This window comes from Temnothorax longispinosus, chromosome 4 (genome assembly GCF_030848805.1).
Source record: "Temnothorax longispinosus isolate EJ_2023e chromosome 4, Tlon_JGU_v1, whole genome shotgun sequence".
NCBI lineage: Eukaryota > Metazoa > Arthropoda > Insecta > Hymenoptera > Formicidae > Temnothorax > Temnothorax longispinosus.
Window position 1 is genome coordinate 10722299 of NC_092361.1, and position 72089 is coordinate 10794387.

At 41.5% G+C, this 72089-nt stretch overlaps 8 protein-coding genes and 1 pseudogene across 8 annotated transcripts in view; 4 read left to right on the forward strand and 5 right to left on the reverse strand.

Annotated features, from left to right (window-relative positions):
* Window positions 1-4565: 4565 nt before the first annotated feature.
* On the reverse strand, window positions 4566-6947 carry LOC139812094 (uncharacterized). The gene has a single exon (XM_071776721.1). It carries the CDS (start codon window positions 6945-6947, stop codon window positions 4566-4568), a length of 2382 nt encoding a protein of 793 aa, XP_071632822.1.
* A 146-nt stretch (window positions 6948-7093) lies between these two features.
* On the reverse strand, window positions 7094-8584 carry LOC139812095 (uncharacterized). The gene has a single exon (XM_071776722.1). It carries the CDS (start codon window positions 8582-8584, stop codon window positions 7094-7096), a length of 1491 nt encoding a protein of 496 aa, XP_071632823.1.
* Window positions 8585-9385, reverse strand: LOC139812096 (uncharacterized). The gene has a single exon (XM_071776723.1). The coding sequence runs from the start codon at window positions 9383-9385 to the stop codon at window positions 8585-8587; it is 801 nt and encodes a 266-aa protein (XP_071632824.1).
* Window positions 9386-14410: 5025 nt separating this feature from the next.
* Window positions 14411-16557, reverse strand: LOC139811523 (uncharacterized). The gene is made up of 3 exons (XM_071775789.1): window positions 16345-16557; window positions 15914-16247; window positions 14411-15564 (listed from the first exon to the last, which is right to left on the reverse strand). The coding sequence occupies exons 2-3, from the start codon at window positions 16234-16236 to the stop codon at window positions 14577-14579; spliced, it is 1311 nt and encodes a 436-aa protein (XP_071631890.1). The 5' UTR covers window positions 16237-16247; window positions 16345-16557; the 3' UTR covers window positions 14411-14576.
* A 1146-nt stretch (window positions 16558-17703) lies between these two features.
* LOC139812097 (uncharacterized) lies at window positions 17704-23952 on the forward strand (annotated as a pseudogene).
* Window positions 23953-25983: 2031 nt separating this feature from the next.
* On the forward strand, window positions 25984-28138 carry LOC139812098 (uncharacterized). The gene is made up of 4 exons (XM_071776724.1): window positions 25984-26210; window positions 26726-27082; window positions 27551-27783; window positions 27852-28138. Exons 1-4 carry the CDS (start codon window positions 25984-25986, stop codon window positions 28136-28138), a joined length of 1104 nt encoding a protein of 367 aa, XP_071632825.1.
* A 10491-nt stretch (window positions 28139-38629) lies between these two features.
* Window positions 38630-39637, forward strand: LOC139812101 (uncharacterized). Its single transcript, XM_071776725.1, has one exon. The coding sequence runs from the start codon at window positions 38630-38632 to the stop codon at window positions 39635-39637; it is 1008 nt and encodes a 335-aa protein (XP_071632826.1).
* A 5735-nt stretch (window positions 39638-45372) lies between these two features.
* LOC139812102 (uncharacterized) lies at window positions 45373-48192 on the forward strand. The gene has a single exon (XM_071776726.1). The coding sequence runs from the start codon at window positions 45373-45375 to the stop codon at window positions 48190-48192; it is 2820 nt and encodes a 939-aa protein (XP_071632827.1).
* Window positions 48193-68047: 19855 nt separating this feature from the next.
* LOC139812103 (uncharacterized) overlaps window positions 68048-72089 on the reverse strand; it is a 9799-nt gene continuing 5757 nt past the window's right edge. The window contains exons 5-6 of the mRNA XM_071776727.1: window positions 71774-72089; window positions 68048-68188 (exon numbers count right to left, since the gene is read on the reverse strand). The exon at window positions 71774-72089 is cut by the window's right edge and continues 19 nt beyond it. Of these exons, the coding sequence (XP_071632828.1) occupies window positions 68048-68188; window positions 71774-72089 (457 nt within the window). The remainder of the gene's footprint in view (window positions 68189-71773) is intronic.

The following is a 72089-nucleotide window of genomic DNA, read 5'->3' on the forward strand; positions in this document are numbered from 1 at the left end:
GTAGGGATGACAGGTGGTGCCGGAGCGTGGGATCACGACCAGATGTAACGACGATAGTCGCGACGAGGGAGAAACGGGCGCTCGGAGGACGCACGACGGAGTGGTCGGCCGACGGGCGGGCCACCGGGACCTGCTGCTGGAAAAGCGCCGGGAATGCCTCGCACAGCGTAACACGGCCCCGCCGCTGCATGAACACGGGTGCGCCACCGCGACTGCAGCGCGGGTGGACGACCCACACACTCACCCGACGGCGCCCCAAGGGCCGAGCGGCGCCGCCACGGCCTGATCAACCGGGCGGAAAACCGCGAGAAGCCCGCGCGCAACCAGCAGCCAAGTCAAACGGGCCGCGGGAAAATGGCGGAAATCGTCAGCAACGTCGCGAACAGGGCGACACACACAACCAATCGGCGGGGCGGAAGAACCGCGAGCTTGAGGGCGCAAGTGCGGGGGTCCGGCGTGGTCCCGCCGAACCGACCGCTCCTCACTGTCGATCTAGCCGCGGACGAGGAGCCACCCCTGGAGGAGCGCCCCGACGCCGCCGAGCAGCAGCGAGCAGCCGAATTGTAAGATCTCCACTCCGGTGCTGCCTACTAATTGAGGGCTCAATCTCGGTCGCGACCCGGCGCTAGTAAATGCGTATATCGAGTAGATTGCCGTGTGAATCGGCCTGATTACGAGTCGTATTTAGATACCGGCTCCCGCCGTTGTGGATGCCGGGAAGATTATCGCGGCTGTTTGTCGGGATCGCGGGCACGTGGCCGGCCGAGATCGTAGCCAGAAACAGTAAAAGCCCTACTCGAAAGCTTGCGAATGATCGGCAGTCAATTCGCGTATATTGTCGTGCGTGTCTTGTGAATCGTGAACGGAGGTGTGCCGCGGGCGGCACGCTCCGGTGCATATTGTGTTTAGTGTTGCGTATTACGGTATATTGTCGCGTGTCGCGTACGGAAGTCCCGTGTGCGTGTCGGGAGGGACCGCGCCGGGCTCCTGTTTTGCGTATTTGGGTATCTTGTCGCGTTATTGTCGCGTTTCGCGTACGTAAGTCCCGTGTGCGTGTCGGGAGGGACCGCGCCGGGCGCCTTGGGGTGCATTGGGGTGCATCGCGAGCCTCGCGGATATCTTGCGCCGTGTGTGCGGGCAAATATCGTCGCGTCTGCTCAAAAGGGAATCTCGCGAGCGCGCCATTGTCTGGCGTTGCATATATTGTGTCGTGCGTGTGCGAGTCGTGTATGTCGAGCGTGTGAGGATTGTTACGTCGAGTGTATGAGAATCGTTTGCGTCGGGCGTGTAAGAATCGCCGAGCGTTCGGGATCCGGAGATTAAGACGTGGGCGGATTGGCGTTATCGCGGGGTCGCGCTTAGAATCAAGGTTGCGGGGCCCGCTTGAGAGCTTCGCCCGCAAAGGGAGCCTCGCGAGCGTGAACATCACGCACTTCGCGCGTGCCGTAACGGCCGATCCGAGTGCCGCGGTGGTACCGGCCATTTGAGCGAGAGCCGGCCTGGGTTTCCCGATACGATTTGTTCGTTTACTGAATGGAATATATCTTATTAATATTGTTTATCGTCGGGCTTTATTTTTGTGTGTGTTGCTTGCGTCACGCTCCTTCTCCACCTTCATCCCTTTCACGCGGAGCTACGCCCTGAGCTTGTGGCGAGATTAAGGATGAGAACGTTATCGAGACGTGGTGCGCGTCTATAATCGCACCTGGCGCCCAATCGAATGGTATCGCCCAAGACCTCAGATACGGGAATTACGGTAAGAGAAGTGACTTCGTTACCCCCTTGGAGCTATCGTCCGGTGGTCCGCGGATTAATTTGCAGCCGCGCCCCTTCGGCCAGCGAGACCGAGGGAAATCGGGTTGCAGTGCATAGTTTTTCTGTGTTTTGTTTAATAAACGCGAGGCATACTCTATAGGCATACTCTATAGGCAGATTATCTTGTAATATTACTGCTCCAAGTCCTGTTTGAGAAGCATCTATACTAATAGTGATGTCTTTGTTTATATCAAAATATTGTAGAACAGGGGTTGACGTTAACACATTTTTTAAATTCGTGAAACCCTTCTGGGCATTCCCATCCCAATTCCAAACTGAGTTTCTCTTTAAAAGATTTCTCAAACTAGTAGACTTATGTGATAGGTTCGGAATATACCGAGCAAGGTATGTTAGCATGCCTAAAAATGTTTCCAACTCTTTTACATTAGACGGTTATTTCATAGAAACAATGGCAGCAACTTTCTCTGGGTCTGGTTGTATTCCTTTTTGTGAGAAAACATGTCCCATATACTTAACTTCTTCTAACCCAATTTTACATTTGTTAAAATTAAATTTTACTTCACGTTGTCGCGCTCTATCTAATACTATTTTTAATCTATTATCATGCTCAGCCTTATTCTCGCCAAAAACTATCATCTAAATATATTTCTACACCTTCTATATCTGCAAATATTTCTTGAAAACAGCGATGGAAGATTTCTGGAGCCGACGTAATTCCATATGGAAGACGTAAAAATTTGTATCTACCAAAAGGAGTGTTAAATGTAGTGAGTTTTGAACTCTCTCCTGACAATTTAATTTGCCAAAATGCTTTATCAGCATCTAATGTACTGAATATCTTTGCTCCATTTATTTTAAAACATAATTCTTTAAAAGTCGGTATATAATAATGTTCCCTCTGTATGGCTTGATTTAGATAATGTAGATCTAGACAGACACGTAGACTATTATCCTTTTTAGATACCATAACAAGTGCATTAACCCAGTCCGTAGGTTCATGAACTTTTTCTATTATTTGAGCAGTTTCCATCTTATTTAACTCATCTTTTAACTTATCTCTAAGTTTAAAGGGAACTCTTCTACAGGGCTCGATGTGACTAACACTATTTAGCTTGAGCTTTATATCATATTCGAAATTCGATATAAGACTTGATCCTCGTGTGGAGTTTTTTAATATATCGCTCTCTATGTGCGACTGCTTATTTTGTGTTATCGTATCAATCTTCTTTAACAAGTTTAATTTTATAAAAGTGGGCAGACCCAAAGCCGCTGCGCTGGTGCCATTTCCTCTACTATCTGAAATTCGATTATATTAGTTAGTCCTTTTGTAGTTTTACATGTAATATTGCATTTACCTATAACTTTAATTGGATTGCACCATAAGAAGTTATTTTCGCTTGTGACTTCAATATTTTGCTTTTAGGAAGCATTAATTTATTATATATATGTATTGGAAGTACATTGCATTGAGCTCCTGTATCTAATTTTACAATTAATGTTTTATCATTATCTATAAAAAGTTTCTCTGTCCAATCGGAATTAGTATTATTATATATAGACTCTATTATAAAATTTTCATCAGTGTCGCTTTGTTCTAAGCAATCTACTTTTTTAGTGTTATCACTACTACGACAGACTTTTGCAAAATGATTTAACTTCTTACAACTGGCGCATGTTTTACCAAACGCTGGGCACTGGTATGGAGGATGTCTATTCCCACATTTCCTGCGAGGCTTCTTGTTTCTCGGTGAATTGACGTTTTCTTTCTGCGTCTGCGGTGCGAACTTCGATGCTTGGCCAGTATGCGACTGTCTTCTATCAGGTTTTTTGTTGTGTCGCTGCTGCTTACTCGTACCTGGTTGTGCCTGCTTTTGGGTAGCGACTGCGTGTATTTTGGCTTCCGCCGCTAAAGTTTTTAACTGTTGTTGTGCTAATTCTGAGGCTTTACAAATTTTGACACATTTCTCCAAGTCAAGATCATCTTCTCTGAGTAATCTATTTTTTAGGTTAGAATCCAGTATGCCGCTAATAATTCTGTCTCTAATTAGACTATCTCTCAATGTACTAAAGCCACAGGGTGCACTGAGTTTTTTTAGATTCGTTAGGAAAATATCAAATGACTCACCTGGTTGTTGAGTCCTAGCGAAGAATATATGACGATCCACGCTTTCATTGGCTTTCGGTGTACAATATCGATCAAACGCTTGTGCTCGGGGGGGCGGTAGAGCCTTACCCGGATTTGCGAAAGAGCGAACTCGAAGGACCAGGGGAGGTGTGTAAAGACTCCCCAAAGCAAGATATTTAAGCGAAATGCGACTCACCGTTCGTTGTGCCGTCGTCAAGCAAGGCAAATAGGCAACAAGCAAGGCACACAGAGAAAGCCGGCGATCGCACTAGCAGGCAGCTAAATCAATCTATCGGGCTCCGAATTGTAAAGGCGAGAGTGCTCCGAGACGTCGAGAAGTTGAGACGGTTCGACGATGAGTGTCTCGTGCTCGCGGCGCTGGAAAAGTGTCGCGAGCGAGTACTTGTTTTTCAGGCGGGTGCCCTCGTGGGGTGAGCGAGGGCAGCACCGATTGGTGAGTCGCGCAAATATCGATTCCGCGTCGATCGCGATCCGCCGATGTTTCGCGCGAGTCACCGAAATACTTAAATACTAGGTATGCGAAAGACTACTATGTACAACGAATGCGAACGGGACTAAACTAACGATTATAATACATGCATCTATATACAGTTTGGTAAGCGCCAAACATACCGCCCACCAAAATACAACGAGTTGTATTTTCCTAGCGATCTGTATCGGTCGCCTGTGGAACCGGGCCCATCGGCAAGGGGCACAGCTTTACTAGGGGACGCGTGATCGAGCCGTCCGCCACCCGCACCGTGGCGACACGCGAGACGCCGTCGCTGCCCGGATGCAGCGCCTCCACTCGTCCCCGCCTCCAACGCAGAGGAGGCATGTTGGCGTCTTTGAGGAGGACCAACGAACCGATACCGAGCGGGTTGACGGAAGTCCGCCATTTGGGACGCTGTTGCAGCGTATGGAGATACTCCTGATCCCAGCGCTTCCAGAAATCCTGGTGCATTCGTTGGACGAGTTGCCATTCACTCAGACGATTCACCGGCAACGGGGTTACGTCGTGAGTGGGAACAAAGACGAGCGGTTCCATCGTGAGAAAGTGACCCGGAGATAGGACTTCGAGGTCCGAAGGATCGGTACTCATCGGGCAGAGGGGCCTGGAATTCAATACGGCCTCGATCTGCGCGAGGACCGTTGTGAATTCCTCTATTGAGAGGAGTTGATCACCCACGGTCTGTCGTAGGTGGGTTTTAAAAGACCTAACTCCCGACTCCCAGAGGCCCCCGAAGTGGGGCGCGGAGGGAGGATTAAAGGACCACTTGATCTTCTCTCGCTCCGCTGCGAGGTTCATGTGGCTCTCTAGCTCCCGCGCGGCTCCTACAAATTTCGTGCCGCAGTCGCTATAGAGAAGCGAGCAGCGTCCGCGTCGGGCCACGAAGCGTCGCAGCGCAGCGAGGAAGGAGTCCGTGGACAGCGAGAAGGCGACTTCCAGGTGCACCGCCTTAACCGTAAAGCAGACGAAGAGGCACGCGTACACCTTGAAGGAGAAGACTCCCCGAGCTCGAGGCGTAACTATGTTGAACGGTCCCGCGAAATCAACGCCGCTGAACGAAAATGGCTTGGCCTGTCGGACCCTATCGGCCGGTAGATCCGCCATGAGAGGCTGGGAAGCGTGTGGATTTGCGCGGAACCATCGATAACATCTCGAGAGTACGCGTTGGATAGCGCGGTGCACCCCGAGGATCCAATAATGCTGCGTGAGCAAGTATTGCAGCGTGCGCCGACCCGGGTGCAGATTAGTGCGGTGCACATGTTCGATAGCGAGATCCGTGAGCCTATGTTTATTGGGCAGTAGGGCAGGATGTTTGTTCTCGAAAGGCATTCCGGATTTAGCGAGCCTGCCGCCCACCCTGAGAATACCCGTAAGATCAAAGAAGGGAGCGAGCTTGAGAAGAGGCTTGGGGATCCTTCTCCCGCTTCGAAGCCGATCGATCTCATCGCGAAAAGTATCCGCTTGTACAATCTTTACAACTACTAGTAATGCGGAATGCAGTTTGAGCTGATCTATGGCCAAAGTCGTGAGAGCCGATTTGGCACGGAAGTGATTTACAAACCTAAGAATGTACGCTATAATTCGACAAATTTTCTCTATTGAAGAGAATCTCTCTAACAATGAGTGTACCGCGTTAGGCGGATCGAGCGCTACGAGCGATACGATTTTCTCCTCCTTGGTCGGAGGGGTTTCAGAACTGTGGGAAGGTTCAACTCGGGGCTCGAAGCGCACGAGCCACTCAGGGCTCGCCCACCACATCGAACTGGCCTCCAGATCGCGGGGATAAAGTCCTCGGGAGCAATGATCCGCCGGATTAGACTCCGTATCGACGTGGCCCCAAGCCGAGACCGGCACGTTGTCCTGGATGAGGGCAACGCGATTTCGAACAAATGTCTTCCACCGCTGTGGGGCTGAGCGGATCCAGGCCCGGACGACCTCGGAATCCGTCCAAGCATACTCGTCGTCGATGTCAATGTGTCCGCGGAGGATTCGCCGACCGTATGCGATCAACCCGGACAAGAGCAGAGCTGCGCAGAGCTCCAGGCGGGGAATGGTGAGAGGCCGAAGCGGGGCGACCTTAGACTTGGCGCACAGTAAACAGACCACGACGCCGTCGCGCGTAACGACTCGCAAATAAATCACGGCTCCGTACCCCAGCTCGCTGGCATCGCAGAATTCGTGGAGCTCACAACGAACTACATGGCCCGAGTTAATCGCGCGAGGAACGCAAAGGGAGGACAACGCGTCGATCTCCGTCTGGAAACGGTTCCAACTGCAACGAATGTCCATCGGCGGCTCGTCATCCCAGTCTAGCTTAAGCGTCCACAGACGTTGAATTAAACATTTCGCGGTAAAGGTGAGTGGGGCCAGAAAGCCCAAGGGGTTAAAGATGCGCGCCACTTCCGATAATATAGTGCGTTTGGTGCACTCACGATCCAAAGCGTTGACCTGAAACCCGAAACTGTCGGATTGCGAGTGCCACCGAAGGCCCAATATCTTCTGAGATTGATCCTCGCTTGACTCGAAATCTAACATTGATTGGCTACATAACTACGGGTCAAGGCCTTCTAGCGCGGCAGGATGGCTGCTCGCCCACTTTCTAAGCTCGAAGCCGGCGCTTCGGAGGAGCGATAGTAATTGGTCGCGGAGTGCGCGAGCCTGTTCCACCGTACTAACGCTAGTCACGACGTCATCCATTCATACAGCGCCTCGAGGAAGGCTGCGAACGCTAGAGGATATTTCTCGCGGTATTGATGAGCTAACTGGAGCAAACAATAGATCGCCAAGAACAGGGAGGTGGTGAAGCCAAACGTAACGGTCTTGAGGAGATAGTCGAGGATAGGGTCCGACTCCGAGAAGCGCCAGACGATACGTTGGTAGTCGCATTGTTCCGGGTTTATCCAAATCTGGCGAAACATCTGCTTCACGTCCGCGGTTAGAGCGATCGCTTCGGCGCGGAACCTAAGCAGGATGGCGAGCAGGTCTTGCTGCAGCTTCGGACCGCTGAGCAAGGTGTCGTTGATCGACAGACCGTTGGGGTAGCGCGAGGACGCGTTGAACACTACCCGCAGCTTAGTGGTAGTACTATCTAGTTTATATACACCGTGGTGCGGTAAATAATAAATGTGGCCATCCAACGGGAATGGATTACGCATTACCTCCATGTGTACGCTATCGAGATAGTCTTGCATAAAACTATTGTAACTAGCTCTAAAATCCGGATTAGATTTAAATCGACGTTCAAGTGCGCGGAGACGACTAACCGCTATAGAGCGCGAGCCGACGAATGTAGGAGGATCCGACGCAAACGGGTACGAAACCACGAAACGACCCAAGTGGTCACGATACGTGGTCTGGGCGAAGATCTCCTTGCAGCGCCGATCCTCGTCCGAACAAGAAGTGTCTTCCGGCACCTCCTCTAATTGCCAAAAACGACCCACTGATGTCTCGATCAATTCGAGCGTAGTCGCGAACGAAAGCAGGGGCGCTGCTTGTACTGACGGGGATACCACGCCCGTCAAGACCCATCCGAAGACTGAGTTGAAGGCGTCGGGTTCTTCCCTGCCCCCTTTACGACGGCCATCCCTTAGTATCGACATAAACGAGTCCGCCCCCAAGAGAATGTCAATACTGCCGGGCACATAATACTCGGGATCTGTGAGCGGCAATCCCTTCAAGTGTTTCCACGATTGGACTTCCACCTTGTCGTTAGGCAGCGGCGAGGTTATGCGCGGGAGGACCGTAGCCTCTATCGAGAAACGAGTGTCGTCGCGACCGCGCGCGCGGATCACGAGAGGGGTGATGCCCCTCGTCGTGGTCGCCCTAGCCTCGTTTATCGCCAACACGGTTGCACTGTGCTGGGTGCGACGAAAGCCGCTCCTCCAAAGGCAGCCCTTGGTAATGAAATTGGCCTGGCTCGCGCTGTCCAACAACATGCGTACCGGAAGCGCATTGCCACGCGCGTCTATCGCCTCGGTTCGCACGGTGGACAGTAGGATGATTCTATTGGCTAGGCTAGTCATTGTCACGATCGGCTCATCCTCCGATTGAGGAACGTTTCCGGTGTCCTGCTCGGCAGGAGTCGCGTTAATGGATTCGGTCTTAGGAGGAGGATTGGAGCTCTGCTGGTAATGCAGAAGCGTATGGTGCTTTGTTCCGCAAGACCGACACATTCATGCGGAAGGACAATTTTTCATGCCATGTCCTGAGCGCAGGCAATTGAGGCACAATTTTAAATCGCGAGATTTAGCTTGTCTCTCTCTCGGCGAAAGTTTCAAAAACTGCGAGCATTTCGTTACGTAGTGCTGTTCTTTACAAACGGGGCAGTTGGCCGTGTTAGTCACGAACGACGAGACCGGCGCGGACTTGGCTTTGGTGGACGGGCCCGCGACGGCTTCAAGAACCTGACAATGTTTTGCTAGAAATTTCGTGAGTTGAGTATATCGCGGTATCTCCTCAGCCCTGTGAGCAGACTCGAATTTTTCCCGAAGAGAACGAAAAAGTTTGTCTAACAAAAACTTCAGTAAGATAAAGTCCCAGGAATCGGTAGGGAACTTCATCAATGCGAGCGCGCGCGTGTTCTCGGTAAACGTATCTAATAAGTAGTGAAGAGCCTCGGCCGACTCTGCCTTCAATGGCTTTGCCTCGATTATCGAATTCAGGTGATGGTCCGCTAACTTTCTCTTATTCCGGTATCGATCTACCAGCAAGTCGTAAGCTATCGGATAATACTCCGCGGAAAACGGCAAGTTTTTTACCACGTTGAGTGGTTCCCCCTTGAGCGAGGCCAGCAGGTACTGGTACTTCTCTATCGCGGAGATCTGCTGGTCGTGTATCGACGCGTTGAACAACGCGATGAAGGAAGGCCACAACGTGAGGTCACCGGAGAACTGCGGTAGCGGGATCTTAGGCAACTTGACCACCAAGGCCTGGCCCGAGGGTCGGCGCGCCTCCGAGTGGCGCGCCCGTTTCATGGTGATAGCGACCTTTTACTGCGTAATGCATTTTGTCGAAACTGGCTCGGATCTCGTCTTCGGCATCGAAGTCCGCCGCTTCTTGGATGACCTTCAGGTGGGTGTTCTCAAAGTCGTCCGCGATTCTCGCTACGCTCGAGTAGCGAGCGAGGAAGGTCGCTCGGATTGCCGCGTCGGTCGCGGCCTGCAGGAAAAGGTCGTGTATCTCTCGCATCCGCCTAATGCATACTTCGCGACGAGCATGTGCGTTCTTAGACATGATGTAACAAAGGGGTCGTCCACCACAATCAGACGAAGCTAAGAGCAGCGGAAGGACAGCGAATAGGTAACCTGAGGCGATGGCAACTCGAAGCAACAATATCGAAACACGGCGGAAACAAACAAGAATGTCCGCTCGCCAAGGTGAGGGATAGCGGACAGCTCCGTTCGATCCTCGCGCAAAGTCACGAGGGAAAATTCTCGATAAAAACATTCCTCGATTTCAACGTGGAGAATAATACTAGTCGCCTGATTAGCTCGATAAACAAAGATGCTATCCGACTCGCGGTCGTCGGGACACGCGTCGCAGAAGCTCGAAAGGCAATACCCAATATTCTCGATCGACGACAATAATATTCTCGATCGATGGTACTTTCGCACGGATCCCGACTGTCGGGATAATATAAGTGTTGGGTCGGGCTGTACGCAACCTCGCAACGACGAAAACACGAGCGATGCCCGAGACTATACGGAAAAACAGTGTGCACGTGACCGGCCCGTGATCGAAGGCCACGGCCGTCGATTATGATGCGAAAGTATCGCTGGCCCGAAAATATTCGAATATTCGACCGAATATTTCGGTTAGCTAACCAATCAGCGTTCAGAATTTTGCCGTGACGAACGTTTTGAATGTTTTGAGTCGTACGTATATGAAAGGTTATACTTTAGGGGTCGCAAAGCTCAGGATCGCATTACTCGCAACGATTATTGCCACGGAGACAGGCGTGCACGCGAAAATTTCCCATCTTGGAGAACTGCTGCAGGTACTGATTGCATTTGTACGTTCGCATCGACGCGGTCACCAGGCGTTTCTCTCGTACCTTAACCTTCCACATTCGAAAACAACTTTTCGATCATCGGAGCCTTTGCTGATTGTGACGTTGTCACTCGAATCGGAGTACGGTCCCACAATTTCTCATTTTGCACGACTTTTCTGGTGTAGAGCCTACCCTCGCTATCCACACATTCCTCCGTGCGCAACGTATTCATCGTCTGCCGCTGCCGTGCATTCGCCACATTTTCCGAGCCTTCGGACAACACGGATACCGGACTTGTCGTCGCCAGATTATTCAACTGCTCCGCCATCTCTAGTAAAACCTCCTGGCCATCGTGGAACTGCTTGATATGCTCCAGGACGAAGTTGAAGCTCATTTCGCAAGTGGTGCAACTATATACAGCGTCAGACTTGAGAGATATAGATCATTTTAATTATACGACTAACTTGGGAAGAGAAGAAGAACAATTCGACGCATCGGATGAATATTATGACAACGTTAACGAAAATTGCAACATTAACGATAATTGCAAATATGGTGACGAACTGTTAATTGATCTTGTACGATCTCGTCCTTATCTGTACGACAAAACTCAAAGAGAATACAAGGACACGAGATTGAAAGAAAATGCATGGAGAGAGATGGCTAGCATTATGAATATGACAGGTAAGTTAATTATGATTTAAAATATTTGTTTATTAATGTTCTTTATTTTACAATTTATTGAATGTAAGTTGTTTACTAAACATATTTAACCATGCTTTATGCATGTATGAAACCACCTATCACTCTCTCCATGCATTTTCTTTCAGGTGGTTAAATAATAACATCTATTTATATTTTCAGTATCAGATTGTCAAACACGATGGACACGTCTCCGTCAACGTTTTAGCAAAGAACGAACGTTGCACGAACAAGAAACCAGGAGTGGTGCTGGAAAGCCTACACGGCCAAAGTGGTTTCTCTTTGAGAACCTTAACTTTTTAGAAAAGCATATGGTCCATAGAAAGTTAGTATACTTTTGTTACAATTATTATGGATATTTATGGTACTGTGTAAACATTTTTGTCAGAACTTTTCAACATTTTAGAAGTATTACGAATATGAGTTTTTCTCAGCCATCAATCTTGAAGATGCATCAAGCAAAAAGAATAAATCAAGACTTCAGGGTACAAGAAGCAATCTATATTCTTTCTAAAATAACATCATGTATTCTGCTTGAACAACATATTTTCAAAACTTATTTTATTTGTTACAGAAAATGACTTCACCAAAGGTGACCAACCAGAGATCGCGCTCTCAGAATAATTCCACGAACAACGTATCTGCATTGGAACGAGAAGTATAGTATACTGGAATAATAATAACATATGTAAAAAATAAAATGCTAAAACAAAATACATACTACATGTAATAAAAAATAATTAACTGCACTTGTAGTCATGGACGCCTTCGCCGTTGCAACAACAGGCGCAGCTATCGAGTCCAACGATTAAGCAAGTCGATAACTTGATACTCATTCTGATAGATATTCCTGACATGCCTGTACCAGTGAGTAATTTTATAATAATATTAACATTATCAACTATTTATAGGTTTTTTGAGTATGAATTACGAATTGAGATAATTGATTCCTTTACACGTGTAATAAAATGTAATTAACTGTACTTGTAACTTGTAACCATGGACGCCTTCGCCGTTGCAGCAACAGCCGCAGCTATCGAGTCCAACGATTAAGCAAGCCGATGATAATTTGATACTCGCTTCGACAGATATTTCTGACACGCAACCTGCACCAGTGAGTAATTTTAATATTAAAATGATCAACTATTTGTAGGTAGGTTTTTTGAGAACCACAAATTAAGATAATTGATTCCTTTACGGTTTTGTTGTAACGTTGTTTATTTTTTGGCCAATGTTTTGACAAACATATTGTAACAACTTATTTCTCCTAAGTAATCTTTGAGGAGAATGTAAAAGATTGGTCAAAATGTTGGGTAAGAAAGAAGTAATGTTAGAACAACCGTAATAGTTAATTTCATTATTTAGAACAATAGATTGAATATTAATAGTAAATTAGAAATATGTGTGTATATCGAGTGTCTTTATTGTTGTAATTGTAAGTAATTTAATTAAGGATTAAAAACAGATCACTTATGAAAATGTGAATTTATTTTTTAATTACCTGCAGGTATTACCTCCTCCGTCCGAGACACCTCCACCGTCACAGCAATCAATTGCTTCAACACAACGATCAAATGCTTCAGAGCGATCAACTGTTTTATCACCACAGCGATCAATTATTTCGTCATCAGAACCAGAGAGAAGCCTGAGAGAGGCCACGGGCGCGATTTCGCTGTAACTTTATTTTGAAGCGCCTCTATGTCCACAAAATGTGGACATTGAACTACGTGGCCAATGTCTATAAATATGTAGGTAATGTCCACGATTTTGTGGTGCTCTTCCGTGCTATGTCTACGACCTCGTGGTAACATATCCTCGAGGATCCTCGAGGATCAACGATTAAATAGAATAGATACGGCCAGTTTCACCGTCTTTCGATTCACGAGGCGAATAGACACGATTAGGAATAAGAATAGGAATAGGAATAGGAATAAGAATAGGAATTGTAAAAAATATTTTACATATATATTACATCTATATTACTTTTTATTTTTTAATTATAAAAAATGACATTAATGCCCCTACCCTTACTTCTACCTCTGCCTCTACCTCTGACCCCACCCCTACCTCTTCCCCTGGCTGTTCCTCTTCTTCTTCCTCTTCCTCTTCCAAGTGTAGCCGCAAGGGCCGCATGTATAATGTTTTGTAAATCTCGTGTCTGAAACAGAAAATTTAAAAAACATGTTAATACATGCAAAATAAAGAAGTAATAATAACTAATTAATTATAAAAATAATTATAACAATAATCATGATTATTGTTATAATTATTTTTATAATTAATTAATCATGATTATTGTTATAATTATTTTTATAATTAATTAGTTATTATTACTTCTTTATTTTGCATGTATTAACATGTTTTTTAAATTTTCTGTTTCAGACACGAGATTTACAAAACATTATACATGCGGCCCTTGCGGCTACACTTGGAAGAGGAAGAGGAAGAGGAACAGCCAGGCGAAGAGGTAGGGGTGGGGTCAGAGGTAGAGGCAGAGGTAGAGGTAGGGGTAGGGGCATTAATGTCATTTTTTATAATTAAAAAATAAAAAGTAATATAGATGTAATATATATGTAAAATATTTTTTACAATTCCTATTCTTATTTTTATTCCTATTCCTATTCTTATTCCTAATCGTGTCTATTCGCCTCGTGAATCGAAAGACGGTGAAACTGGCCGTATCTATTCTATTTAATCGTTGATCCTCGAGGATCCTCGAGGATATGTTACCACGAGGTCGTAGACATAGCACGGAAGAGCACCACAAAATCGTGGACATTACCTACATATTTATAGACATTGGCCACGTAGTTCAATGTCCACATTTTGTGGACATAGAGGCGCTTCAAAATAAAGTTACAGCGAAATCGCGCCCGTGGCCTCTCTCAGGCTTCTCTCTGTCAGAACAATCAGCTGCTTCATCACCACAGCGGTCAACTACTTTCTCCTTGCCCCGATCGACTGCTTTTTTTCAGCAATCGATGCCCTCAGATTCAGATTCTGAAATATTGAGTCCTCCGTCTACTTGTTTTATGGGAAACCAAAAACCAGTAAAAAGACAAAAGATCGACCTGGTAGAAAATGCATTCTCTCAAATTAATACTACTTTAAGTACGATGGCATTGCGGGTATATTCCAAAAAGAATCCGACACCGGACGAAGACGATTCTGATGTCCTTATTGGGAAGCTGGTCACCGCAGAATTAAAAAAGACTCTTGAACCAAAGAAAAGTATTTTGAAAAAAAAATTTATGGAAATTTTGTATTGTTGACAACTTGAACTTTAATAAATACTATAATAGATGTTTTATGGTAATTCTCAAGGTCATTTATTTATTAAAATATAAAAATTAATACATATTATTATTATTATTACTTCTATACCATTTCACAGTATAATGTTAAAGCAGAATAGCGCGTGCATAAAACATGTCAGTTTTAAAAAATTATATATACAAAAACGGCAGAATTTTTCAACTTGCATCACGATGTAGTCCTTGATGTATATATTCGTACTGCCACGGAACTTCGCCAGCAGCTGTCATAAAATATGACGAGAGAGTATCCCGCATCGAATAAGCCTCTCTCGTAGTTCTATGTGCTCTACATCTTCCGATGGATCTTAAATGATCATTTCCTGGTAATTCTCGCCATTCTCCTTTAATTATTTGCCCATCAATTTCTCTATCAGCGAATTGAGGGGGGCAATATCTTTGCTGCTGTGGTGCTGTCTCGTCGTTTTTTGTTTTTATAAAATTGTGCAAACACATTGCTGCTAGCACAAATTTGTCGACGACTTCTGGCCCAGCGCAAATTGGCCTCCGAAGTATCCTCCATCTGGCTGCAAGGATACCAAATGTATTTTCAATTGTTCTCCTAGCTCGTGAGAGTCGATAGTTAAAAATTCTTTTTTGGTCATTTAAAGCCCTGCCCGGATAAGGTCGCATGACGTTTATCGGCATTTGGAAGGCTTCGTCGCCAACAAAATAGCAAGGCGTTTCCTTATTGCTTCCTGGTAGACGAGCTGTTCCTTTTGGCAAGTTGAGTGTACCTCCATATAAAGCTTTTCCGAAGGCTGATCTTGACAGAATTCCTCCATCAGAATCGCTGCCATACGCGCCAATATCGAACAACGTAAATCGATATCTAGCATCACAAACAGCCATCAGCACGATGCTAAATGTCTTCTTATAATTGAAATAGACAGATCCAGAGTTCGGAGGTGCCTGAATGATAATGTGTTTACCATCAATCGCTCCGACACAATTTGGCAAATTCCACAAAGCTAAAAAATCTGCGCAGATCTTTTTCCATTGTTCTTCTGTTGGAGGTTTTATGCAGATTGGCATTAAAACATTTGCTATAACGGAGCATGTTTCTTTAACGATGATATGAGCTGTGGACTCTCCTACTCTATAGGCTAGAGCTACAGATAACATTTGATCTCCTGTTGCCAAATATCTGTAACAAAATTAATATTTTAATAATGCATTTATTTATTAATTTAAAAAATAATATTAAATTTTTTTACTTTACTCTAATTTTATGGGCTGTAGCTTTTTTTGCAAAATTTCCTTATCTAGTTATATGTACAAAGAAGGGGGATTATATTAATTATTAAAAATGCAATTAATAAATAAAAAGTAGTATACCATTTGAAGTAAATATGATTTAACAAAAGAAGTATTTATTTCAACAACCTTTTGGCAAAAGAAATTAAAAATAAACGTTACGACGTTTCGATCCTTGGAGTTTGAATCTTTCTCAAGAGATCTATAAACAATATGATTTACTTCAATAACAAATTTACCTCAATGTTATTGCGAGACGCTGTTCTGGACATATCGATGGTCTTATACTCCTTTTTTGCAAGTGTGGGCCCACTAGCTGGAGCAGTTCATAAAATGTAGGCACATCCATTCTCGTATACCGGAAAAAGAGATCCGGGTCTTCTTTCAGTTCTGAAAATAGAGTTGCAAAGTCGCCATACGCCGCTCGTCCTCTATTTATGGGACGTACCCACCATCGGCGGTTTTTCCAACGTTTGCTTTTTTCGGCCTTCCACGCGGTGTACAATGCTGCCACAGCTATTTGCATTGTACAGATAAATAACAATAACTCTTCATCTTCCATCGTAAGTTAACCTGAAACAGATATTCGTTAAAATATAACACATAGGACAATGTATATACATAAGTATATACATATGTATATAAATAAATACGTTTCAGAAGTACTTACCAAGTAATATTTAACTTAAAAAAGTATATACTCCAAAATCTGTTGCAGAATTGTACAGTCGATGTTGAATTTAACCGCTTTGACAATTACAGGTTATGTGCTACGTTCATATCTGAATCAGATGGTAGGAAGGCTACACGATTTCTGATTGGTTCTGCGCTTTTATTCCTATCGCACCATTGTGCATTGGATGGCGATAATTTCTATCGCTATTGCTATCGCTGTCGCTATCGCTATCGCTATTGCCTATTGTGCAAGGGGCTTTAGTATAAGACGTTGGCGATTTAGAGGCGGAGAAGGAGACAAAGATAATACTTTTTTCTTAGAGATAATTTTTTTAGTAAATTTCCATAAAGTATAAATTGCAATTTGAATTGCAGTTTCACGTATAAACATAAGTTTAGAAATAATCAGAATCATACAGATAAATACAAGAAATCATCAATTGTTAAAGACATAAATGTGAAATAATTCAAGCATAATCCATTTTGTGAATACTTTCCTCATCATAATATCTGAAATTTGGTTTGCATTCAATCTTTCCAAGATTTTCAGTAATTCAATAGTTTGAATGATATATGGACTTAATATTAAACGAAGAATGCAGAAATCTTTACAATTGTCTCTTAGTTTCTTTTCACAAAATAGATGATGTTATTCAAAACATAATAAATTAAAACATACCTATCTCAAATCATCAATAAAATAAACATATAAATGTGGTAAATGATTACATAGAATAATTAGCTTAATTCAAATATATATGTATGGCAATGATTGTTATAAAATACCAACTCATTGAGTTGATACTCAATTAAGAGAGAGTGAAGTCCTTTGATATATGAAAAATAGGATTTTTTTGTAAGAATTCAATTAGAAACCTTCTTTTAGAGAATCGTATAATTATTCCATGTAATTTCACTTAAACAAATATAATTCATAAATCATATTATAGAGCAGATGAGTATATATCAGTATTATACTCATGAAACGTGTAGTTCGAACGTAAGTTTAAAAGTAGTTTTCATTCGTTTTCATAAGCATTCGTCATAAGTAATTATTAGAAATCAAATGAGAATTCTTGAACATGAATATATATAGGCACGTAGAAAAGTGCGTAATCGATCGTACTTATGAAAGGATTTTAAGAAGAATTCTTTACTTAAATCTATGCTGCACGCAATACATATCTGGAAATCTAACGCAAGAATTGATATCATGAAATGTTGTTATATACAATGGAAATTATGACTTGTTAGTGACTAGTATGACGATGCGAAAGTTAATGAATTAATAAACTTTACTTTATATATATACTATGGTTGCAACCGTTTCGTTTATAGACGTCTTTGTCCCAAAATGGACGACACAAATCAAATACTGGATATCTCCATGGCCGTACATAGACCAGAGCGTAATAAGAGCTCGAGATTTCCTGCAACCAAAGATCCGATGTATAATCGAATGTCTGTTTATACAACCATCCGCAATCTTAGGTCAGACGAGTTTGACCGATGATCAATGGATTAACAGGGAAATCGTCGAGTTACCTTTATGTCGAGATTCTCCTTACGCTGGAATTCGTCTCTCCAATCGTATGAGATAGCCTTATCATCCAATATTCTTAAGTTGAGGACACAGGGCGGTTGCCCTGCCTCATATTCTCGGTTGAGGACACAGGGCGGTTGCCCTGCCTCGTGTACGTGAGATCGTTCTCTCCCGTAATGGCCGCCGTGATACGTCGAGTCCTTGCTTTCAGGGCGTGACATGAGATAATGGCCGTCGTTGCCTTCCTCCAATTTTCTCTCTCTCCTCGTCGTGGAGAAAGAATGATACAAAGCAGATCGCGAGTCTGGTATACAACAGATCGCGTCTCGAATGCTTCTTACGTTCGTACCGACAAATCGCTATTTTAGATAATTCGGACTGCAGAAAACACAATATGTGACTCAAAACGATATTGATGCAACGACTGAATATTCTCGAATACCCGGGTTGCTGGGCCGTACGCGCGCTCTCGAGCTTCCCCACCTTTTTCCTCATCACGTGATACATGCGTGACGCGGGAAGCGGTGCGCAGGGCTACCAGCTCGAGCGCTCTCACTATGAAACTAAAGCAGGCAAGACCTGCCCTGTCGTGGTGAGTTCATGGAACCTTTAGTAACTAACGTTATACGCTAGATGACTGTAGCGCTCTATCTTTCTTACGGAAATGCCGGTGCATTTCAAACATCGGTCGAAACCTGAAACATAAAAAAGATTAATTAAAGACATTAATAATAAAGTTCCTAATTACTTACCTGATTATATACTTACCTTGCATGACAGATGTCATATTTTTGATATTCATTTTATCTTGACATACATTTTATATAGTTAATCGTATAACTCTTCCAAACGAGTTTTTTAATACTTGCGTGATACATATATATAAATATATAATATTAAGAAGTTATATTAATAATAATAATATGCGTTGCTAGTGTTAGATACATATAAAGATAAGATTATTAGAATAAGCGTAGCGTACCTTTTGAACGTGCCAAAAAAGCATGAATTTTTTATTTTGTTTTTATTTTAAAGAATCCTGTCATTTTAAGTTGTCAAAAGACCGTTTATAGCAAGGACCGAAGTTATGCTAAAATTTCAATATTTTGAATTAGATTCATTAGCAGTGAGTCGAGGCGAGTCTAAATGTACCTTTATTTGGGTAACTTAACTGCCGGATGAGATTTTCACTCAATCAGCTGATTTCATGAAAGTATGATAATTTTTCAATTTTAACGGTGGATTAAGTTTACTTGTGATCTCCTGAAAAAATCTCTCTCTCTCTCTCTCTCTCTCTCTCGATTTTGAACCAATAATTAAGACTTTGACACTTTTAAGTGAACTTTTGTATTTAGGACAGAAATGAATAAAGAATAGTATGGATGGATTCGTAGTGACCCAGAGAACACGCCTATATGGTTGTTTCAAAAGAAATAGCCATATTTCAACTTTTCACCACTTTAAGTGAACTTTGTTGTTTACAGTCCGAATTTGATAAAATTAGTCTCAATCGTTTTTAGTCCTAAATAGACTGCCTATAGCGTCGAAACATTATTTTTCTCATTATAACGAGATTTCACCTGTTCAGGTGAACTTCGCCATTTATGGTGCGATTGCATTAAGAATAGGCTTAAATGTTTTGTTTTGCTCTAGAGAGACTGCCCATATAGTTTATTTAACGAAGTTTGCAATATTACAAGTTTTTACCACTTTGGGTGAACTTTGCCATTTGTGGTGCGATTGAATCGTAATTAGTCTGAAAATGTTTCTACCCAGACACCCAGAAGCGAGCCACATAGTTTAATTTTTATATTTTTCATTATTTAAGAATTTTGCGAAATTTTGCAAAAATTGAGAATAAGCCTCATTGTAATAAATAAGGATATGTACGTGTTGTAGGGACGTATGGAGTAAGAGTATATAGTCCTTTTCTCAATTTTCGCAATATTTCACGAATTGACCATTTTGGGTCAAAAGTTTAAATAATCAATTTTTTAAGATGCAAACGCGATATATTTATTTAAGGAAACGGTCTAAAGACACCTATAGCGAGAAAACGCGAATTTTCTTAAAGTTACGAAAGTTGATCATTTTGAACAAAATTGTTAATTTATTGAATAATTAATGATTATTACGATAGATTTGAGTTCAGTGGGATGTAAAGAGCTCAAATATATAGTTTATATTTAATTCGAGCCATTATTTCAAATTAATTTTGGGGAACTTTCGTATTTTGCATAAATATTAACTTTTAACGTTATAATTAGTTTATTTATCGTAAGAGAAATCCAACAAACCCTCATTTATTCAAATCGAAGCATTTTTACAAATTTTTATAAATTTTACGAAATTGTTAATTAATTATCAATAAATATGCGTATGCGTATATGATTGCATGGATGACATTGTATTAAAGTAAGAAAAATGTTCCTGAAGTCAGAATTGCATAATTATACGCGTACAAAGATTTCGTTGTCATAGGTCAGTAACGTCAATTTCTGAAATAAGCGTGTTAACTTAATTTTAATGACAGATTCGTTAATATTGAGCATAATAGAATGCGTTGGATGCATTTTGCGAGCGCCAAAAGCGTTTTATAAGATTTTACCTGAAATTCCTAAAAAAGGGGAAAAGCGATTATTTTGCGTTAGTAACATACTATTTACATTAAGTATACTTACCTATACTTACCCAATAAGTCCTAATAGTCCTGGAATGCGTGGATAACGTACCTGAAAATAAAAAAAGAAATTAAGTGAATGAATGATTACGCGACATTAGAGACACATGTAATAAGCAGGAATTAACCGCCAATTGTTGTACAGAGTGATATGTGTGAATGATATTCCAAAATGGACAGAAAAATGCATTTAGGATTATTATGCGTGGGATTCATCATATTATTAATTTCATTCATCTTATTCCATATTTGTGCCCAGCTGCAGAAATGAATAGCATGGAAAATGTAATCGCATGTCTAAAACGTAAAATCATTTTAATTAACGTCGGCAATAGCCTTTGATGTAATCTGATATTCTCGAAGTTGTTTACTTCTTGAGGAAGTTTTGTTGAACATGTTCAGACAATTCGCTTGCATGAGTGAGTGAGATAGCAATAGTGGTGCCACTGGCTGCTCATCGGCCACAACCGAAATGGTGGGAATAAACAGCTAGGAGAGTATATAAGGGAGCCCGAGTAACAGCTCGAGGTCTTTCCCGTCTATTCCGTTCTAACGTAGTGAGAGTAACGTAGTTAGCTTTCCCGTTTATTTGTGTAAATCGAGTATTCGAGAATTATCTTGCGTAAAAATTAGCTATCGTATACATCGTATATGGGAAAGATTAGTTCGCGACCGTGCGTACTTATAAGTATCTTTCGTATTGCGAACAATTGTTAAGCAGCAATTATATTGTTTGATATATCCGATTCGTAACGCGGGATCGTACTTGGCAACGCCCGATAGCGGTTGGAATGCAATTCATTTTTGCATTTGCGTACCTATGTACCAAAGTCTGAATATATTATTTTTCGTTATTGTTAAATCAATACAAATCTACAATTTATTCAATATTCCTATCCTATAATCCGGATATCTCATACGCGACGCGAACGCGAGTGCGGGACTTTGAAAAAGACATTGTCCGATAAACGCCAACGAGCTAAGCAGCGTGAAGATTATTACCTTTGGAAGGAAGGAAGGAAGCCATTCGTCAAGGCGACTAAAGAGCAAATACGTTCTGTGTCAACGTCTAAAACACAGTGGCGACCATAATAAATCTATTCAAGTAAGTCTCTACCTATCCAAGATCGTGAGTTCGGTCACAACCTAACCTGACCTTGCAACCGACGCCTAAAGGCCAGCCAGCATTGTCGCCCTTGGATCTCCTGTTGAAAGGAAAAGCTACAGCACAGATGTCAGCGAAGCGGGAGGCGACGACAACCAAGGAGATTGTAAAAACAAAGGCGGAAATAAAAAGTTCTGATCCTAGAATACATACCTCCACTCCCAGTCCCAATGACAGCTCGAATAAAGACGATCTCAGCTCAAATGCTGATACCACAATTCCTCTCGATGACGCGACCTGAGGATACAGCTCCAGCAGAGTCACAAACACCGTAAAGATTGGTCAAGACCTGAAAAGTAAAAAGATTAGTAATTAGAGGCAATATTAATAATTTAATAGAGTGATACGTAAAGTTCCTAATTATATAGTCTTACCTGATTATGATAACAAAAGTATTTGAGATACTTACTTTTTGATATGACACATTTTATATTCATATAGTTTATCAGTAATAGCTCTTCCAAACGAGCTCATATTAAATATAATAATGGCGTGATAATAAAGTTATATACATATATAATATATTATATACTCATTATAGTATTAAGAAGCTATTGATATTAGATATAAAATTGACAAGAGCGTGATAGCTCTACGAAATACCAAAGAACATTATTTTTTAAACAAAACAATTTCCGTCGCCAGCAAATAATTCAAATTAAGTCGTTTTATTTTCGACCCAACTGGCCAATTAACACAAAATTGCATTATTTTTTATTAATATATACAATTGATAATATATACAACATTATTTTTTATTAATATATATAATTGATAGTCATCCTTAGAGAGCTGTATAGCGAAACAGCTGTTTTATATTGTTTTATTTGATTTTTCGAAATAAAGATTTTCTTTGAATTTTAGTTTAGAATCACCTTCAGTGAGTCGATACGAGTTCAAATATACCTCACATAAAACAAAATAGCCATCAAATGAGATTTTGACCTAGTCAGCTGATTTTATGAAATAAGCGTAATTTTGATATTTTCATGATGGACTATGATTACTAGTGATATCCAGAACCCAAATATATGCTCATTATTGATTTCAAATCAATATAATGTAGATTTTAACACTTTGAAATAAACTTTTGTATTTTGGGTGGAATTGATAAAACGAGGTAATGGATGGATTCGTAGTGTTCCATAGAACAGGCCTACAAAGTTTATTCTGATTAAAATGCGATATTTTAACTTTTCACATTTTTGGGTCTACTTTTTTTTTACAGTCCGATTTTAATAAAATTAATCTTAAGGGGGGATTCTAATGTAACGGGTAAAAAAAATCGAAAATTTTTTTTGCATAAATTAAAAGTATAACATCTTAAAAATATGCTCCTACAGTTATAAAGTCGAATTCGCAAAAATAAAGAAGTTATAGCTCTGTTTAGTGAGACGCGCCAGAGTCCCAAACAGCAGGCAGTCGGCCGGTAGGTACAAGAGCCTAACGGATCGATATTTAGGGTCGGCTATTGTTATGTTTGGAATCTTTTGAAAGTATTTTTCTATTAAATATTAAAAAAGTAGCGAAACTTGGAAGAAAAGGAAAATTGACAGACGCACTTATAAAAAAATTAACAAAATACTATGGATTGACGATAAAAAGGCATTCAGATTCCGTAAGTGATATGAAAAAAGCCATAGGCTACTTATTATCATATGTGTTCGACTGAAGAAAATCCACAACATGTATATTGTCCACCGGGAGATGAAAGCTGGTGTAAGGGGCGAGTTGCAGAAGCGACTGAAAAACTTGACGAGTATGAGCATCGGCCTGCTTTTCATCAGAATGTTCAGCATCATCTGTTGCCAATTTATCAAGATCTGTCCAAAGACGATTTATTAGAAAGATGTTTAGGTGGATACACCCAAAATTGTAACGAAAGTTTTAACGCATGCGTTTGGCGTCTAGCTCCGAAACATCTCCACTGCGGTTCGAAGACTGTTGACATTGCTGCTTATATTTGGCTACCGCAATATTTAATGAAGGTTATTTTCCTATATTAAAAATTATGAAAATGATGGGCATTGTCATTGGACAACAGAGCAAGACATTTGCCGAATGTCATAATGAGAAACGACTATTTAGTGCACACCGTCGTAGCTTAGAAAGCACTAAAGAGGCTCGTACAGCCAGAAGAATGGAGAAAACAGTACTGCAAGACTTTTTCGAAGAAGAAGAAGGTTTAATGTATGGAGCCGGAATAGCAGAATAAACGTTCAAGTCGATTTTTCAGCGGTAAGTATCGTGAAACTTTATATAAAACTCTAAACGCGTTTTTCTCGAAACCTCGAAACATGTTTTTCAAGTTGGCGGGCGTGATAACTTGAGAACTAATAAACCGATCAACTTCGTTCAAGTTTTGTTCAATTCGTTATACATTTCTCTAGGTACTATACCTATCATTTTATTTTTATTGCATTTATTTATAACAATTTTTGACCAATATCTGATCTTATGTCAAAAAAAAATTTTTTTTTTAAAACGCTATAACTTTTTAAATTTATTATTATTTATTTGTTACAGAGGTATAGTACCAGCGGAAAATATCTAACTTTAAGAAAATATTTGGTTTTTTGCTTTCAGATAACCGGGAGGAAAGTTACAACGCCCGCCAATAGACGGGAAATCTCAGAGAGGGGTCCACATTATTTATTATAAAATTAAACAAAACAAATTGAAAAAAATTTATTTTGATACCTTAAGAATGCCTCTTTTTATCCCAAAAACATTATTTGGCTATCATTAATAGTTTTCTAGAAAAAAATTCTTAAAAATCGCTTATTTTTTGGCCTGTTACACTAGAATCCAACCTTAAACACTTTGTTTAGTCCTAAATAGACTGCCTGTAGCGTTGAAACATCAATTTTCTCGTTATAACGAGTTTTTACCTGTTCAGGTGAACTTTGCCATTTATGGTGCGATTGCTTTAAGAATGGGCTTAAATGTTTTGTTTTGCTCTAGAGACACTGCCCATATAGTTTATTTATTATATTTTGCGTTATTATAAGTTTTTACCACTTTGGGTGAACTTTGTTAATAAGCATTACTAAAGGTGTTGTAATCGACCCAACTGGCCAAATTTATTGATCGAAAAATGCTACGGTTCGACCGAGGATCCGGTCCTTTTCAAGCATGTATATAAGACTCACAAATATCGATTAGTCAGGCATAATGTCCTAACTATGCCGAATCTAAAAACTAAACGACAAATTACGCACTCCGCAATTAAGTGAAATTATATTCATATTATACAAAAAATAGAAACTTACATATTTATGCGTCGGAATCAAAGTAATAATATACTTGCAAAAAATTCTTACGTGACAATGATGACGTCCTTGTCACCAAGGCTGACAAATGCCAAGTAACTGTCATTTTAGATAAGAACGCGTATGTAAACCAAATGACGGAATTGCTTGGAAACCAAGACACTTATAAAAAATTGAAAAAAGATCTGATAAATAAAATTACATCTAAAATGCATGAATTGGTTAAATCTTGGCATGACAATGGCATCATCAGTGACTGTGCATACAAGAAACTCAATTGCACTAATGGAAATCTACCGAGAGCCTACGGACTGTTGAAAGTTCACAAGGCCGGCCTCCCTTTACGCATTATTGTCTCAGCGTTGGGTAGCCCACTCTATAATGTCGCTAGCCTCCAAAAGACCTTACGCTCGTCGATATCGAAACCTAAATCACATATAAAAGATAGTTGGTCTTTTGCGAAGTTTATTAACAACAAGAAAATTAAAGATGACGAAACACTTATTTCACTAGACGTCACGGCATTATTCACGAACATTCCTAACCTCACAATTTTCCCCTCGCAGTGCCGCCAATCATTCAAGGTCGATATGTTGACGTCATTTTTGGAGGCGCCGACACCGTTCAGCAGGTAATAGAAATTTCAATGCAGCTAACGGACTTGTGCATGGCGGGCGGCTTCCCATTAGCAAAGACTCATCAAGATGTGCTCGCTGCGGTTCAAGCAGAAAAAGATCAGGGCTCACAAATTACTTTTGACGATTGCGTAACCAAAATACTCGGACTAAGATGGCTTCCTGAAGAAGATTCATTCACATTCTCAACAAGGATCTCGTCGCACACCGACCATCTCACCAAACGCCTCGTTTTGTCTGAAGTGGCTCAGATATTCGATCCACTAGGCTTTGCATCACCAGTAGTGATCAAGGCGAAGATGCTCTTGCAGGAGCTTTAGCTTCATAAGCTCCAATGGGATGAACCACTGCCATCCTAGCTCTCATCATGGTGGCTCATCGTCAGAAAAGAACTCACCAGCTTGCGCAAGCTCTCAATACCTCGGTGGTACAACACATGGAGTACCTCGTCAGTGGACTTTCACGGCTTTTCTGATGCTTCTCAACTGGCAATGGTTGCAGTCGTATTTATCACCGTCCGCGGCTCTAATGGCGCCACGATTTCATTGGTGTGCTCCAAAACTAAGGTAGTACCACTCAAACGACTCACTATCCCGAGACTTGAACTCACCGCAGCACTGCTGCTCTCAAGACTCATGCAATACGTTCAAGCCACCTTGAAGTTGAACGTTACAGCAACTCATCTGTGGACGGACACTGTTGTGACACTCACGTGAATCAAATCTCATGCATCGCGCTGGAAGGATTTTGTGAGAAACCGAGTTGCTCAGATCCAGGCTTTTACTGCAGACGCACACTGGAGATACGTATCTGGCACTTCCAACCCAGCCGGCTGCGCATCACGAGGTCTAACTACTGCTCAACTTCAAAGCCACTCATCATGGTGGACGGGACCACCGTGGATACTCACACCTGAAGTATGGCCATCTCAACCCGCGCTTTCGGACGAGTTGAGCGGTCATGAGGCTCGTTCTGGCATTGCTCTATATGCAGCTGCATCTCAGCCGGACTATCATTGGGACCTCATATACAAGTACTCAACCCTTAATAAAATATTGAGAATAACAACTCTCTGTTTCAGGTTTATCTCTCTCTTGAGAAAATTCCGAGACAAGTTGTTGGACTCGCACTCAGCTTTGGAGAAAGCTAGACTTTTCTGGATCAAGGCTACTCAAGCGGCATACTTCAAACACGAGATCACGATGCTCACGACCAACTCGAGATTGCCAACTGCTCACGCATTCAGTCGATTGACTGCGTACATAGACGCTCACGGAATCATCCGAGTTGGCGGCCGCCTCAATCAATCATCATTGGATCAAGACAACAAACATCAAGCGATTTTACCTCACTACTCACGGTTCTCAATCTTAATCATCGCTCACGCCCATCTGCGCACCCTGCATGGAGGAACTCAGCTGACGTTGACTCATGTCAGGCAAAGATACTGGATCATTGGCGGACGGGCTCCAGTGAAGTTTTACATCTTACGGTGTGTCGTGTGTGCTCGGCAGAGGGAGATCCGTGCTCATCAACTGATGGACCAACTACCTCTCTCTCGGGTTACGCCGTCACGTCCGTTTGCTCATACCGGAGTCGACTATGCCGGACTGCTCACCATCAAGACATAGAAGGGACAAGGTGCGAAAACTTACAAGGGATGGATCTGTGTGTTTATCTGCTTCGCTACTTCCGCAATTCACCTCGAAGTGGTGAGTGACTACTCATCGGAAGGATTCATAGCAGCCTACCGAAGATTCTCATCGAGAAGGGGAATTGCTCAAACCTTGTATTCGGACTGCGGGACAACTTTCATTGGAGCAGACGCAGCGTTCAAGAAAATGTTCATCCAAGGCTCTCAGGAACATCAACGGATTGCTTAAATTTTACAACTTGATTGCACCAGATGGGAATTCAACCCACCAGGCGCTCCACACATGGGGGGCAAGTGGGAAGCGGTGGTAAAATCCGTAAAGTTTCATCTGAGACAAACTGTCGGCGAGACTCTGCTCACGACGGAAGAACTAACAACGTTGCTTACGCAAATCGAAGCCATTCTCAACTCAAGGCCTTTGGAACCGTTGAGCGACGACCCTGAAGACGTCTCAGCGATCACACCAGGTCATTTTCTCATTGGAGGTACACTCACTACCATACCCGAGCCATCTCTAATTGACCTGGCAACCTCGCGACTATCTCGGTGGCAGCTCATCCAGCAGCGTGTTCAACATTTTCGGGCACAATGGTCGGCTCTTATCTGCAACGCCAGCAGGCGATATCCAAGTGGCATCATCCTAACAACAGCATCAAGGTGGGTTCCATCGTGCTGCTTACCGACGAACGCTCTCCACCGTGCAAGTGGCCACTCGCCAGGGTAACGGCATTGCACCCCGGCAAGGATGGACTCACTAGAATGGTTACCCTTAAGACGGCCACCACAATACTCACTCGGCCAATTGCCAAGCTTGCCGTACTACCGATCTCATCAGAATAAGGGATCAAGAGTAAGGAATCATCAACAAGGTTGCTGATGGCGGGCGGAATGTTCGAGATTCCGTCATCACGGTGCGCCATCCCATCAGATGGCAGCATCGATCGGGTATCGGCATGCTGGATCCACGCGGCAATTGGAGCAAGCACGGGCGCGCTAATCGCCAACTTCTTCCTCGCGATCGACAGAGTAAAAAATGGCCGGTCTGTGACCAGACGTGTCTCGTGTGCTCTGTGCGATTCGAGTTAGTGACTCCGCATCGAAGTGCCTAACGCAGTGAATTAAGCTGCTGAGATACTCTCGTAAACTGTGAAAAAGACCGCTCATTCAGCTCTGGTGCATCGACACGACGACTCAAGCTCACACGTGCGCGAGTGCCGACCGCCACGTGTCTCACCGGCTCACGGGCTACGCATCACGAGCAGGGCGATTAATATAATTGCCTCTCAAGTATACGGACGATCAAACAGACTTCTCGTTAAAAGACAGCTCATCATTTCTCAGGTCAGATTGTAAAATTATTGCTCATTAAAGACGGCTCACAGACCACAGAATTATAATGTGCTCTGAGTTACATTATAATTCAACGAGTGATCAATTAACACCTTCCACGCGCGTCCTTCTCATCCCGCTGCCATCGCCGGGATTAATCAGCGATTTCGCGAACAGGAATTAAAAAAAAATGGAACTACATTTCTAACAAGACTGACCTCAATTTAGCACAGTTTTTACACGCAATTGACCTTATTTTATCGTCCACTAGTTTCAGTTTTAACGACGAAATTTATGAACAAATTTTGGGCAGTCCTATGGGATCTCCTTTATCGCCGGTTGTTGCTGATATCGTTATGGAGGACTTAGAGACGCATTGCCTAAGCCTTTTGAATTTTAATATCCCGATATTCATTAAATATGTCGATGACATTTTTTCGGTGGTCCCCAAAACAAGTGTGGGCTTGATCTTAAAAGTTTTCAACGGATATCATCCTAGACTTAGGTTTACGTATGAAATTGAAACGAATGCGTCACTCAATTTCCTAGATACGACTGTAATTAGGAACGGCAACATACTGATTACTAATTGGTATCGAAAACCGACGTTCTCGGGACGGTACATAAATTTTCATTCTAACCCTCCTTTAAAATACAAACTGAACACTATTACTAGCTTGGTTGATCGCGCCGTATTACTTTCTGATAAAAAATTTTACGATGGCAATATTAAAATAATTAAAGAAATTTTGAACAACAATAGCTTTCCTAAACCAATCGTTAATAAACACATTGCAACGTCTAAACTCTCTCAAAACACGTAACGACACACTTAACACCCCCACTGACAATAATACAACTTTTGATTTTAAGAACTGCATACCTTTACCCTACATCAAAACGTTGAGTGATAGCATTTGTCGTACGTTAAAGGAATTCCACATCTCTACCTTATTCACTGTTCCTACAAAACTTGATTACTTAATAAGACGAGGCAAAGATAGAATTAATGACCTAAAACAAACCGACATAGTTTACAAAATTAACTGCAGGGACTGTAGGGCCACGTATATTGGGCAGACTAAAAGACATCTGTGCACGCGTCTCAGGGAACACCAGAGCGATATCAGAAAGCACACTGGCAATCATTCTGTAGTGAGTAAGCACCAAATATCCTATGGGCATGATTTTGACTGGGGAAAGCTAGAAGTAATACACAAAAAAAGACAGACCAGAAAGAGGGAATTAGCGGAGATGTTTTTTATTAAAAAATTTGACGACACCATCAATTTGCAAAAGGACACGGAGAATCTTAACGTTCTCTACGAACATTTCATAAAAGAAATATAATTGTTTTCTCCTTCTCCGCTACTTCCCTCTCTACGCTCTTGCTTATTGTTTACGGCACCAGTCCGTTTATAATGTCAAGTTTATCAGTCTAAAGTTTACCACCGCACGGCTATGTCACGATATAAACATCTCACGAAGTATGCCGTTCAACAAATATATTATTACTTTGATTCCGACGCACAAATATGTAAGTTTCTATTTTTTGTATAATATGGATATAATTTCACTTAATTGCGGAGTGCGTAATTTGTCGTTTAGTTTTTAGATTCGGCGTAGTTAGGGCATTATGCCTGACTAATCGATATTTGTGAGTCTTGTATACACGCTTGAAAAGGACCGGATCCTCGGTCGAAACGTAGCGTTTTTCGATCAATAAATTTGGCCAGTTGGATCGATTACACCTTTAGTAATTTTTAATTATTTACTGGCGACTCAAACTCTCTTGTTCTGTTTGTTAATAAGCGTATGATTGAGCCGCGAATGATTTTAAACGTTTATTAATGTTCTATAGAAGAGATCTACATAGTTAAATTATTGAATTTTCATTTATTTCAAGATTTCACTTTTTCAACTTAGAGTCATTCAAAATTGAGAATAAGCCTAATGATGATGCAATGACCATGGATATGAGTTAGAATGATCTCAATTAACAAGAATCTGAGGTGCTTTTCTCAATTTTTACAATATAATTCAGGAATTGATCATTTTGGGTCAAAAGTTTATTTAATTAACTTTTTGCATATTTTATGACATAAGCGTGTTCAGTAAGCTTAAATAACAATGTTTCTGAAGTCGAAACTCAATATTTGTCAAAATTGTGGATTTTGAATATTTGTAGTCAATTTGTTAAATGATGAGAAAACGTGAATTATCGCGATGAATTATCACTCACAATCAGGGGAATAAACTAAGTTCTCCTATAACGATTTTATGTGAATAAATCATTTACTTAGGAAATTCAGTTTTGAACAATTTTGCGAAATAATGACATTTATTGATTTTAAACGGTAGAAATGGTTTATTTAACGTAAAAGGATTTCAACAAACCCACATTTAATGAATTATCATCATTTTTAAAGATTTTCATTTTTGCGAAATCAGCGAATATCGATAAATATGCGTGTTTAATTGCATAGAGGTAATTGAAATAAAGTTAGAAAACTATTTCTGAAGCCAAAAGTACGTATTTACACGCATACGAAGATCTCGTTGCCGTAGGTCAGTTACTTCAAAATTGAAGATATCTATATTATGATTGTTTTAACGATAGATTCGTGTAATGTTGATTAAATGAAATGATTTGGAATCATTTTGCATGTGTTTAATGCGTTTTGCGAAGAATTTCCCTAAGTACCTGTAAATGGGGGAAAATGATTATTATATTCAAGTCTCGTTCTCGCGATTAACCATGTAGTACCGCCTTCCACACTCAGTGGTGCCACAATCTTTAGAGTGATTTTTATTTTCTTATGTTGTCTCCCTACCCATGCCCGACGGGCGACGCCATGCTTCATAACGTTTTTTGTGCTCGAAGGAGTCACAACGCAGAGTGTAGAGAAAGCCGCAATCGGTATTTTTTTATTGCGGCATAATGTCTAAAAAGAAGTTGAGCGACGGGGAATTAATGGATGAGGTAAAAGAGCAGATGAAGAGTCTGCGTAAAAAATTGAGAAAGCTCAAGCGGACGACTGAGGAGGTTAAGGAATCGCCAGTCGCCGCTATCGATGCTACAACGCAGAATCGTGCGGAAGACAAAGAGAACGGTGAGTATTAACGGGCCTTGCCTTTTTGGTATGCGTCCTGGCGATGAGCCTTCACTCGAGGGAGGACAGATCGCACGATATAACGAGTCAGCTGCCTAATTCTTGTTGGTATTGGGATAGCTGCCACAAGCGAAGGAGGCGCTGTCGTGGAGAAGGACGCGAGCGAGGAGGTGAATCTTGGGGAAGACGACGTGAGTGAGGAAAAGTCGAATTTCTCTACGTCGGCGGAGGCATCAGAGACTGATGAAGAGGTTAAAACCACCGAGGACCCAAAGGAAGCAGCAGAGACTGCTGCGAGCCTCAGCAATGAGACTCGACAGACGGTTTATTTAACCCGTTGTGGTCACATGGGGTCCAGTGGACCCCAGGCTTTTTTTTTTATTTTTTTCTTAAAAGTATATTATTTTGAGAGTAAAACGCACAAAGTTTTTTTACTCTATCTCAAAAAATTTTGATGAATATTTTTGTGAAAAAAATCAAATTTCTCGAAAAAAAAAAATTTTTCTCGCGTTTTTTCAACATAAAAAAATTTTTTAAATTATTGGATTATCAAGAGGAAGTCATAAATTAATTCCAGTTCAAGGTTTGAGTCGATACATCAAAAAAGAACGCAAATGGAAACTGTTGTGGGGTCCATTGGACCCCGTGTGACCACTACGTTATTTTTAGGAGGTGTGACCACAACGGGTTAAAAACAGAGCCGGCTCAATCGGTTGATGTTGTCTTGCATACCGAATTAGCGGCGGAATGGTCAAATTGGATACGGATAGGCCTTTATGGAGGAGACGAGGAAGATGAAAAAAAAGGGAGGAGGAAGAGAGTAAGTTACGGGAGGAGATTATGAGAAAATTTCCTAGGAAAGGAGTTCTACAGGTAGAAGCTCCCAAACTTAATCCGGAAATCCTGGCATACATGTCAGCGGCGGCGAAAAGCAGAGACAAACATTTCGTCACCTCACAGACTGCGGTAGGTTCAACAATGATAGCAGTGGCCAAAAGCATCTCTCTGATCCTCGAGCTTAAAGAAGGCGAGATCTCGAGTACGCTCTTAAAGTTGTTAGGAAATGCAAGCAAGTTGCTAGCAGGCGTGCACTATCAACATTCAGTAACGAGGAGAGCGTTCATTCTACCTGGCATTGACAAAAAATACAGGGAACTGCTAAAAAAGTCAGACATAACGGACGATTTATTCGGCAAAGACTTGTTTAAGAGGCTCAAGCACACGAAATCCATGGGCAAGGTAGTGGAGGATCTCACTTCTCAGCGGCAAATCAAAAAACTTCTAAGGACTTCCAACTGGGGAAACAGAAAAACGCCTGCCGTCGAGTTCCAAGGGCCACTCGCAGCAGGCCCGGAAAGAGGGCCCACAAAGATCGCTGCGGTACAAGAATCGGCAGAGGAACTCTCAGTGGAACAAACACGCGGCCACGAGGTCGATAAGGCCAAGCCAACACAGTCGCTAGCGGTGAGAGGTGTAGCCGGACGTTTAAAGTTTTTTATAATAAATGGAAAGAAATTACAAAAAATAAATTTGTGCTTAACTGCATTAAAGGTTACGAAATCCGGTTCACGTCTCGACCTTTTCAGGCAGCGATACCGACATCACCGCTATTTCAGGGTAATCAATCTCTTAATGATGTTAAGAAAGCAATAGATAACCTGCTGGTTTTATGGGTCATTAGACCTTGTGTCTCCGAGAATCCACAGTTCGTGTCCTCTTATTTCCTAGTTCTCAAAGCGGATAGCACTTTTAGATTTGTCTTAAATTTAAAGAAGTTGAATGAATTTATTCTAACAAAGCATTTTAAACTGGAAGATGGCCGCACAGCGGCAAAACTAATTTCCGAAAACGATTTTATGGCAAAAATAGATTTAGAAAATACTTACTTTTTAATACCTGTAGACGAAGATTCTTCGAAATACTTGAGATATATTTTCCGGGGCCAATGTTTTGAATTCTATGCCTGCCTTTCGGTCTCAATGTGGCTCCCCACATATTCATCAAAGTCCTGAGGCCAGTAGTGAATTATTTGCGTAAAAAAAAGTTTGCGTCAGTAATATATTTAGATGATATGTTTCTCGCGTGGCGTCATCAAAACGAGCATGCGCAGCTAACGTAAAAGCTTCGATAGAACTTTTAAAAAATTTAGGTTTTGTTATAAATTATAAGAAGAGTAGCTTAGATCCCAATCAAAGCGGAATTCCTAGGCATAACTTATGATTCTTGCAAAATGGCATTAGAGTTGCCAGAACATAAGAAACAGAAAATGCTTAGTCTGTTAAAAGAGTTTAGGCTAGGAAAGATTTGTTCTCTCAGACAGTGGTCGAGCTTTGTGGGGTCAATTAATGCATGTTGTCCAGCGGTTAAATACGGGCGTCTATACACGAAAGAATTTGAACGTATCAGATATTTAGAACTTTTGAAAAATAATGACGACTATGACGCGAAAATCTGTCTTCCGAAAAACCTCGAGTCGGTTTTCAAATGGTGGGAAAAAAATATCCCCGGTTCTTCGAACCCTATTAGGCAAGGTAATTATAAAGTCGAAATTTTCTCGGATGCGTCCACCACAGGGTGGGGCGCTTTTTCAGAGGGAGAGAGAGCTGGGGGGAGAGAGGGCTGGACGGAAAATGAACAGAAGCTTCATATTAACCGTTTGGAACTCAAAGCAGCCTTATTCGCCCTAAAAACTAAAAAGCTTTGCTAATGAGTATAGGAATTGTGAAATACTTTTGCGTATAGATAACACCACGGCGGTGGCATAGATTAATAAAATGGGGAGAGTACAACATCCGAACTTACACAGGATCGCGAAAGAAATCTGGCAATGGTGCGAAATAAGAGATATTTGGTTAGTTGCCTCATATATCAAGTCTGAGGACAACGTGGAGGCCGATCAAGAGTCTAGAGTAAAGAATATCGACACGGAATGGGAATTGGCAAGTTATGCTTTCCATCAGGCTGTGAGAGCGTTTGGGCTCCCCAGAGTTGATCTGTTCGCCACTCGGTGCAATACAAAATGCAAAGAGTTTTTGCATGGAAAAAAGACCCAGAGGCATTAGCAATTGACGCTTTTACCGTCAATTGGGGTTCGCTTGGTTTATTTTGGGCGTTTCCGCCATTTGCTCTCATATTAAAAGTTCTTAAAAAGATCATAGTAAACCAGGCCACGGGCATAGTGGTAGTTCCTTGCTGGACTAGTCAAACGTGGTTTCCTTTGTTTAAAAAACTGTTGATTAAAAACCACTGACTTTTAAGCCTTCGCCAACTTTATTGTTGTCCCCTTGTAGGTCCATTCGACATCCGCTAGCAGAGAGGCTGTCCCTAATGGCAGGAAAATTATCAGGGAGTCGTTCAGAAGAAAAAGATTGCCGGACCCCGCCCTCAGCATCTTCGAAGCTTCTTTAACGGAGTCGACCCATAAACAGTATGCAGGGCCGTTAAAACAATGGTGGTCTTTTTGCTTAAGTCGGAGACTAGACCCTTACCAGTCGAAAGAAGGGGACGTCATCCAATTTCTGACAGAAAAATTTGAAGAAGGGGCGGCATACGGATCCTTGAACTCGGCAAGATCGGCAATCTCCTTGATTAGTGAAGGGAATTTAGGTCAGAGTAGAACTATCGCTAGATTTTTTGAAGGTGTATTTATGCTTAGGCCGGTAAAACCAAAATACGGCAGAATTTGGGACGTGGATGTAGCGCTTCGGAAAATCGAAGAATGGTTTCCCCTGGATGAGTTGTCTCTCGATCAATTATCTGAGCGTCTCGTGTTACTACTGGCGTTAGGCACAGCGCACCGAGTGCAAACGTTGGCTTCGATCAAGTTACCGAACATTAAGCGTAACTCGGAGGGGTATGAAATAGAGATACCCGATCAAATTAAGACCTCTCGTCCAGGAGCATACCAGCCCTTATTAGTTCTGCCGTTTTTTCCGAAAAATCCCAAATTGTGCATTGGGTCAACGTTAGACACATATATTCAAGTGTAACGATGCACCTCTTACGACAAAGCATCGTTCCCGGCCACCACCCGCCGGATGCCGCTCGACCGATCCCCCGTCGGGCGAGGATAGGGCGCGGTGCGCCCACCTTTTTTTAAACACTTGAAACGCACCGTGTGCGCGGGTAACACGCCGCACCGGTGCCTTCCCGCGCGACGCCGACGAGCGCCGACGAGAGCCAATCTCCGCCGATGACGAGCGCACGGGATCGCGCCGCTCCCACCACCGCGCGATTCGCCTGACGATCGGCCTCCCTCCTGCCGAACGCACCGTGCCGAGCGGTATATAACCCGGCGCGCCAGCGAGAGCGGGCACTTCGTCTCAGGGGCTCCAATCGTCTGTGATAATAAGCTGAAGCAAAATTGTGGGTAATTGTGCGCGCCATCTACCACTTAGGGAAGAACTAAACTCGTATATATATGTCATATTAAACCTATATATAGCTCATTCTCTATATGTTTCAATAGACCTGTTCTTTTCAGCTAAACTGCTGCACTAGTTCAGAGTTTATCTTTTTTACTCCACATTGGAAAGAAAAAGATAAACTTTGAACTAATGCAGCAGTTCAGCTGAAAAGAACAGGTCTATATATTATTATGTTCTACTATATCATTTATGTATTGATGATTTTCGGAGAGATTAAATCTAAATAGTATGTATAACTTAAAGGAAAATAATAAATTAAAAATATTATAAAACAGATAGCATAATTTATAGTTAATAATATATTTATTATATATATTAATTATGTGTCAAAATACAATAAAACATTGAACTTACGCGTAAATAAACATAATATATGCCTTATATAATATTATACATTTCTCATTTTTTAGTAACACAATAAGAAAATAAACAATTGTAAAATAAAGGTAATTCAATTATATATTATAATTCGGTATGTTACTCATCATGCTTTTTAGAGATTATTTTACTATGTTTCTTGAAATAATTATATGCTAGAGAATGTAGTTCACTTGCTTGTGCCGTTGGAGTCTCTGTTCCATTTAAAATGTTATTCATTATTTTAATATTTTTTCGGATATGTACTATTATATATTTATCACATATTTCTCAATATGCTTTTGTTCGCAACATATATCAGAATTAATACTTATGATTAGTTCCTCAATATTTGTTTTTATATATTTGGTTAGCTTAGTAATGTAACAATATTTATTTAAAAAATAATTTGTTATGGCAATTATTTTTTTTATATATTCTATTACAGCCTCTTGGTTGCTTATTAATAAGGCACAACAAATATCACAAAATCTTACTGCAGACAAGATATTCTCAACAATATTTTTAAAATTTTCTGTTATATTATTGAGTAATTCTTCCATTACATTTTGTGGAATATAAATATTGTTATTAATCTCGTCCAACTCGTTATAAAGAGGTATCGTTAAAAAATGTATTAAGTTTTCCATGTTAGTATTTTCACAATTACTGCCAGATGATGTATATTGCGTGCAAGAATTTATTAATAAAGTTCTGTAATAAGTAGAAAAATTAGAGCAAGTTGGAATAATATTTCTTTTTCCATGTTGTCTAATTTGGCAGAAAAAATTTTCTAAAGGATCTTTGTTGAGAATCTAACGCTCGCAAAGTGAAAGCGAGCGTTGGGAATATTCGAGAACGCTCGATTTGCTCCAAAACGCGTTTATTTGCCTTACCCCCAATTTTTTTGGTGTTTTCACTCGCGCCCGGAACACAGGTGCACATCGCGTGACCGCTCGTACAGCGACCAATAGTCTGGTCGCTCGACGATTTGGAGCCAATCAGCGTTTCTCACGTATTGAAGTTTTCTCGCGGAAAAGTTCGGAGCTCCGGCCGCGATCGCTTCGCTTGCTCCGGCCGAGAGCTCAGTGAGCCAAGTGCGCCCTAGCCATTCGTACGCGACACTGATTGTCGACATCGAAAACGGACCACGAATCAGAGCGAGTGTAAAAGCGAGTGCTGTGTAACAAACTTTAATAAATTGACTGTTACATTTTCCAAAACGAGAACCTAATTATTTTGAACTGTCCTCGGCTCGCCGCGCGAAAACCCGGAGCGGTCCACTTAACATTTAATGGTCCTTCGAGCCAAATAGTGCTAACTAAAAAACCGGCATAGACAGTTCGACCGCCTCCATAGTGATCGCTTGTGCTTCGAGACAGACATCGTCGCGCCCGCTCGACTCGCTCGCAAACGGAGTTCGCCGTTCGAACCGTCGCACATCGAATCTGATTCCCGGTTCATCGGGTACTCCGCGATACGCGTTCGTGACTCCGTGGCTCACTCTGTACATTGAGCGCTCTGCACCCGCTCTCCTAAAGATTGGTGCCCTGTGAATTGTGAAGTGCTTCGGAGGCTCTTGTGCGACCTCCAGCAACCGTATCATCGCGATACGCATCCGCCGCCCGACCGGCGCCCTGCCATTGCGACGTGCTGTACGTCCCTGCTTCCCGCGAGTATCGCCCTGCTGCTCGCCGCGGAAACGCATAAGAGCGTCTTCGCTCTTTTCGATCGACCAACCCGAGCGCTCTGCACTCGCTCACTTAAAGATAGGTGTCCACCAGTGTCGAAAAAGCCTGGTGCTACCCGGCTTCGCTCTGCTCCGGAGGCTCCTGCGTGACCTCCAGCAAAACGTATCGTGCTGAGATACGCTCACCGCCGCCCGACGGGCGCCCTGCCTTGAGACGTGCCTGACGTCTCTGCCTCCCGCGAGTATCGCCCTGCTGCTCGCCGCGGAGTCACAAACGGAGACGGGCCTGACGTCCCTGACTCCCGCGAGTATCGCCCTGCTTCTCGCCGCGGAGTCTTCAAGAGCACCAGCTCTTCGATCGGATTGACACACAGGTGTCAGATCCTCGCCTACAAGATCCAACCATCTCGCTGACATGTCTCTGGATCTCAAAAATCTGCTAATCGCCCAAGGCGATGTGATTGCTACACTTAAGCGATCGCTGATAAACTTTAAAAAGCTTCCCAAAGCTCAGGTCACTCTCCCAAAGACGAAGGGGAGACTGACAAATTTGGAAGGCCTCTGGGAGAATGTTCGAGCCCTCCACGTCCAGCTGCTACAGACGGCCACCCCGGAGGAGAAGTCGACCCCCTACTTCCAACAGGACGACCTTCTTGCCGCCGAGGAAGCCTACTTCGACGCGGCGGATCATCTCCACGAAATCATCGGTAAATTACGTAACGACGCCCCGAGCGCGCCGTACCGAGGTAACGAATCATCTTATCGCGACGCGCACTCCGGCATGTCATTGCATCTGCCTCGTATTTCGCTTCCAAACTTTTCGGGTGCTTTCCCGGAATGGGAAAATTTTCGGGGAATTTTTGAGTCACTCGTCGACAAAAACGAGTCCCTCACGAAGACTCAAAAGTTACATTACTTAAAAGCGAGCCTCTCCGGCGAGGCTGCCGTGTTAATTAATAATATTCATATTTCTGACGCGAATTACAAGGCAGCGTGGCAACTTCTTCTCGACGAGTACGACAACCGTAACGCGATTATTCACGCGAACATCCATTCTTTCGCCGACTTACCAAAAATGAAAACCGAGAATGTTCTCGAATTAAAAAAACTTCGCGATAGCGTGTCTGCGACTCTCGCCGCTTTAACGAATCTCGAGCGTCCTGTCGACCAGTGGGACGACCTCCTAGTTTACATTATCTCGCAAAAGTTTAGTCCGCGAACGCGCAATGAATGGAATTTGAAGCGAGGCGATACGGATGCATACCCCACGTATAAGGAGATTCATGACTTCATGACTCTTCGCATACGCGGCCTCACGGATTATCCGTCGCAATTCGACTCCGCGTCGAGCAATACGCGCGGAAACAAATCTCGTACGTCGATTAATAATGTGTCGCCCGTCAAGTGCGTCCGTTGTTCTTGAAATCATAGTCTGACAAAGTGTGATAAATTTCTAAGTTTGCCGATTGAGCAGCGTCGACTCGTAGCGCGACAGCATAAATGTTGCTTCAATTGCTTGAGGACCGAGCATTATTTAAAGAATTGTCCGAGTAAAAGACGCTGCAATCGATGCCGGCAAGCTCACCACTCGCTGCTTCACAGCGAGGGTACAGCCGCGATTAATTCTCCGTCCTCCGCGCCGTCAGCTGTGTCTGTCGCCGCTGCTCCCGAGCCTCCGGCCGCGCCCTCCGCGTCCGTTCAAACCATGCATGCTATTCGAAATGTAACGCAACCGCCTCATGTACTTCTCGCCACTGCGTATGTTAATCTAAGTACTATCGAGGGCCGCTCATTCAAAGTACGTGCGCTACTAGATCAGGGCTCGACATACAGTTTCATATCCGAATCTCTTTGTCAGACTATGCGAACCAAGCGTCATCGTGCCGCGTTAAAAATACATTGCTTCGGAGAGAAATTTAATGGAGTCGCGCGATCTCAAGTTAATCTCACGCTCGCGCCATGCGACAAACAGGGACCGATATTCCCATTTTCGGGCTACGTAAACCAACGAATTACTTCGTACACAGCCTCTCAAACAAAGCCAGCCGCAATGTGGCCGCATCTACGCGATTTACCGTTAGCAGATCCCGATCCCTCGTGTAATCGCCCGATTTATGTACTAATCGGCGCGGATTTATACGGTTCTCTGCTGCTCGACGGCCTCCGTCAAGGCCAGAGTTGGGCGTTAATCGATTTTAATGTAATTGATTATTAATTTAATTAAAATAATGCAGTTACAATGTAATTATAATTACACTGTAATTGTAATTACTTGTAATTGTAATTACTCATAATTATAATTTCACTGTAATTACATTGTAATTGTAATGTAATCGTAATTACTTATAATTGTAATTACATGGCAATTACAATTAGAAGTAATCATGATTACATTTTAGTATGCGGAACAAAATTTAAACAAAATATATACGAAAACACTTAAATCTTAATTTTAATATGTGCGTATAGCTACATTATTGTATATTTGGTATCTTTCGTTACCTTCCTTTTATTATTGTTATGATAGTTGCCTGCTACGAAAGCGTCGACATTACTTGCGCCGCGCGGAAATATATTGTTGTTTTGCTTTTTCTTGTCACCTTTCTATCACATTTAGCTCACGATCAGTTCGCTCTTTGCGTTTACAGAAGACGGACAATCTCTTGATTATTTATTTTTCTGTTGTCGTAGTGTATCTCAGATTTGTTGAAACAAATCTTTTTGATATAATTGTAATTCCTATGGTGATAAATAATTAACAAGTAAGTATTTTCTTCACCACTAATAATTAACAGAAAGGCAATTAATTTCGAACGAGCTGACAATTTATTGTAATGCTCAATTATACATGTCGGTATAACGACGTTTTGACCCTTAGTTTGGGTTTTTATCAAGTATCTAATGCCCGGTTTCTTCACCGTCGGATAACTTTATCCTTAGGATAAACTCACTCTTCATCTCTTTCTAACCTAACTCTTAGAAAGAGATGAAGAGTGAATTTAACCTAAGGATAAAGTTATCCAACAGTGAAGAAACCGGGCATAAATCATAGATTTAAAATGCAGCTGTACGAAATATTTTATTAGTCGTGATTTTTCCAGGAATTTAGATTTAAAAGGTGTTACTGTAATGTGTCATTACAGATAAACCAGTTCTCGGCAATGGTAACTTTGTCTTAAAGGCTACAGTACCGTATTGCGAATCGTCTTTGGGTGCATCACTCGACAAATAATTATTATTAAAATGGAAGGTATTGAGTGTGAAGAATCTTCAATGTCAGGAGATATTAATTTAACCGGCACTTCATCGTCAAATCCTTCCCAAATTGATAACTCAAACAATGTGGCTGATTCGAAAATGTCTATATTCGATGGCAATTATTTTGAACAAGTCTCCAGCAAGTCAACAGACACAAAAATAGTTGGAGTGTGCAAAAGATGTTTACCAAATTACGTTGAAGTTAAAGGATACAAAAACTGTACATCGAATTTTGTTACTCATTTAAAAAGGAAACATGGAAATGATGTATATGAAGAATATCGTGCACATATAAAACGTAAAAAAATATCTTCAATGATAGCTGGACAATCATCTCGTAAATCAACAACACGCTCATATTCTCAAGATAATTTCGATAATGATATGATCAAATATTTTGTACATTCTATGATACCTTTAAGAGTTGTAGAAAATATGTACTTTAGAAAAATATTTGTAAATTTAAACATTGCAAGTTTGGGTTTAAAAATAATAAATCGACGAACACTTGGGCGCCAGATAGCAAATTATTACGAAAAACAATCATCAATAATAAAACAAGAATTGAAAAATATTAAATATGTTTGTACAGCTGTAGATATCTGGTCGGGACGCAAGCGGAGTTTTTTGGGTTTAACAGCCCATTGGATTGATCCTATCAATTTAAAAAGAGTATCGAAGGCATTGGCATGCCGAAGATTTAAAGGAACGCATAGTTATGATAAGATAACTGAATTACTCCAGGAAATACATTCAGAGTATGAATTAAATTCTTTTAAAATTGTTGCGACTATCACAGACAACGGAAGTAACTTCGTAAAAGCCTTTAAAAGATTTGGCGTGCACAGTAAATGTATATTAGTGAAGAAGATAGCTTAAACAATAGTGACACTGACAGTTCAGATTGTGAGATAATAACTCAAGATTCTCCATTAATTAATACTGACAGCGATGAAGAACATATTGTGCCAAATTCTTATAAAATAATTCTACCTTCGCACTTAAGATGTTCCTCACATACTCTGAGCTTGTGTGCAACTGTTGATGCCAACAAAATATTAAAAGAACAGAACACACAACTTTCAATTATCCATCAGCAAGTTTTGAAGAAGTGCAATATGTTATGGAAATCCGGTAATCGTCCAAAACTGGCTGAAATAATACAAAATATACTAGGATATGCTCTTAGTAGGCCAGGAGAAACTAGATGGAACAGCTTATATGATGCTTTAAAGAAAATATTGAATATCAAAGAAAAAAATGCCACTCTTCACAAAGAATTAAATCTCAAAAATCCCATTCAAGATCACGAATTTGATTACATCGAAGAATATTTATCGTGTACTAAACCAATAGCCGAAGCGCTAGATATTCTCCAAGGGGAAAATGATACATACTATGGCATTCTGCTACCTACTTTATTAGTTGTACGTAGAAAGCTGCAAAAGTTAACAAAAAAGACTTTTGTATACTGTACACCTCTCGCTGAAGTCTATCTTGCAAGCGTAGAAAGACGTTTTGAGGATTTTTTCAATCTTTCAACTCCTCAAGCAGAAAATGCCGCCATAGCATCTTTATCTTATCCCCGTTTTAAAAACAAATGGTTTTCTTGTATTGAATCTACATATCATTCAAAACTTATAAATTTATTTAAAATCATTATATCTAGGGAAATTATTCCAAACAAAAATACTAGTAATAATACTTCTAATAAATCTAAACAGGACAATTTTTTTAATTTTGATTCTGATTTTGAAAGTGATAGTCAATGTAATGAACCAAGATCAAAAGCTGAATTTTTAATTTCGCATTTTTTTGTCGAGGAAAGCACAGATTTGAAGTTATTAGAAAGGTATCCAGAAATAAAGAAAATATTTCTAAAATATAATACTCCATTACCTTCTTCCGCCTCAGTAGAAAGGCTTTTTTCATACGCAACAATTACAAATCGCCCCAAAGCAAACCGTCTTTCGGATCAGATGTTCGAGAGACGTGTCCTTCTAAAAGCTAACTTGAATTATGATGAGAAAAGAAAGCAACAATAACATCTAAATATATCAAGCGCATTGTTTTGTATTATATGTTAAAAAAATATAGAGATCTGTCTAAAATTTTTTTTTACAATTTTGAGGGTTTATTTTACTTACAACTTATTTATAATCTTGTTTCTTTTGAAATTACCAAGCATTAAGCGATTTTGTTTCGTTGGTTAAGTTGGTTTCTATTTTCAATATAAGATATCAATCTAATAAAAATATGTAACTTGAATAAACTGATAAATATATGTTTGAATAAACAAATTGAACATGATAATAAATTTTTTTATATGCATACAATATTCTATACCTACATTGATTATTTGTTATTTCTTTTTTGTTTCCAAAAAATTTTATTTAAAATTTTTATATTTTTGGGTCGGTTGTTCCAACCTGTTGGTAAGCTAACTAATAGTTAAATCATATGTCTATCTTTGTCTAATGTAAAGGATAAACAAAGACATATGTATGATTTAACTATTAGGTAGTTTACTAAGAGGTTGGAACAACCGGTCCTTAATCAGTTAACTGTAGGATAAAAGCGGGTGATAACGTATGGCGTATTCTTAGTCTCTAAAGCATTTGATATTCTTATGTTAGTCGATATGTAATTTTCGAAAAATTCAATAGACTATACAAAGAAAGAAATACATTGTATATTATTTTATAAACAAGAAAGATGTTATTTAAAATATAATAATACAAAATGTAAGAGGTTCTTTATTAATAAAACACTTAGTTTTTAATTATTAAAATATAATAAAACTCTCTTAAAATTTAGAAATAAGAAGTTATAATATGTTGATTGCTAAAATATTAATTTAGCTTTGTGATTCTCAAAAATAATCAAACAACAAAATAATTTTTCTATACCTCAATAAATATTGAATTTCCATGACAGTAAAGTTAGAGCTCAATCACTGTCTATGTCCTTGACATAGGGACAGACAATACAAGGTATTAATCATATGTACCTTTAGACGACGCGCCGACGCGTACTCTTAATCACTCGTCTCCTAATTACAATTACAATTACAATTACAATTACAATTAATAATTACGTAATTGTAATTTGTATACAATTACTTTTCACAATTATTTTATTTAATTGTTTGCAACAATTAACAATTATAAAATTTAATTATTAATTGCATTAAGAATTACGTTGTAATTGTAATTTGTAATTGTTAATTGGATTACATATTTGCCCAACTCTGGTCAAGGCCCGGTCGGCACCCCGACGGGCCAGCTTACTGTTTTCGGATGGATCGTCTCCGGTCCTGCCGGCGGCACCGCGCGCCCAGCCGGAGAGTCCGCTTCCGTTTTGAATTGCGTATCCTGCGAGGATACGAATTCATTGATCCAAAGTTTTTGGTAGGACGAAAGTATCCCCTCTCAAAATCCTCTCACGGAAGAGGAAGAACGTTGCGAAAATCATTTCGCTAGTACGCATTCTCGCGATTCTCAAGGACGTTACATTGTTCGTTTGCCTTTCAAGAACGGCCCCCCTCACATAGGCGACACTTTTCGAAAGGCTTCTTTCTTATACTCCAAAATGGAGCGCCGACTCTCGCAGAAACCCGAGATCGCCGCTCAGTATCACGATTTCCTCAAGGAATACGAATCCATGGGGCACATGGAAGAGGTACGCGACGACGAGCCCTCTCGATACCCCCCGGTGTACATTCCGCATCATTTCGTTTTGCGCGAATTGAGTACGACTACTAAGTTACGCGTCGTGTTTAACGCGTCGAGCAAATCGGACGATAAAACCACTCTCAACGATTTCCTAATGGCGGGACTAAAGCTACAACAAGACATCGCTGCAATAATTTTACGCTAGCGATTATTCCGTTACGTATACATGGCGGACATCGCGAAGATGTTCCGTCAGATACGCATGCATCGTGACGACGCGGATTATCAACGAATTCTTTGGCGCCCTCCCGCAAGTCTGTTGATTCGACTGTATCGCTTGCTCACCGTGACTTACGGCCAAAAGCCATCACCATTTCTCGCGCAGCGCTGCCTTCTTCAATTAGCTCGTGACGAATGTAAATATTTTCCCGACGCGGTTTCAATAATCGAAGAATCGACCTACGTCGATGACGTTCTTTTCGGAGCAGACGACCTTCGGTCTCTGCTCGAAAAACGCAAGCAACTCGTCGGACTAATGAATCGCGGATGTTTTCCCCTCCGAAAATGGGCCGCGAATTCACCCGAACTGTTGACGGATATCCCGGAGGACCAACGTGAATCCTCGGACTATCCGATCAATCGCGATGACACGCTCAAGGTCCTCGGCCTGTCTTGGTCACAGCATGATGACTCGTTTACTTTTGTAATCTCGCCTTACGCCGTAATTGTTCATACTAAACGCTCCGTTTTATCATTTATTGCAAGGTTATATGACCCCCTCGGATGGGCGTCACCGATCGTCATCGCGGCCAAGATGTTGATGCAAGAGCTCTGGCTCCGTAAAATTGATTGGGACTCTCCCATCCCCGACAATCTTTTACCTCATTGGATTAATTATTGTACGGATTTGCCTCATATCAGTGAAATACGCATTCCCCGATGGACAGGGATGCGTCAAGATAAACTCGAAGTGGAATTACACGGATTCGCGGACGCGTCCATTCGAGCTTACGCCGCGGTCGTTTACCTTCGAATCGTGCATTCTACCACGAATATTCAGGTGACCCTCCTCGCGGCCAAAACGAAGGTTGCGCCGTTAAAAACCGTCAGCGTTCCACGATTAGAACTTAACGCCGTCGTTCTATTAACTCGGTTGTTAGATTGGGTAAGAAATTCCCTGCGCTTCCCGCAAGCGTCATTATTCGGATGGACTGACTCCCAAATCGCATTGGCTTGGATTCAGCAACATCCATCGCGATGGAATTCCTACGTCGCGAACCGCGTCTCCGAGGTGCAGACGCGCCTTCCGTCAGTACGTTGGCAGCACGTCCGCACGCACGACAATCCTGCTGACTGCGCTTCTCGCGGCTCTACCGCTGTCGATCTCGTACACCATGAATTATGGTGGGTAGGCCCTCCGTGGCTTAGAAAATCCCCGGCCTCGTGGCCGATTCTCCCGACTCCTACCGGACAGAAAATTTTGCAAACGGTATCTTCCGAAGCGCGCAAAGCTACCGTTCATCTCGTCGATCCAACTCCTGAGTGGGAGCTGTCCACCTCGTGCTCGAGCTGGATCCGACTTCTCCGTATTACCGCGTACATTCGCCGCTTCGTGCAAAACTTAAAAAATAAAGTCGCCTCATCGACGATCGTCAAGTTGCCTTTGACCGCAGAAGAGATCCACGAAGCTTCGGTATTTTGGCTTCGATCGGTACAAGCGACCTGCTTTCCTGATGACTTGAAGGCCTTAAAAGCTCATGCCACCGTATCGAGAACAAGTCCATTACGCTCTCTCCACCCATTTATCGGGAAAGATTTACTAATCCGGCTGGGCGGGCGGCTCGAAAACTCAACGCTGAGTTACAATGAGCGACACCCGGTCATACTCCCGCGACATCATATTTCTGAACTTTTGATCGATCAAGCTCACCGACGCTCCTTCCATGGAGGGACACAACTCACGCTTAGATGTCTCCGTCAGACATATTGGATAATTTCGCCGCGAAGCATGATCAAATCTCACATTCATAAATGTGTTACCTGCCTTCGATACTCCGCGAAAACGCCGACGCAATTAATGGGTGATCTCCCGAATCCCCGAGTCAATCCCTCTCCTCCTTTCTCTCACACGGGCATAGATTACGCCGGACCGATGATTATTACCCCCGTGGTCGGCCGTGGTCAAAGAGGTAGCAAACATTACGTGGCGGTCTTCGTTTGTCTCGCCACTAAAGCGATCCACCTCGAGTGTGTCGAGGATTACTCCCTTGAGGGATTCCTTGCCGTATTTCATCGGTTCGTCAGTCGACGCGGACTGCCATCGGACATGTACAGCGATAATGGCACGAACTTTCGGGGTGCGGATCGCGAGCTACAATGCAGCTTTCGCTCGCTTATGAACGACCCTTCCCTCAAAGAAATCCTCGCGAATGACGGTGTGAAATGGCATTTCGTGCCCCCGGCGGCACCACATTTCGGCGGGCTTTGGAAGGCTGGCGTTAAAAGTTTTAAGCACCACCTCAAGCGGGTGATCGGTGCTCGGACCCTGTCTCGCTCGGAATTCGTGACTATTTTATGTAAGATAGAGGCGTGCCTCAACTCTCGACCGATTTCGCCCCTCAGTGACGATGCGTCCGACTTTACCGCGTTGACGCCTGGTCATTTCCTCATCGGTCGACTGCTCACCAACGTACCGGAGGAATCATTGCTCGAAATCAATGCGAATCGGTTGTCGCGATGGCAACACGTGCAACTCATGGTCGAACAGATCTGGCGTTCTTGGTCGTCGGACTACTTACATTCATTGCAACAGCGCGTCAAATGGACCGAATCTCACGATAATCTCAAGGTTGAGTTAGTTTTGCTAAAAAATAATCTCCTTCCTCCTTCAAAGTGGGAACTTGCAAGGATTCAACAAGTCCATCCCGGACTTGACGGTCGCGTTCGCGTCGTTACATTACGCACCGCCAATTCCGAATTGAAACGACCAATAACACAGATCTGTCGGTTACCTGCGTCTATCGGGCCCACGGAGCCCGTTGAATAACATTAAACTAGACTATTTTGTTCTTCATTAGATTTAAGAACATTGTGCAAAATATTGTAAGTTCTCAAGTGTATATAGTGTATATAAAAAACAATGTATCATCAGATTTCAGCTATCATTGCGTGCGCACTTATGCGACCTCGTTCAATCCCGTTTGTTTCGCATTCCGTTGAATACGAGGCGGGCGGCATGTTGAGAATCTAACGCTCGCAAAGTGAAAGCGAGCGTTGGGAATATTCGAGAACGCTCGATTTGCTCCAAAACGCGTTTATTTGCCTTCCCCCCGGTTTTTTTGGTGTTTTCGCTCGCGCCCGGAACACAGGTGCACATCGCGTGACCGCTCGTACAGCGACCAATAGTCTGGTCGCTCGACGATTTGGAGCCAATCAGCGTTTCTCACGTATCGAAGTTTCCTCGCGGAAAAATTCGGAGCTCCGGCCGCGATCGCTTCGCTTGCTCCGGCCGGGAGCTCAGTGAGCCAAGTGCGCCCTAGCCATTCGTACGCGACACTGATTGTCGACATCGAAAACGGACCACGAATCGGAGCGAGTGTAAAAGCGAGTGCTGTGTAACAAACTTTAATAAATTGACTGTTACATTTTCCAAAACGAGAACCTAATTATTTTGAACAGTCCTCGCCGCGCGAAAACCCGGAGCGGTCCACTTAACAATCTTGATTAAATTTACGTGTGGCAAAACTATTGAAACCTAATTCTCTTAAATAACTTCTTAATAACTTAAACCCACGTAAAGTATGTTAGAAATTGTTTAGGACATCGGGTCTTTCTTTATCATGTTTTTTGTTTTTATAAAAGACATGTTTTGTAAAAATCTTATTCCAGTATTCCATATATCTTCTTGTGTGCAATTATCAGTTGCAGTAAAAGTCATAGTCTCCTCATTTATACTTCGACCACGCATTCTAATGCCTCCATTAAGGCTATCAAAAAGATCATTAAAAAATTTTAAAAAATAAGCTGTATCTGTACCATCACGAGGCATTTTCCATGTCTTACATCTACTTTCTAATTCTTGCTCACTATATAACAACATTACTTTAAAATATGTGTTTGAGAAAACTTGTGTGCAGTAAAGTACTCTCATTTTTTTAATTTTTTCTGGTATGACATGAGAATCCTTAATTTTGTCTAAGAATCCATCAAGTCCTCTGCTCTTATCAATAAAATAAGTTTGTAACACGTTTGACCATTTAGCAACTTTTGTAACATTATCCTCTAACATATATTTATAGTCTTTCGTTAACAAATTATTGCGAATGCATTTCATTAAATGCGGGGGATCATATAATGGTATTACTTTGATGCCTTCTATATTTATTATATTATCATGTTTTTCCATTTCCGTTTGTGCATTTCTTTTACTATCAATAATCATAGTTTTGATCGCTTTAACATTTGTACTACCCTGATCACAGACTGAAGCTATTATTTGTAAACCTATTTCATGGCATCGTTTTATTATATCTTTATACATGCACACAATATCCTGCCATGAAGATGTGCCCTTACAAAATGTATATAGAAGGAGATGTTTCCATGTCTTTGTCCATATATACCTTTTAACATCCATACTGTGACATGATCCGCAATATTAATGTTTCGATCAAAACCTGTATCAACAACCCCTTCTATAATATCAGTCGATGCATTATAATACCGGGTGTCTCAGACCACCCGTATCACCCGATTTATTCGTAAACGCAACATTTTAGAGAAAAAGGTTTTAGACTAAAGTTGTATGGTTTCAAGGGGTACATAAGATGGTGTCATTAGTTTCACCTTAAATAGTTGCTTGAAGGTCACGTAAAGGTCACCTTTAATTTTTTAAATAGAACCACCTACTTTTTATTGCATATTCTTGTAGCTTATCTCGAGGGCTTTCCAAAACACTATAAGAAAGTATTTTTTCATTAAGAACTTTTGGAATTATAAGGCTTGAAAGTTCTAGTATTTTGACATAAAATACAAAATATCTTGTAAAACATCAAGTTTTCGGTAATGTTACCTTAATACTTTTATGCACAGAATAATGAGACGAATCAATTGGTATAAAAAAAGCATAGTTCCTTTAAGAAAAAATATGTAATTTGCAACACGCATCTGCATACTTTTTCTTAAAAGCAACTATGTCTTTTGAAAATTCAAAATTTATTTGTCAAAATACTAGAACTTTCAAGCCTTATACGTCCAAAAGTTCTTAATAAAAAAATACTTTCTTATAGTGTTTTGGAAAGCCCTCGAGATAAGCTACAAGAATATGCAATAAAAAGTAGGTAGTTCTGTTTAAAAAATCAAAGGTGACTTTTACGTGACCTTCAAGCAACTATTTAAGGTGAAACTAATGACACCATCTTATGTACCCCTTGAAACCATACAACTTTGGTCTGGAACATTTTTCTCTAAAATGTTGCGTTTACGAATAAATCGGGTGATACGGGTGGTCTGAGACACCCGGTATAAGCCTGCGCTTAATTTCATCTCGTCAAATAAGAGTACACAATATTTTTCTCGGTAATCTTTAAATTTGGAAACTCTTTCTTTTAAATTTTCAAATACACATTCTGATATGCTGCTACTTATAGATACATTTTGGATTACTTTTCTTAACGTTTCGATACTAGGTAAGCAAAAAATATTGACTAGAAATCTATATAAATTTGGACTTCTCTTTGCTAATGTCAGCGCAAAGGCTTTATCTTTAATTGAATAACGCCGATTATACTTATCTGTTTGAAATTATTAATATTGGATAAAAAGAATGTTTGCATCGGATCTGGCATTTCCTCAATTGTTGTAATAAAATTACTTTTGCCTAACTTCTTCATCTCTTTCAACCGCTGGTATAAGGAAACTCCTCTCTTTCTCTGTTGCCTTGAAATTTTCATTAAGTGTACTATTTGATTGTATACATGTTTGTCGCGCACAGATAACTGTGACTGTCGGGTTACGTGGAAAAGGTGTAAAATGGAATCTAGAAATAATTGAGATAAATAAAATTTAGACAAACAATTCAGATAAGACAATATATTTTTTGTATGTAATATGTCATATTTTCAGACATGTCATATGTCATAGCTTCATAATATAAAGAATATGAATTACAACTTTACGATTGAGAATATAAATAATTGAAAATATAAATGAAAATATAAATCACATCTTCATGATTAGTATAAATCATATCTCCATGGTTGAGAATATAAATAAATTTTATTACGTTTACTACCTTTCTTCTTTTCCTTAGTTGATAATTTGCGTTTCAATTTGCGCTGTGGAACTAATGATGTTGAACAATTTGGTTGTTCGGTGTCTGTGATATTTGAATACTCAATAGACGCTGTATCTAAAAGTAATTCAAAATAGATTATAAATACAGTACATTTATAGAAATATAAATACAAAACAGGTTATAAATAACTTCAGTATATACTCAGTTTTAAATAATATATTGAAAAAAAAAAATATATATAGAAAACTTGATATCAAAATGATTAAATATTAGTCATATTGTACCTGTTTGTTCTATCTGTCCTATCTCATCAGCATCAAACTGTTCATCTGTAACTTGCAAAGTTATTTGTGCTATTTTATTAGGATCAGATTCCAAATTAATAGTAACTGACAAATCAGCAGGATAATCTGTAAAAATATGTTCACAGTTTCATAAGATATAAAAAACGCGTTCCTTTCATTATGTAATATTCTATATATTAATTATGTCACTAATTATGTTATTAATGTTTTTGTAACATTTGTTGCTGTCACTGGCAAATCTATATTTTTTCTTTGACTTTCATTAGGATTGTATATTGATGTATCAATGGAATCTGTATATAAAAAAAATATATATATGTGTATGTATATAAAATTTATTCAAATAAGTTAATTAAAATATATTTTAATATGTATATACTAGGTAAATTCAGTGTTGGAATGGCCATATTACTAAGCCTTTTACTAAATTTGAAGCGTTGTTCAAAATGGGCATCACACAGACAACTTTTTCTCTCAATTGTTTATGAGATAATTGCAATAAGTTCCTGTTGCCACATGCACTTATCCATTGTCTACATCGTTCTAATAATTTTGGAAAATGGTACTTTTTTTCAATGTTAAAAGTACAACCTTCTACTTCACATTTTTTATATGACGTAGTCATTCCTATCAAAAAAGTAAATAATTATAGAATATAAAAAATATAAAATATAAGTTAAATTAAAGCAATTACTTTGCAATTTTTATTTAATTTTTTTGAGACTTGTATGAGTAAAGCCCCTTGCACAATGCCAGGCAACAAGCAATAGGAACAGGGAATAGAAGTCAGAAATCATGTATAAATGCAGAATAAACAGTGACACAGGCAATAGACACAGAGTTTCCGTCACGTTGGAAATTCTGTGCCTATTGCCTGTTGCCAATCAATCATAGCATTCGAATTTTTTAAGTTGTAATTAACGATTTTTTGGTTATTTCTTGTTCCTATTGCCTGTTGCCTGGCATTGTGCAAGGGGCTTTAAGATCTAAAAAAACTTTGGATAGCTGCATATGGGTTATGCAGCTATCAAAATTTATCTGCCCCGGGATTCTGTAACTCCTTAACGACAGTTTCGGTATCGTTGCGCAGATATTATATATGGTAAAAAAGCTGCGCAACGATCCGACAACTGTCGCTAAGGAGTTACAGAATCCCGGGGCTGGATTGGTCCTTAGATTTATTTGGTAAACGGTATCATTACGTTATCATTGCATACTTTACGCAGGTATAATTATTCTCAATTAACTGTAACCATCACGTGCTGTAACCCAAATCTGCAATATACCACAATATACGACTGATTGCCACCGAAACAGCTCTCACCAACACCAATCGACACTCACCGATACAGACACTGCTCAACACTGCTGAAACAGCTCTCACCGATATGAATTATACATGTATTTGTGGCATCTAGTAACGCCATCTACCACTTAGGAAAGAACTTTTTGAGGATTCAGTCGACCGTATTACGCTTGGAGCCCCTGCTTCGTCTTCACCACGGCGTTCCGCTACTCCTGACGAAGCCTACTATCCAAAACCTAGGGCAACACACCAAACGGGGTCCAGAGTCTGAGCACCGACCGTGAGTTCTCAGGTGTTCCCGCACTCCGACAAATTCACTCCCGACGGCCACGGCCAAGTGGAGTCGAGCGTGCTCGGCCTCGTAACGAGGGTTCTTGCTACCGTAGCCCCAGGACTCCGCAATCCTCCGCTGTACATATCGCGTTCCCGCCCGCGTTTTAATATGGTAATCCCGCGTTCCGTATTCCTCACCGAGTGCACGGGCACTACTGTAAAATACCGCGTCCGCATAAGATTGTAATCCCGCGGTCAGTATTCCGCGCCGAGTGCACACGCACTACGGTAAAGTACCGCGTCCGCATAAGCTTGCAACCCCGCGTTCCGTCTTACCTGCTGAGTGCGCATGCACTACTGTAAAATACCGCGTCCGCATAAGATTGTAATACCGCGTCCCGTATTCCACGCTGAGTGCACATGCACTATTGTAAAATACCGCGCCAGCATAAGATTGTAATCCCGCGTCCCGTATTCCACGCTGAGTGCGCATGCACTATTGTAAAATACCGCGTCCGCACAAGATTGTCATTTGGCGCAGAGTTAGATTAGTATTAAGTGCGTTTGCGGCCAAGTCCGCCGAGCTATAGCTCAAATAGGATAAGTCAGCGACAAAGTGTCGCGAATTTCAGCCGAATGGGTTACCCGGTTCAAAACACAGATACAATAATGTTTTACGAGCGAGCCGAGACCGCGTTCGCAAAATAATTTACCACGGGTCAAAATATCGAAATAACCGCCCATGACTGACGAGCGCAAGATAGAACTTAGTCATGGATAGGCGGACGAGTGATCCGAGCCCGCGTTCGCAAAATAATTTACCACAGGCCAAAATATCGAAATAACCGCCCATGACTGACGAGCGCGAGAGACAGGTTAGTCAGGGAAAGGCGAGCGAGCGATCCGAGATCGCATTCACAAGATAATTTACGCAAAGCCCGAATGTTGAGATAGCGGCCCATGACCGACTTGCGAAAGATAAAACTTAGCCAGGAGCGGTCGGCTGTGCGATCCGACTGGGCGTAAGATAAAATGCGAACCGTGCGATACCATCGCGAAATAACAAACCCTGACAAATGTCCGAGACCTGGGTCACAGTCAGGGGAAGTCGGCGTCGAGCCAGTGACCTTGGTCTGCGATTCCGGAAACGGGACGTCATCTCCAGGGACAGGCGGCGGAAACGAGTCACCATGGCCCCAACAATCAGTCGTAGGGGGTCGACGTCAACGGCGAGCACGCTCCGGGTCACCTGGACATCTTCTCCGAGAAAGTCGTCCGGGGGAGGGTTTCTCAGCGTAGGAAAGGTCGTGCGCACGGTCGGCGTCGTCGGCGGAAGTAAATTGTTAAAGCAGGAAACCTGGTGCATCGGGGCCAGGGCGCGCGGGTAGCGCGAGCGCAAATCCGGTGGAAATTTCCATGATGAAGTAGTAGGTCGCCCGAACACGTAAACATGCGTAGAGGGGGAAAAAGAGAAAGTCAAACATCTGGCGAACATCTGGCACTACGGCGCAATAGGCGTCGGAATGGGGGTAAAAACCGATAGTGGGGAGCCCGAGAGCGACCCGCAGCTCGAGGCAGTCCGTCGGGGATTCTCGTTGTGGTAACATCATATCGTCGCGCTAACGTTCTTCGCGTACGACTTAGTCCCGCGAATGGTTCGCCCCGAGATCCGTAGCAACTGGCAACGCCCGCGGAAACGCGTTACCTGCTCGCGGTTACTAAAGCAAGAGACGCAGAGTCGTCAAAATTAGATTGTGAAGTGCGAAGCGAAGGGTACTCATGCCCGTGACACGCGTGTCAGCCATTTTGTGAACAACGAAGATCTGTGAACAACTTCCTGCGGGAAAACATTTCAATAAATAAATATTCAAATCATGATATAAAATAATTCAAGAATTATCATCATTTACTTATCTTTTTACTTACCTGGTCCATCGTCGGTGATCCCTCGAAGTCCATCGTCGATCCGTGTGAGAATCCGGGTGGCAGCGGCAACGGTGATCCAGCGTTGGCAGGAACCTGAAAATAAAGGAGAATGATTAGATTGATAATTTGCAAAGTCATGACTACTTACCTTCTCGGTTGGTAAAGGTTAAACTGAGTGGCGACCGTGTTAAGGAATAAAACGTCGGGATTCGGACACCCAAATCACAACGTCCGGTCACAACATATCGCGCCCCGCCTTCACACGTCGGTGTCATGCCGAAGACCGCGTTGCGTTACTTTCTGTAAACTGTCAAATTGAATAAATACACGTACTTATTATACACGCGTTACCACACTGATTATTGTCTCTGGGCCATCTATCGAACCCTGATCCGGCAAGCTAGTCCGCGTTCGATACGAGATAGACAGGCTGTTACACAAGAAACAGCGCAAATAAGAGGAGAAGTAGATAATCTCCTTTTAACAACAAAGAAACCATTCAGGGCGGCATCAAAAGCAACAATAAGTAGATGGATCAAGACAGTGATGTCTCGCTGTGGAATAAGCGAAAAATTCACAGCTCATTCCACGAGGCATGCGGCGACGTCGTCAGCTTTGAAAAAAGGAGTTGGAGACAATTAGGAAAACGGCAGAGTGTTCAAAAAACTCACAGGTTTTCGCCAAGCACTACAATAAAATTGTTGTTTCGGCAAATAGTTCCTTTGCGGAAGCTGTTATGCATTAAAAAAAAAGCAAATGCTCGAATAAGTAAAAGAGAAATCCCTTGCAAAAGCGGTTACGCACCAACGATGTGCAATATGTGAAAACTATATTTGTTTTATTTTTAAGTTGCTAGTCAAAAAAGTCGTTTCTTTTCTATAATTGGTAGACAAGACTAGTCATGTTCCGTACTTATTACTAGAATATGTAACAAATAAAAATTACTTTTTCTGAACATCTACATGGTTAATCGCGAGAACGAGACTTGAATATAATTGAAAGATCAAACGATCTCATACAGAGATGTTCGATCGTAATTATATGAAAAGTCTCGTTCGAACGATCATTCCCACCCGTTGTAAACCCATACTTATTCCCTACCCGAATCGAAAAATAATTTTTATTTAGCGATAATTCATTGAGCTCTAAACTTTATGAAGCATGGCGTCGCCCGTCGGGCATGGGTAGGGAGACAACATAAGAAAATAAAAATCACTCTAAAGATTGTGGCACCACTGAGCGTGGAAGGCGGTACTACATGGTTAATCGCTCGAACGAGACTTTTCATACAATTACGATCGAACATCTCTCTATGAGATCGTTTGATCTTTCAATTATATTACACGTGCGTGAAAAGTGGCCCATTACGCGCGCGCCATCTGTGCGACAAATAGCCAATTCCACACATGAGTCGAAACAGTGCGGTAATGTTACATTACCGCACTGTTTCGACTCGTGTGTCGAATTGGCCATCCGTCGCACAGATGACGCGCGCGCAATAATGGGCCACTTTCCACGCACTTTGTAATATAAAATAGGGTGTGTAACACGTGCGGGTTGAGAATTCTCAACTTCCCGCACTTGTTACACAAATAACTATTTCGCATTATAAATGCGATTTTTACGTATAATATACTTACCTATACTTACCTGATGAATCCTGGAGAGTCCTAGAGTATGTATGATGTACCTGAAAATAAAAAGAGAATTTATAAAGATATTGGCTAATAGCATGAATGAATGAATGTGCGATATTAGTATTAATATGTAATGAGCAGGGAAGCCGCGAATTGATGTACAGAGTGACATGAATGAAATTAGGGACAATTACACATTCGGGAACATGCGTGCGAGATTTATCAATATTATATATTTCATTTTCTTATTTTAAGGAAAGATTAAATAATGTAAAGCATGTAGTTGCGTGTCTAAAGAATATTTCGGTTAGATTCATTTAATTTTGATATCCTTGAAGTTGTTTACGTTTCAAGGAAGTTCCGTTGAACGTGTTCAGACAAGTCAGCTACATGGTAGAAAGAGATAACGAAGAATAGCTTAACTGGCTACTCATTGGCCAAAGAGAAGTGAGTGGGATCGAATGGCCAGCCAGGGTATAAAGGGAAGCCCGAGCAGCGACTCGAGGTCTTTCCCGCTGACGTTATGAGAGCAACTGTTAGCGTGTTCGGTATTAAATATATATTGCATAAAAATTAACGATCGTGATAATCGTACAAGGGAGAGATTAGTTTCGCGACAGCGTATACTTGCAATCATTTTTCTCTTAACGAACGATTGTTAAGCGGCAATAATCATTATTGTGATATTATCCGACTCGTAATACGGGATTGCACAAGGTTAACGCCCGATAGCCGTTAAATCATTATTTGATCTTTTCTTGCGTACTTATGTACCCAAAGTGAAATATAGTACATTTTGTTATTGTTAAATCAATACAAATACTTGATTATTGAAATTTCCTATCCTACAATCCGATATTACAAACGCGAACTGATTGCGATTGCGGGACTTGATAAATTCATTGTCCGTTAAACGTTAACAAGCCAAGCAGCGTACCGATATTCGAGACCAAAAAGAAGGAAGAAAGCCTCTCACACATCAAGGTAATTGAAGAGCAGACACGTTTTGTGTAAGCGTCTAAAACACAGTAACGACCGATTTATTATAATCCAAGTAAGTGGATTCTTATTCGAGACCGTAAGTTCGGTCACAACCTAACCTGACCAACTCGCCCGTGTCTCCCCAGTTCTGACCCGGGTTGAGATCCAAATTAATCCCAAAATTGTGACAAATTACCCCATCGGTCAGGTCGGACCGTACCAAATAATTACGTATAATTTTTTTATATTTTTTATTTTAAGCTATAGGGACTAGTAATAATTTGAAAAAAAGGTCCGAAAAGGGTAAAAATTAAAGATGCGCACGAGACGAGACGAGACGAGATTCCTGCGATCTCGATCTTGATCTCGAAAAATCTCAAAACATGCATATCAATCTCGAATTTTCGAGAACCTTGAATATATGATCTCAATCTTGATCTCGATCTCGACGATATCTTGACGAGATTAGCGATACAAAAAATAGTTTAAAATATGCAAAAATTGTGGTAAATGAATGGATCTGTTAAAATTTTAGCGGAAAAATATGTATACTGCATTTACTTGGTGTTTTTACCTTAATCTTTTCTAAAAGACTTAAAACATAGCGTCTCTGCTGTATATTTTAGACCAATGCTGTGTTAATGTGTCTGTTTAATCAGCAACCAAACGCTAATAACAGCTCCCTTTTTAGCCATGAAAATTCGATCAAAGAAAAATATTGAATTTATTCGAAAGATGAGACAGCATAACTTATTATTTCAATAATTTTCGAAAAATTAATCTAGAGATTTAATTTTCCAAGATTTAATTAAATTTTTCTTAAGGTTTAAATCAAACGTCATACCAAATCTTTCATTTTCACCCAGGATTGTTTAAACTTCACACAAATATGTTTTGTGGTACTTACGAAAAAACAATTTAATTCTCGAAAAAATGAATGTACAAAACATAATACATATATTTTTCTCGACCTTCTTGAAACACTTATACACGATACAAATAGGTAAGGTAAGGGCATTCTAACTCAACCCGTGGGATCTGGGGGGGGTGAAGGGCGGGGGGACACCCCGCGGGGGGGGTATTGCGGGCGGGGGGGTACCGCAGGGGAGGGGGACGGGGGACCCGCGTTTTTCGGACGCCGCGGGGGAGGGGGAGGAGGGACCCGCGTTTTTCGGGCGCCGCGGAGTCCACGTGCAACGGCCGCGCTGGTCCGCGTGACGTCACACGGCATGCTCCCGCTCGCGTTATCTCTCCCTCGTAGATGTTTCCCCCGTCACCCGGTCGCGCGCGTCTTCACGTTCGCGCGGTCTTTCTCCCCCGTTCGCGTTCTCGCTCCCGACTCCCGGCCCCCGTTCTTGCTCACGATCGCGAATCTTTTCTTCGCCAACGATATTTAATCGTTTAGATCTTCGCGATATCTAATTTTTAATATTACATTTAAGTAAACGATAAACGAAGACAGCTTTATGACAGGGAATGGGATGAACGGTAAAAAAATGACGAGGAAAAATAATTAAAACTTTTTTTATCATATTGTATGCATTTATTTATCATGTAACGCATTATACACAATAGTATCAACAGCATACGCCAACAGTTCACAATCAATAATCAAATTTTTATTATAAACTTCACGCAAGATTTTAACTGCATTACATTTATCGGTGATACAATTTTGGCGTAAAATTATTACAAACTGTTTAAATTTTTCACTTACGCCATAAACATTTTGACATAGTTGAAAATACACATTTTCGACGCAATGTTCTAGTTTGAACAGGAAAAGTACGGTTGACGGTTTCATGTACAGGCTGGTGTCGCACGATGTCAATTTTACAATATCTGCGTCACGTATTTTAACGAGTTCCAAATCTCGAAACGCTAGCGATGATGGCTCCGATGACTGCACGAGTCGCTGAATATCTGCACGTTTTTCGATGAATGTCACCCACGTTGCATGAGGCAGAATTATCCAATTGCCTCGGTTATCGCCAATAAGTATATCCACAGAGGACATAGGTCCCGCGTTGATTTCAACATCCAAAAATTTATATGCTGTCGATGTCATGGCAAATCTTCTTCCCAAAATACGTGGCGTGTAGCAGGATTTATCAAAACTGAAAAAAAGTAGAATTACGTTTATAAAAATTTTTTTGCACAAGTATATACGAAAATTAGCGGTACTTACTCATTGTGCTGTTTCTCGCACGTTTTATCCTGAATCGGAACGTAGTAGTTCGCACCGTGAGTGTTCATCGTATCTGGAGGCTGTTTGCGACGTACTCGAACCGTATCAAACTTTCGACTGCGCTCTAGAATCCTCGCAGATATTTTTTCTGCGATCTTAAAAATGCAAGTTTGCATTTCAGCCAAGCGTCGCTGCTGCAGGGTGACCACCACCACCACAATCCACATATATGTTAAATGTGATATATTTGTCAAGAACATACGTGTCTCGCGATGATGTCATCGAAAACGTGCAAAACTGCAAATTTTGCAATTTCGCATAAGTCAATGGAACATTATTGTTTTCAAGAACATGTTGCGATGTGTCGCGCGATGATTTCATCGCACACGTGCAAAACTGCAAATTTTGCAAATAGCGCCGATGTACGGCTACTGAGATGAAATTAGATATGATAAGCAAACGATACATCATTAGTAGAATATAAAATGAATAATCTGGGGATACGCTCAGTAATCGAGAATTGGAAGTCGTGAGTACAACAAATGGTGTCGGAAAGAGGATCGTGCAATAACATGGAGCAAAAGTTGTTGGAGCAATCCACCCTTTTAAATTCGAAGGAAGACTTTGCCGCGTGGGAGCAACAATGTGACGAGTTTATCGAATTGTTGGAAGAACAAAGTCAAATTAAACGGCCACGAGTATCGATTGGTCTTAAATAGTCGTTGGTCGCTTGTATTGCAAGACTCGAAGGTCTGAAAGACTCGATACGACAACGTTTCGTGCATGTGGGTGCTGGATACAGTGCGAGTGAGACAGGACTCAGATGGCCCGAGGTAGATCCGGCTTTTGAAAGTCGCATACTGACCGGTGCGGTAATAAATTCCAAACACATCGACCCTCGTCAATTTCTCAAAGATGCGAGAGAAATCGTATTCAGTCATGTGCGGAACATCATGCAACGGCACGACAATGTAAAAATAAACACAATGTTTAATGGCGAATTTGTTGCGGGTGACAAACGCGCAAATAAAAGTATCGCAACGAGAAACAGTGAACTCTTTCGTGAGTCTGATCTGTGTGAGTGGTACAAGCGACACGTCATCGAGCCTACCTTAGCAAAGCTGGAGGAATTCCAGGAACGTGATAGTGGATGGGAGTTGTCGCGTATACTCAATTTAATGGTAATTGTGAATAAACACAATCCATTGCACGCGGCGTGTTTTGTGGAAATACCGCAAAAAATTAAAAAAAAGAAGGCGGTCATAAACGTGCAATCATTGAGCAATGCATGTTTTGCATGGTCAGTGGTGGCTGCTCTGTATCCAGCCCAAAAAAATGCAGAACGGAAATCGTCGTATCCTCATTACACGTCAGTGCTAGATCTTACGGACATTGAGTTTCCAATAACGTTGGATCAAATTAAAAAATTTGAAAATTACAACATCTCCATCAACGTGTACGGCATCGAGAAAAAACAAGGAACTTGCAATTCTACCAATACACCTCACCGACCGAAAAATGGGCAGACACGTAAATCTGCTGTACATGCATGACGACAACGTGGGACATTTTGCATGGATTAAGAACCTATCCCGCCTCGTGAGCTCGCAAATCAACCGACACCATGGTCGGAAATACTTTTGTGATTGGTGAGTATACATCCTAATAAATAATAAAATAATTTTTACGTAAAAGATATAAAAAAATTTCATTATTTACAGATGTTTGAACTATTTCTACACGAGCGAGAAATTGGAAGCTCACACCGTCGACTGTCGGGAGATGAACGACTGTGCGATCAAGTTACCGAGCGATAACAAGTGGTTGGCCTTTAAAAATCACAACAGGAAAGAACGAGTTCCGTCTATCGTATACGCCAACCTGGAATGTACCCTGGAGAAGTTGGTAGCGGATCCGGAAACGTCCAGGTACACATATCAACATCATCGCGTGTTTAGCATAGGGTACTACGTGCGTTGCTCGTACGACGAGTCGTTATCAATGTATCGGTTTCGTCGTGATAAGGATTGCGTCGCGTGGTTCGCCGAGGAGCTAAGACGTTTAGCTCACGACGTAAAAACTATATTGTCTACTATACCTATGGCAGATTTCACGCGAGACGAGTGGGGAAAATTTAACAGCGCAACGCACTATCACGTCTGCGAAGAACCGTTCGAGCCAGACGACATGCGAGTACGCGACCATTGTCACCTGACCGGCCGATACAGAGGTCCCGCGCATTCTAATTGTAACTTAAATTATAAAGATTCGCATTGCATTCCCATAGTGTTTCATAATTTATCGGGATACGATGCACATTTTATTATAACGGAAATAGCAACAGCGTACGAAGGACATATAGACTTACTCCCAATCACAAAAAAAAAATATATTTTGTTTACAAAAAATGTTCAAAGCACCGAAAATAAAGATAAGAAAACTTGCGTCAAATTGCGATTTATTGATTCGTACACGGTTCTCACCGCTAGTCACGACAAATAGGCATCTTATCTCAGAAAGGATAAACTGCGAACATTGCAACGCGAATTTTGTGAATTATCCGCAGAAAATTTTGATTTGCTGACAAGAAAAGGCGTATTTCCATATGAATACATTGACTGCGTCAAAAAGTTGGAGGACTTGTGTTTACACCGCGCGACTCGTTTTACAGTTCATTGACAGGTGACACCGTATCCGAGAGCGATTACGCGCACGCCGTCAACGTCTGGCAGCGGTTCTCCATTCAAACGCTCGGTGACTACAGCGATTTATATCTCAAAACCGATGTCTTGCTGTTGGCCGATATCTTTGAAAATTTTCGCGATAGCTGCGTCGCGAGTTATGGACTCGATCCCGCGTATTATTATACTCTACCGGGTTTTACGTGGGATCCTATGTTGAAGCATACACACATCAATTTCGAATTGCTCACTGACATTGACATGGTCATGTTTATTGAACGAGGTATACGCGGCGGTTTGAGTCAATGTTCAAACAGATATGCGCTGGCCGACAAGTACATGCAGTCGTACGATTCATCGAAACCGTCGTCGTACCTCATGTATTTCGACGTAAACAACCTGTACGGCTGGGCAATGAGTCAACCATTGCCATACACAGATTTTAAATGGGTCGACGACGTAACCGATTTTAATGTTATGGATGTCGCGTTGGATTTCTTGATAGGCTACATTCTCGAAGTCGACTTGGAGTATCCGCAACATCTTCACGACGCACACTGACCTACCGTTCTGTCCGACGCGCGATAAACCACCCGGCAAGCGGCAGGACAAGCTCCTCGCAACATTGTACGATAAGAAACGTTATGTAATACATTATCGCAACCTGCAGCAGTGTACTCGTCACGGTCTCCGTATATCAAAGATTCACCACATATTGAAATTCGCGCAATCTCCATGGCTTCGCGATTATATAGACCTCAATATGAAATTTAGAACATTGGCCAAAAATGATTTCGAGAAAAATTTATACAAATTGATGAACAATGTTTGGCAAAACCATGGAGAATGTGCGCAATCACGTTGACGTGCGACTCGTGACTCATTGTGAGGGTAGATACGGCGCGGAGGCAATAATCGCGAAACCAAATTTTCATAGCCGAAGCGTCTTTTCGGAGAATCTAGTAGCAATAGAAATGCGAAAACTCGAGGTGAAGTTCGACAAACCAATCTACGTGGGTATGTGCATCCTCGATATATCCAAGACATGTTTGTACGAATTTCATCACGAGTACATGTTACCGTTGTATCGCGACAAGTGTAAAGTCACGTACACCGATACGGACAGTCTCATTTATCACATTGAGTGCGACGACGTGTATGATATCATGAAGCGCCACATTAATAGATTTGACACTAGCGATTATGCGATCGATAATGCATACAGTATCCCACTCGTCAATAAAAAAGTACCGGGCTTAATGAAAGACGAAAATAACGGTGCGATAATGACCGAATTCGTCGGGCTTAGAGCAAAGATGTACGTCTTGCGAGTAGACGGTAAGAAAGATACGAAAAAGGTTAAAGGTGTTAAGAGTAAAATCGTAGCCAGGTCGATAACGTTCGACGATTACACGCGATGTCTGCGCGACGAAATTGAAATGACGCGACAGCAAACCTGCATAAAATCCAAACAACACGAGATATACACCGTATCCGAAACGAAAATAGCTCTAAGTCCGTACGATGATAAGCGATACATTATACCCGGTTCTACCGAGACGCTGCCATGGGGACATTATAAAATACCATTGTAAATATATTGTAATTACACTTAGATATTTAGGAAAATAAATGACTCATTTGTATGTATAATATGTTTTTATATTGTAATAAATTTTGTGACGTGACAAAAGTCACGTCCCTTACCCCAGATGGGAGCTCGGCCGAGGGAGGCGTCAGGGATGGTGCCTCCGCCCGGGGCGGGCGGAGAGCAAACATTTAGGTTAGGATTAAGATCTGTTGCGAGCGTTACAGGTCGAGGGAGTGCGGAGCAGATGGCCAGGGTCACGATGTTGTAACGGCATATGCCGCATCGAGGGATTTACGGCTGGACTGCATGAAGCTTCCGAGGGCGGACGGTCGACGGGCGGGTCACGCTGGAGCCCACAGCCGGAAAATCAGTTGGTTTGTCAGAGCGTCACCAGCGGCACGAGAGCACTGCAGCCCGAATACGGAGGACCCGAAGAGAAGGACGCCCCGACAAAGGTTTCCGTCAAGGAACGGGGCCACCACCGGTGTACCGCCACCGGTCGACGAGCCAGGGCCCGGCCGGCCTAGCCGTCGAGAAACCGGACTATGAGTCGCGGCCTGGACAGCCGGTCTCACGAAAGGCGGGCTTTAAATCTACCGCCGGCGGATGGGAGCAGTGACAAGGGGCGCCCTAGTAGGGCGCGACGGTCGCCTAGGAGGATCGGTAGCGTGCCAGGGCGCAGCACCTGATGGGGCTAGGGACACCGGCGCGCGAGGGCTCAGCGTGGTCCCGCCGGGCCGAAGGAACGCCACTGTCGTGCGAGCCGCCATCCCGGCAACATCCAGCCCTGCGAGCCGAACGACGAGCTGCCGGAACCAGGAGGAATTTGTAAGGCCACTGCTCAGCCTCCCCGAAGTAAGATCGCGGTAATATATAACAAGGCCCTCCCGGGAGTCGCGGGAATACATGGAATCCGCCGTAATTGAATCATACCGAGTGCCATACCGCGGGAGGGCCCGTGCGACAAAGTGATCGCGAGTGCCCGTCTCGGGGATGCGAACGTACGGCCACCGACAGTCAGCGTGTTTGTAATTTCGTTGCGTAGGTTTTTGTTTGGTGTACTTTCGTTGCGTGTAATCTCGTTGTGGGTAATTTCGTTGCGTGTAATTTCGTTGCGGGCAATTTTGTCGCGTGTAATTTCGTACTCGTCGTTGGCTTAACCGTGCCGTAGTTTTGGAAAATGGCTCTCGCGCGTGCGAGAGTCTCGTAGTTGTCGTTGCCGGTTAAGTTCGCGCCATTTGTAATTAGAAATCCGTGCGTTTCATCGGGATTAATGGCCCACGGTTGTGTCGCGTTTACAGGTGAGGCCATTCGTGCGTTTCGGGAGGAGTGAAGATCCCCAGCGTCGTCGCGGTAGATCGTAAGGAAATTGCGCTCATTTAGACGTAGACGTTTCGAGTATTTCGCGTTTGACCGTCCGGGTAGAATCCGCTGCAATTTATGTCGGGGAATAGTCTTGTACGAATTCGACCGGGATTGCCGTGCAGTTCAGCGACGGAATGAGTATCGCGCTCGTGGGGTGACACGTGGCACGTACTCGAATTCTGTTTGTTCGCCGTGGAACACGTTTACCTTCCACTTGTTATCTGCCTTACAATGAAATATAATTTTATGTTCTTTGTTACTTGAGTGTGATGATTGCGCTACGCTCCCTCTCCTATTCCAACCGCGGTTAATCAAAGAAGCCCACGCCTGAGAATACTGCGATCTCGTGTATCGTGGTGCGAGGAATCGCATCTGGCGCCCAACATTACATCTTAAAAATACTCAGTCGAGCTACCATCGGGGTTTCGGAGAGAAATATCGCGAATCAATAAAGGATCCTTAGTGAGGAAAGCGACGGCGCGCTCCTCCACGGCCGGCGAGACCGTGAGGACATCGTCGTCGTCGTCGCAATTTTTACAATACATTATTCTTGTGTATCCATAAATTGTGTGAATTATCAAATCCTAACCACTTTACATAAACCTCATCCCCCCTTTTGCGCAAAACTTTTTCAACAAGATACACGTCGGGATTAGCAACGCGATGTAACTCGTATTCGTAGAAGCCGCCGGCGATAGGTTTTCCGCAGGAATCTTCCAAGATACGTCACAGGATTAGTTTTCTGCACTTTGACGATTGTAAACACCTCCGTGGTCCAATGTGGCGTGTATTCTTTCTCGAAGATTGTCTTGAATTTACTCACGCGTACCGAGTCGCCCACTTTGAATCGCGCGGGAGCAGCGATCTTTACGTGGCTGTACACCGTTTTTAGGAGCTTGTCGGCGATCGCGGGAGTAACATCGATGGGTCGCATGCCGATAGTTTGATGCTTTCGCGCGTTGTAATCCGATACGAGACCCGGCAGCGAGTCGATCCATTTGTAATTTCCATTGCGCGTAACATTTTCCACATGTCGTTCGATTGAAGCGTGCGATTGAATCGTTCGACGACCGATGCCTTCATTACGAAATAGGTCGAATAGTGATTGATATTATGTTTCTTCAAGAGTTTCTGCACGTTGGCGTTGTAAAATTTTTTTCCCTTGTCAGTCTGCAGATTGTTTGGACATCTTCCGCCGTCTCGAATTATTTTTGCAATCGCCGTAGTAACCTCGGGTCCGCTCTTGGCCTTGAGCGGTACGGCTCATGCGTGCTTGTTCAGCACGTCGATAACGGTTAGTATGTAGTGGTAGCCTCTGTTGAATCGCGTGTATGGACGCATCTCGACCACATCCGCCTGCCACATGTCATCCGCGCACTATGACGCGTCTTCGCGAAAAATGTCTTTTCGCAGGAGCGTGTAATTCTTCCACCAGCCGCCGTTTCAGCTGATTGCTTCTTACTAGCCATGACGATGGCGCGCAACTGACGCAGAGATCAGATGCACGTTCTTATCTATTGGCGATGATTCGCAATTACATCTTGAATCATCTTTCGAAGTTTGTTTAGGGTAATTTGCACGTTATTCTGAAATGCGGCCATCTTTCTCTCGATTTCATCCTGCCGATCTTTCAAAATTTGCACGCTCTGCTGCACGTAACGTTTATTGGCGGCATCGCCATCATCTACAGGCGGCGCTATCCGTCGAATCTTGCGCGATTTTGCGTCAAAGTCGGTGGCGACCATGCAAAGAGCGTTATCGTGCACGTAATTTCTGATTAATCCGCTCCATTGATAGTACGGTTCCGCACCGCCTCTTCCGAGCGATATACCAAACTTGTTGATCGGCATTTCGATGTTGATTGAACGGATCGCTGTCGCGCATTTTAATTTATAATAAGTCCAGCCTCGCGAAGTTCCTCGACAATCGACAAGATCTCGTTATCGTGACCGGTGTGACCCGCTAGGCGCGAAGCTTCGAGCAATCGGAGACGATCTACGAGCTCGTTGGAATCATCCCAATGAACATAGTTGATCTTGTTGTCGTTTAATGTCATGGCACGCGGTATACCTTTTCCAGGTTTTTTACCCGAAATCAACGGTGCGATTATTTCTGTGTACTTGTATCCCCTGTTGCCCTTTATTTGAGCGTGAGCATCATAATTGCGTTTATGAGCATTCGTCATTAACAGAATGCTCTTGTACCCTTGCATATCATCCTCCATGTAGATATCGACATCGTGATATTTTTTAAAGATCAACTCGTAAAAACCGCGTGTGCCATTGTATCGCATGCCGTCGATAATTATGTTGTCCACGTTGTCCACGTCAAAACGTTTATTACCGAGCATCATTCAATCGTTGCTGAAATAAATGCCGTACACGGTGTCTATACCGCTTTCTTCATCGCCGCTCAGAACTGCCCCGACGTACTTTTGGTTCAATGGACCCAATTTATCTCGCAACGTTTCTTGACCCTCAGGTGTTTGCAACTTCTGTCGAACGGACGTCACGAGTGGGCAGGGTTCAAAATAATGCATTACTTTTTGTAATGTATTACGGTTTCATTAAAGATTATTTTTTTAATAACCAATACGAAGGTTTTCAATTACGCAATACTTTTTAAATAATTAGTGCGATTTTTTTCATTACGCATTACTTTTCAAATAATCAATGCGGTTTTTTCCATTACGCATTACTTTTTAAATAATTCATGCAATTTTTTTCATTACGCATTACTTTTTAAATAATTAATGCGATTTTTTTCATTACGCATTACTTTTTAAATAATTAATGCGATTTTTTTCATTACGCATTACTTTTTAAATAATCAATGCGATTTTTTTCCTTACGCATTACTTTTCAAATAATCAATGCGGTTTTGTTTATTACGCATTACTTTTTAAATAAATCAATGCAATTTTTTTCATTACGCATTACTTTTTAAATAATTAATGCGATTTTTTTTATTACGCATTATTTTTTAAATAATCAATGCGATTTTTTTATTACGCATTACTTTTTAAATAATCAATGCGATTTTGTTTATTACGCATTACTTTTTAAATAAATCAATGCGATTTTGTTTATTACGCATTACTTTTTAAATAAATCAATGCGATTTTTTTCATTACGCATTATTTTTTAAATAATTAATGCGGTTTTTCCATTTCGGATTATTTTTTTAATAATTAATAAGTAAAGAATAAATTACTTTTTAAAAAATTAATAAGCAACTCATTATTTTTTAATTTGAATTTTTATTACGCCCAGTTACATTTGCGTTACAGCATATATCGTAATTATTGTGGTTATGATGACTCTTTTCAGCCATTCTTCCAACAAATTATTATATATTTATAAATTATTTATTGAAATAATTTCTTTAATTTTTGTATGTTTTACTACTTCACCCAAGTATGTTCAATCAGGATTCTTATATATTTGCTAAAAAATAATAATAAAAATAAAATTTTGATTAATGGTTTAATTGAATACAATCAATATACATTGCACAAGTATATATATTTTTGACGTAGAACTACGTCTTTCCTGACAGTGGGTAGGAGGTAATATTGGGAGCATCGGTGACGGTGGACGTGGACGGGGACGGGGGACGGGGGACGGGGATGGGGTGGAGACGGTGGACGGGGACGAGGGACGGGGGACGGGAGACGAATGCAACGGCAACAAATGCAACAAAAACACGTCACACTTTGAACGTTTATATCTTCGGAACTAATAATCGTAAAGTAATGATTAATACGTCATTAGATAGCTTATATAGTCCCATTTCCTCTCGAAAGTATTGAAAGTCTCAAAAAGCTTCCTCAATGAAGAAGCCAAACAATTATCTATCTATATAAAATAGAATGTCTGTATGTCTGTTTGATCTTTATACACTCTTAAACTATTTGACCGATCTGGACCAACTTTTACATAGTTATTCTTTACATCCTTGCGCAAAACATAGGCTACGGAACTTAGATATATTTCATTTACCGATCAGCGATTTTATCCCTTGCTTTTCCCGCGCGTTTTTTTAGAAATTTTGAGATTGCTCGCTCGCGATGTATACAAAACCTCGATATTTCACTTATAACCGATTACCGATTTCATCCCTTGGTTTTTCCGGGCGTTTTTTTCGGGAATTTCGAGATTGCTTGCTCAAACAAGAAGAAACTTGAACATTGCTTTCTCATTATTTTACTTTGCTTATAAAGTTTCCTCTATAAGCGAAAAAAATGATGAGGAAACAAGTTTTAGATAAAAATTTAGAAATGCCACAAAAAAGCGGCAGTTTACTTTAAAGTAAATATAGTAAAACATTTCTTGTTATACTGCTAAAAAATTTTTAATTTGAAAGAAGAACTAATCAACCAAATTTTAAAGAATTATATATGAAAAAATTGCAAATATAATAAATATAAGCAAAAAAAAATCAAATTGGCACAGTAACAATTACTGTCCTGCCGCAATCAACAACGTAGAACTACGTCAACTGTCCTTACTTCATGTTAAAGTATACAGCAAAGGACAGTTGACGTAGGGCTACGTCAACACGAAGTAGTGACAGTTAATGCAACAAAGACATCGCACGATTAATTAAGGATGGATCGCGGATCCTTCACATTAAAATTTGACAGTGTTAAAACTGCAAAAAAATTTATGTGCGGCTAATCTTTAATATGGGACAGTAAACTCTTGATAAGGACACAAAAGTAGTGTCGAAACGTCGAATGAATTAATGTAATACTACGATATTAAACGTCAGTCAAATAATGGTCAAATAATCACTCTTGTTATTTTATTTAAATTACGCTTTATCAAACACACGGTATGAAGTTAAATTTTACACATCATAAATATTTAATGGGTATGATATACATTATAATAATCAATATTTTTATTACACGTTATATTTTGCGTATTACTATTGTATTGAGAATGCGATTATCCATCCAATTTTTTTTTACATTTTATTGTTATTTATTATTAGTATTAATTATTTTTTATTTTTATTCTCATGTTCGGTACCAAAACATACTTACGGTACCAAAACATACTACGGTACCAAACAGTTCATACTTTACAAACGTTTTCCGAATCGATGGATAATTTTCCAACATATCGAGTTGGATTTCTTTACTTTTTAAATAACGCGTTACTTCTGCTGTTAATTCTCCCTGAGATAGAGATGGTTGGAACTCATCGATTGTCAAATTGGTGTGTCCAAATTCAAAATCGTCGTCATAGTTCTGATCGACAGAGCTTTGTACTTCTTGTGACGATTCTCGAGATACTGCTACAAGAAAGCGTTCATGAATATTTTTTTGCACATCTCGTGAATACGGTACTAGCCAACGACCTTTGAATTGGGGATGAGAAATAGCAGCTATGACTGCATCGATATCGGGTTTTGAAAAATCGAAAATTTTCTCAAAACGACGATCAACACCATCAATAATTGCTTCAATCATTGGTTTACAGTCAATAATATTGTTACGCTCCGTTCGTTATTCGTGTCGCGCGCACTCACGAACGCGTCCGCGTACTTCCGGGATCGCAGAAATAACCACTCTCGTAATACAAAAAGGAACTCGGGTTTATTCAAGCTCAGAACGGAATACAAGAAAGTTCTGGGAAACCGGACCGAACGATTCGAGTCACCAGATCAATCTGACAGGCGGTAATTAATTCAATAATTCTATGCGTCCCCGTTGTCAAGGGACGCGCTTCGGCTTGAAACTTCTGCGGAGCGAAGCCAATTTCAGCCCACGAGAACGAACGTCTCGGCACGGGCGAGCGGGCGTAACAATATCTTCATTAATGGTTAACATATTCATTTGATGCTTTAAAGATACCAATGTCGGAAGAAGAATACCGTAATAGCAGTTATCAGCTTGTAAACGATCAATAGCATTTGCGAGAGGAGCAGCACATCGCACGTATTCTTCCAAATATTGAAAATCTAAGTCATTCAAGGGTTTTTTGAATTTAATTGAATCGTTATTCAATAGCTTCTCTTTCACAGTCAATAATTTTTTGATACAATCATAACTCGAGTTCCAGCGAGTTACGACTGGTCGTTGAAGTGCAATGCCAAAGTATGCCTTCAAATTTTCATTAAATTTCGGAGAACGCAACGACTTCCATATTGCTGTGCATTTGTGCATGACATTATTATGCTTTGAATTTAATCGTTTACAATTTTTTATAGCTTTCAAAACATCAGTTTTAGCTATAAGGTTTAATGTGTGGCTAGCACATCTGATATGCCGAGGTAATTTTGCGTCACACTCATTGCTAAATTCATTGTCAATTTGAATACAATTTTCATCAGAATCGACATCCTCGTCAAATATGCTAACGTCAAAAGCATCATCGTTATTTTCG

Bases quoted from the DNA above. Each gene is read 5' to 3' on its own strand.
- LOC139812094 (XM_071776721.1), bottom strand. From the start codon at position 6,947: ATGTTAGATTTCGAGTCAAGCGAGGATCAATCTCAGAAGATATTGGGC.
- LOC139812095 (XM_071776722.1), bottom strand. From the start codon at position 8,584: ATGTGTCGGTCTTGCGGAACAAAGCACCATACGCTTCTGCATTACCAG.
- LOC139812096 (XM_071776723.1), bottom strand. From the start codon at position 9,385: ATGAAACGGGCGCGCCACTCGGAGGCGCGCCGACCCTCGGGCCAGGCC.
- LOC139811523 (XM_071775789.1), bottom strand. From the start codon at position 16,236: ATGGAAGATGAAGAGTTATTGTTATTTATCTGTACAATGCAAATAGCT. The intron at 15,565-15,913 runs GTAAATTTGTTA...ATTTTGTTACAG, and splicing joins CGTCTCGCAATAACATTGAG to ATATTTGGCAACAGGAGATC.
- LOC139812098 (XM_071776724.1), top strand. From the start codon at position 25,984: ATGAACCACTGCCATCCTAGCTCTCATCATGGTGGCTCATCGTCAGAA. The intron at 26,211-26,725 runs GTAGTACCACTC...TCTCTGTTTCAG, and splicing joins TGGTGTGCTCCAAAACTAAG to GTTTATCTCTCTCTTGAGAA. The intron at 27,784-27,851 runs GTACACTCACTA...TCTCGGTGGCAG, and splicing joins AGGTCATTTTCTCATTGGAG to CTCATCCAGCAGCGTGTTCA.
- LOC139812101 (XM_071776725.1), top strand. From the start codon at position 38,630: ATGTCTCTGGATCTCAAAAATCTGCTAATCGCCCAAGGCGATGTGATT.
- LOC139812102 (XM_071776726.1), top strand. From the start codon at position 45,373: ATGGCGGACATCGCGAAGATGTTCCGTCAGATACGCATGCATCGTGAC.